This window comes from Lynx rufus, unplaced genomic scaffold, assembly GCF_022079265.1.
Source record: "Lynx rufus isolate CCGP_SWC_20201006 ecotype Redwood Valley unplaced genomic scaffold, mLynRuf1.p SCAF_7, whole genome shotgun sequence".
In the NCBI taxonomy this organism is placed as follows: Eukaryota; Metazoa; Chordata; class Mammalia; order Carnivora; family Felidae; genus Lynx; species Lynx rufus.
The window spans coordinates 39262770-39334622 of NW_025814889.1; the positions used below are offsets into that span (position 1 = coordinate 39262770).

Genomic DNA, 71853 nt, shown 5'->3' on the forward strand with positions numbered 1-71853 from the left:
ACTCCAAGTACAACAGGCACCAATAGGGTTTATTGCCAGGGGTCAGGGCGAGGGAGGGAATGGAAACTTATTAACAGGAAGTTGGTTAGATATCAAGGTTGAGGGGAAAGAGGAGCTCCATTAAATATCAAGGGTGGAGGAAGAGGAGCTTGATTAGATACTAAAGGTAAGGGGATTCTTGATAAACTGGCTTCGCAGAAGTCTTTGGTAAAACCGGGCTCAGCAGGCCAAGAATGAGGCCCAGTCTGGAAGAGCGCTCAAAAAAAAAATCTGACTTCAGTTTGCTGCAGAACTGTGCCCGTCGAGGCGGGGAGAGGAACTAGGTGGATCTAAATCCGCAGAACTTGCTGACCCTACATCCCCAGTATTATGGGTTAACAGTAAAACCTCATACGACCCAATGTGCCTGGCGCTGTACACTCCGGAAGTAAGACTACTAGCTGCATTCCTGCTTCAAATGAAATCAACTCCACATCCGTGCCCCAGCTCACTCCTCTATCCGGAGTCTCCAGGATCCAAACTTGCCCGGGCAAGAACCGCCTCCACTGCGGACTCCAGGGCGGGCCCCGCAAGCACCTGCCGCGCGCCAATCACAGGCCTGCGCGCAGGGGCGCAAGCGCCACGGCCCTGGGCGGGGCCTCGTTGCTTACCATTCTCCGCCGCCCTGCCGGCCTCTCGCCGCCCTGATTGGCGCTCCTGGAATGACGTAGACGGCCGCCTCGGCCTATGGTGGCAGAGCCGGTCGGCCGGCCGGGTTTGGCGGAAGTGGTGTGGGCGAGGTGTCCCGCAGTGCGGAGAAGCCTCGCGCCGGAGGGTGCTGGGCACGCGAGCTGCGCTGGGGCCATCACTTCCCCTCCCTCCGGGCGCCCGGAAGATGACCCGCTTCGCGCTGACCGTTGTGCGGCAGTGAGTATTGCTGTCGCAGGGTGCCCTTGTCGCCTTCTCGTCAGGGAGTTGTTGAGGAGTGGGTGAAGAGACCGTTGACCTGTCAACTCTCCTCTTCCCTGCTTGCTCGCCCTTCGGAGGGTTGGACCCCTCTTCCCCCGGCGCCCCTGAGCCGGGAAGGCGGGTCGTAAATATCTGGAGTCCGGCGTTACAGATGAGCACGCTGAGGTCCGGAGGAGTAAATGGCCGAGGTTCGCAGCCACTTGGCGGAGTTAAAGCTGAAAAAAGCCAGCCTTGGCTCCGGACTTCGTGCGCCGCTGGTTGCACCCCCCCCCCCCAGCGGATCCTAAAGAGTTTGCGGGATAGCTCGTCCCAGGTCGGCATTTGTGTGCTGGCTGCCTTCCGCCGCTGTGCCTCTCCGTCTGTGCTGCACCCCCGCCCCTCGCTTGCCAGGGCAGCCTCAGGCGTGGACCTGAGATTTAGTTCTTCCCTCCCGAGATCACACTGCTGGCGGCGGCGGAGGGCCTCCACCCTCGTCTCTGCAACCCGCATCACCCCGAACAAATATTTTTATCATAACATTCCACGGTGGAGCTGAAGGCTGCTACGTCTTCATGTCTCTTATCTTTTTTCCTTCGTAACGCTTATTTGCTGACTGTTAATGGAAGTGCAGTGCAGGGTGGTTAAGACCACAGATTTTTCAAGCAGGATAGACCTGGGTTAGAATCCGGGCTCTGGTTAGGAGGAACCTTGTAACCGCGGCTTCCGTTAACGTAATCTTTACGACGTCAGTTTGCTAATACATAAAATGGGGATAGTGAAAATACCTGCCTCACTAGTGTGAGGCAGAGTGTATAGTGCAACGGAGGGGAAGAAATGTGTCTCAAGAACTAAATAACTTCTAATTCTGTAAGAGCATCTGTAATAAAAATGTAGTCAGTCCTCAGGATATATGTATAATTTTATCAGACCCGCATTTTGAATATGTGCTAGGTGCCCGTGGACTGGATTATACAGGTAAATAAGATACCGTTTTTGACTTCCAGAGTTCACAAGGAACAGTAATAGGACTTAACCTTGTCGAGCTGACTTTAATTGGTATCTTTTTTTTTTTTTTTTGTCCTGTTCTTCCTTTATGGGAGGATAATCTTAGGAATCATCAGAATTATCCCTGTAAGACTCACAGGATTTTGATGACTAAACTAGAAATTGAGTTCCTCTCTGTCTCTTCCCCACCCTTCCATTTTATAGACTGCTTTATGACCATTTGATGACCTACTTAAGGTCATGTATAGCTCATTGGTAGCAGAGCAGGAAGTAGAGCCCTTCTTTTTCCAGTGTTTGAGCACCTTATGGATGCCTGAACTGAGCCAGTACTGTGTCTGACATATAATTGAAGTTCACAAGTCGCAGGAAATCTGGATTGAACCATCCCTTGATAGTAAGGTGATTTCTATTTAGATTCTTATGGACAGTAGTTACATGAATTTGGATTTTGTCTCCTCCGTGCTTCTTAAAAAAGGGCTTGGTTTAGGGGCGCCTGGGTGGCGTAGTCGGTTAAGCGTCCGACTTCAGCCAGGTCACGATCTCGCGGTCCGTGGGTTCGAGCCCCGCGTCGGGCTCTGGGCTGATGGCTCAGAGCCTGGAGCCTGTTTCCGATTCTGTGTCTCCCTCTCTCTGCCCCTCCCCCATTCACGCTCTGTCTCTCTCTGTCCCAAAAATAAATAAAAATATTAAAAAAAAAAAAAGGGCTTGGTTTAAAAAACTGATTCCTTATAGAAATCCTTTGAGGAATCAATTTAAAAGTAAGTCTTTATACATTATTATGTGTCAGGCACTGTTGTAATTAAGTTCTGACAGTGCAGTGAGGTGAGGACTGCTTCTCAGTTTGCAGGTGAGGAAACAGATGCAGAAGTCCTGTAACTTGCTTGAAGTCACGTGGCTGGTGGGGTGGTGAAATTGAAGCAAAGGAGCTTGACTCTACAGCCCATCCCATCCTCTTAATCACTGTCCTCTCTGCCTCCTTTTTTATTGAGTTAAAACCTAGTGTTTGTAGATTGCTTGAATATCACCAGCCATTTTAGTGGCCACTTTTTATTTCTGCTAATATAATTGTGAAGAGTGTTAAGAATAGTTTGCTTTGTTCTGTTTTATTCATGGGAAAGTGGAGTTAAAGTGTTGAAATAATTGATAGGGTTATGGTGAGCTGCCTTTCCTTCCTGGATCATCCCTCTTTCCTCTTCCAAATTCTCCAAGCTAAGAATTAATGACGCTTTCAGGAAACGAAACGATTGCAAACTTGATTAATAATCACCATAGTTAAATATAATGAATCCACAGGATTGGGTCATTTAGCATAATATTGGGAATAGCCCTTGACTTTTCTATTATCTGATTCTGTATAACTAAGATAGTCCAGTGCTTTGAAACTGATAGCATGATCGGTATTTTTAAAGAGATGAATAATTTTAGTGAACAGTGCCTCTTCAGATAATTCCAGAAAGCTTTTAAAATGCAGTTTCTGTAAGTTCAACCAAATCCTTTATGAATCTTATGCTGTAACTACCTGTGCATTTATCTTCGACATACTTGTGCTCACAAGTATCATTTTGGAATAGAATATCCAAGATTGCAAATTTCAAGTCTTTTAGTATTATTAAACTATAACTTCTGATCTTCTAGTCCAGCATTGTTGAAAACCCCAATATATGTAGATTGGGAATTCCATCACCTACATAACCCATTGAAGGCCCCAGTTCCTTGAAATATTATTTGTGTCTGTTTGCAATTAGTTGCCTGGAAAACCATCCCATTTCACTTCCATTTTTAACTAGCTCTTAAAACAAAAAATTTTACAAACCTCATTTAATTCGCTTTTAATGACCTAAAGACGATAAATTAGTAAAGTTAATGATAGCAAAACTGATTTGCTTTTCTTATGCTACCTCTATTGGCAGTTACTTTTTTGTTGAATGCCAGTAATTGTTCTGGTCATAAATAAAGCAAGCAAAGTAAGTGTTAGGGCACCTGTGAATTTTTATAAAGATACATGTTAGTTGTTATGTTACTGTGATACTTGTTTTCTGAGAATAGGATTGATCAATTGGGAGAGGATTTACAACTAGGACTGACATATAAATAAAAATATATCATGAGTTGGGTGTGTTACGTCCCCCACCCCCACCCGGACCATCTAGTGACGGTTTCCATGTTACTAGCCCTCGAAATCTTCTATATTTTCGAGTGAATTAATTGGTAGAGAGGAATTAAGATAAAGCTGTATTCTTGATTAAATATCAGGTGAGGCTTTGCATTTCCATGTACACTGAAGCGTATCTATTTTGAAAACATGCCCCAAATCTGTACTAATTTCCCATGATTTGCCTTGGTCTGTGGCAAACAGTACTCATCTATTGAATTTGAATTCTTTAAAAGAATATGATCGGGAAATTTAGCTTTCTAAATGACTTCTAAAGAAATGCCATAGAATATAAACGAGAACTAACAAAATAAAATCTTTTAAAGTGAAGAATAGTGTAATAACCTACAAAATGAATGATGCATATTTGTGGGACCTATAAATGGCTGGTCATAAGACTTAACTTCTTGGCATAAGCATTTGGATTCTTGCAGAGTCGGGTGTTCTGTTTTGGAAATGGATCACACTGGAGATTTTGAAAATGAGTAGTGTTATTCCTGACTCTTTCAAAATACATTCCTCTGACCTTTCAGCTCCTTCCACCTTCTCTGCCACTATCACAAGCCACACTTTGGTTAAGGGAAGTAGATTAATAGTAAAACTATTTTAGCTACCTAATTTTCTTTCCCACTCCCAAAACAAACTTTAAACAGTTGCCTTAAGGATTTATACAAACCTCTTGATAAAGCTGATAGCTGTAAAACTAAATATTTATGAAAGTTTTTGGGAATTCTTTTTCTAGATTCCTGCTCTGCCTGCTTCAGATTCTGTGTCTCCCTCTCTCTTTCTCTCCCCGTTTCTCTGCACCTGCCCTGCTTGTGCTGTTCCTCTCTCTCTTTCTCTCAAAAATAAACAAACAGAATTTTTTTTAAACGGCAGTTTCTCTATCATCACCATGGATACTTTATCTGTCTGAATGGTAGAGATTAATACCCTCTTTCACATCCATTGTGTATGATTCCGAATGTATTTTGGAGTAAAGGACATATTTTATTAATATTAACCACAATGATAACAATGGCAGATCAGTGGTAAATAGTTATGAAAATCTTCATATATTTGTCATACTTTTTTTTAAATTTTTTTTTTCAACGTTTATTTATTTTTTTGGGACAGAGAGAGACGGAGCATGAACGGGGGAAGGGCAGAGAGAGAGGGAGACACAGAATCGGAAACAGGCTCCAGGCTCTGAGCCATCAGCCCAGAGCCTGACGCGGGGCTCGAACTCGCGGACCGCGAGATCGTGACCTGGCTGAAGTCGGACGCTTAACCGACTGCGCCACCCAGGCGCCCCTGTCATACTTTTTTTTAAAGTTACATCCACATGTTTAGAAATCAGAACAATTCTTATGTATCTTTCCGGTGTTTGTGTGCACATGTGCACGCAGGTCCAAATGTTTATTCTTATTTTCCACCTTTCTAAAAAGATAGCATTCTTTTTAGATTATTCTGCACTTTGCTTTTGCTCTTTAATATATTTTGGTAATTTTTCCAAACCTTTCCATAAATCATTCTCTTTTTTAGGGGACACAATTACCTAGTATTCCACTATGTATATATGCCACCATTTATTTGTTAATGTAACCAGTTCTCTGTTAGTGGATATTTAGGTTATTTACCAGCTTTTGCTACTAGAAAAAATATTGTGGCAGATACTGTTTTAAATAAGGTTGAATGCAAGCATTCCCAGTATTATGGTTGCTGTATTAAAGGGCAAACGGATTTATTATTTTGATTGATATTTCCAGATGACCTTCCATTGGCAGAGTACATACACTGAGGTTCTGTTATTTCCCTGGGTTTTCTCTAGGCAATGAGTATGTTAAGACAAGGCAACCTCTGGCTGTGCCTTTAAGGAGCTGGAACCTGGTTAGACACACATCTAAAAAGATTAATTAGCATATGGGTGGTAACTGACAGTACTGGGGGGGGTGGGGGGGTGGGAAATGGGAGTGTAGCCTGGGTGTGTTTAAATGGGATAGGTTGGTGGGGAATGGTGCCTGGGAGGGAATGCTTCCTCAGGGAGCAGGCTGTTTGTCTGTATTGGGTCTGGAAGAGTGAGAACATACTGGTCAGGTCCAGTGGTCTCTGTTTTCATAAGCTCTCCAGGGGATTCAGATACACTCTCAAGTTTGAGAAACACTGTTCTAGGCAGAGGTTGGCAGACAACTATTTTTGTAAATGAGGGACAAGGTTCCAGGCAGAGGCCCGGGTTTGTGATTCTGACTCTTAAGATTTGATGGAGTTCCTTTCTAGACTGTGTAAATCAATCCATGTGAAGGCTTTTTTTTTTTTTTTTTTTAAACTAGTGCTTTGTTTAAAACAAAGCAGGGGTGATGAGCCTGAGCCTTCACAGTAATCAGGGAAATATAGTCAGATAAAACTGAGATGAACTGTTCTGTGCCAAATTGGCACAAATGGGAAACTCTGACATTACTGAATGTTGGAGAGGATGTGGAACACTGCTGGGGGTTGTAAATTGCTGTGACCACTTCGCTATTGTCTGATAAATCTAAATGTTTGCATACTCTGTGGCTTAGCAATTCTAGTGCTAGGCCTAGATCACTAGGTATGGCTTTGCAAACTTTTAATTAAGGGGTAGGAAGTAGCTTAGGCTTTACAAGCCATGCACTCTGTCTGGACCGCTCAGTTCCATTATTATAGTGTGAAAGTGGCCATAAACAACGTGTAAACAAATGGGTATGATTGTATTCCAGTACAACTCTACCAAGATCGTGTGCCGGTCTTTGAGTAGTTCTCAAACATGAATGTGCATCAGAATCACTTGGTGGGTTTATTAAAACAGATGAACTGGGCCACAACCTCTGAGCTTCTGATTTGGGAGTCTGAAGTGGGGCCTGAGAATTTGCATTTCCAAAAGGCCCCAGGCAGTGTCAGTGATGCTGGTTCAGAGGCCCCACTTTGCCACCCACTGCCCTAGAGAATCTGATGTGCTCTATACAAACATGTTTATTCACAGCAGCTTAGCTCCAAACTGGAAACAATGTAAATATATTAACAATATAAATAACACTGGGAAATTCTGGAGTATTACACAGTAATGAGAGTGTAAGAGTATGCCACCGGTCACAACAGTGGTGTATCTCCCAAACAATGTTGAGGAATGGTAGCAACACAGGACTGCATACAGCAAGAAGCAACTCATTATAAAGTTCAACAACAGGCAAGCTGATCCTATGCTGTACTTGGATGGGAAAGCTATGAAGAAAGGCAAAGCAAATGAGCATCTAAATAAATGCCAGGTAGTGGATCCACTGGGGGTGGGAGGACATTGTGGTTGGAAAGAGACCCGCTCTAGGCGGCTGGCAGTGTTGATCTGTTAACTTGGGTGGGGTCACCAGGGTGTTGACTTTATGGTATATTATTTGTTTACATTGTTTATTTCATGATTTTTACAAGATTTTAAATGCATTATGTTGAATCTTCGATTTCTGTATAGCTCTGTCCAAAAATGACCTATAAACAGAACTATTGAGTGCTTACTAAAAGCTGAACAGTGTTTAAACACTTTATCTATATTCATTCAATTACCCCAAGAGTCCTGTGAAATGGGGGCTGTTATCATCCCCGTTTTACAAAGAACAGAGGCACTCAAGCTTAACCAAGTTCCTAAGTATATAGCCAAAGCAGTTTTTGTTCTTCAGGCTGCTATATGGCAGTGAAATTTACTTCAAAGGATTTTCATCTCCCCTTGACATAGAAATATATCAATATGAGCTGTAGACATTTGGTACCAAATGAGGAAACAACTTGATCCAAAGAAACCTATTTACTATTTTTACCCACCCTTCCAGTTCTGTGTCCAGTGTCTACACAGAACAAGCCAACTCCTTTTTCCCCCCGGGGCAGCCACCAGTCCTTCCCATCTCTGTTTTCCAGTGCCTAGCACTGTACTTAGCACATAAAAAGAGCTCAAAGAATTTTGAACTCAGTTCTTGATAGCTTTTCAGGTATTTGATTGCTTTTACTGTTGTCTGGTCTTGTCCAGATAGCACATCCCCGTCCCCTTCCACTTTGTGTTCCCTCCAGCCTCAGTTGATGGTTATTTTGTGACAAAGTTTCCAGTCCTTCACTCTTAACAGTTGCTTTGAATTTGGTTTTTTAATTCTTAAAAGCATAGTACCCCAACCTCAGTTTTTAGTGTCCTCTCCGAGGTAGTTGTCAGCATTACAAAAAGGAACAGGTGGAGATCTAGGAACCGGAAGAAGCCAGGGCATCTGAAAGGTTGTCCACTTCTTTCCCACCACATTCGGGTTCCCTCGCACTTGCTCCTTCAATCCAGCAACAAACCAACTCTCATGGTTTCCTCCTGCTGCTTGTGAAAGGAGTTTTAGTTAACATTTATTTTAACAAGATTATTTAATGAAAATTATATATACATATTAATAGAATATTCTACTTACAATTATGATTGATTCATGATTTATACATTTTAATTTGGGTCAGTATGAAATTCTTAGCCCAAATCAACTAAGTACATTAGAGTAGATGCTTGTAAATATCAATTTAGAACAAATTTTATGTTTATAGGTTAGATTGTGAAGTATGCTACAAGGTTCATATGCTCCCTTTGTGAATATCATTACCTTTCATTGATGATTTTTTTTTTTTCTGATTTCAAAAATAACCTGTTTGGTAATAAAGGTTTTTTCCCCCTCTCTCTATTTTAGTGGAGAAACAAGATTTAACAAGGAGAAAATAATTCAAGGTTAGTATACTTTATTGTAGCTGTCTCCTCTAGTGTTAATGTGATATGTAAGCAAATCAGAGTTGGTGGGGGAGGGGGGCCTGGGGACAGCTCTGTATTGTGAGCAGTATTAAAGAATTAAAGCATCATAGTTACAGAAATAGGATCAGAGCAGATGGTAACTAGGAGGAATAAGTTTCTTAAGGGAACTGGATGTAAAGAACCGGATTCCAGGTTGCTTATGGGTAGCTTCAAAGTGGCCCAGTCAGCTGATTAAAGAGTTATGTTGGGTCTAGTGGTCTTAAAATGTAACTGCTGTGATTTAAAATGATTTCATATTTGGAAACATGAAGTTTGCTGGCTAGTTAATGGTATTTTTCTGCTTAAGGTGGTTATATTATTTTTAGTAGTAACAAAGAAGAGGTTTAAAAAGCGAATTCCTGTTCTCATACAGGATTGTTGCTTTATTCCGAACAGATTCTTCCTCCCTTGTTCTGCTAATTTGGGTTCAGATCTTAATCTCCCTGTGATCCAGCAAGTCTAGCGTGTATATCTTGGGTGAACTCAGTCAGACGTACTATTTCTGTGCGGTGATTACAAAAGCATTTCATTTTATTTTTTTGGTTAGGGACATCTGGAGTTTGCAGAAACTGATTTTCATACCCAGTGTGCCTGACTCCCGCTTCTGAAAACTAGTCTGATAATTAAATGAACCTTTGTTTTCTGGTGACACGTGCCCCACCCAAATTCGCCTTTGGACTTAACACCTGGTTCTTTAGTACTTGTCTCATTTCATTCCACGCTGACAATGGAGCCGGAATAAAAGTGTTTGTGGTCACACCTGTTTCCACATTTGTGTTCTTTTCCTAACTTTGTCAGTTAAATGCTTAGTTCTTTAAGTTACAGCATTCAAGACATGTATTTCCAAGTACAATTTTTGTTGCATACCTACAGTTTTGATAATGTAGTAATTTTGTAAGTATCGGCATCAGGTGTCTTAAATTGTCTTCGGTGACCCATGAATTATTTAGAACTATCTTTTAAATTTCCAAATGGCTAAGCTTTTTTTTTTTGTTCATCTTTTTTTGGTTGACTTCCAATTATATTTTGTATTCTTTCTGACAAGATGGTTTATTTGATATCTCTTTGAAATCAGTGGACATGGTCACTGTTTATAAATCTACCATTCTATGCTTGACAAAAATCTGTATTTTCTAATTGTTGGGTTTGGAGTTAGGTGTCAAATAAGCAACCTCTGTTTTATTGTTCAAATCTTGTGTGCTTTGCTAATTTTGTCAATTTACAGATTTGCCTGCATGACCTAAATATGATTTTATGGTTGAGATGTGGAATATCCCACTGTGATGGCCAATTTATCCTTTAATACCAGAAATTCTATCAATTTGTGCTTTATGTGTTCTGCTCCTGTATAGTTACAGACTATTTTATTAGGTACATACAGGTTTAAAAATCATTCTGTTTTCCAGTGAATTAGATCATTGATTATTTATAGTAATCCTCACAATCGTTTTGTCATAAAGTCCTGCATTTCTGAGTGTAATATAGCTTCTCCAGCTGTTTGGGTGTTGGAATTTGCCTGGTATATATTTCTCCATTGCTTTCCTTTTAACCTTTCTGTGCTGCCTTAAGTGTTACTTCATAGATACTACATAGTTGATTTTCCTCTTCCTCTTCCTCCTTCCCCTCTCTCAACCCCCACCTATTCTTTCAATGATTACCTTTAAATTTTTACCATTCATACCTAATGAAGTATAATATCTATACCTCTTTTCCCCCCCAAATACAAAGAACTTGTATGATTATCGCTTAGTATCTTAGTCCTGTCCTTTTTTAACCACATGACATAGGTATTATTTAATTTGTTATTTAGATAATGTTTGTTTAGATTTACATATATATTTACCAGTTTCTCTCCTCATAGTTTCTTTTGCATCTCAGACCTGCATTCCTGAAGTATCTTCTTTAAAAGGTCCCATGGTGCAGATTGGTTGGTGGTAAAGAGAGTTTTAATTGTTTCCATTCCAGACAATTTTATTTTAATTCTATTCAACCTTTTTTAGCCTAGACAATTTAGACTGACAGAACTCCTAGCACTTGGGAGATATTAGTGTGCTAGTTTTTTTTGGCTTCCATTGCTCCTGTTAAGAAGTCTTCTCTCAGCCAAATCATGTTCCATGGTAGGCAATCTGTCTCTCTCTGTAACTGCTTTTAAAATCTTTTATTTGATTTTGGTATTCTGCAGTTTCTTATACCTAGGGGGGATTTTTTTTTTTTCCCTTTTAATTTATCCTGCTTGGTGTTTTCTTCATCTGTAGATTTATATCTTCTCTCATTTCTGGGAAATTCTCAGCCATTATCTCATCATATTTTTTCTCCTTCATTTTCTTCTTTCTGGAGTTCCAGTCAGAAATATGTTAAGGAATATCATTATCTCCTTCGTGTCTCTAATATATCTGAGATGTGTTTCATCTCCTTTATCTGTGCTGCATCTGGGGTAAAAACCTGAGCCCTGTCTTTGAGTTCATTAAAGCCTTTCTGTTACTGAATCTCCTTTCATCCACTGAAGGATTGTTTCCCTCCTCAGCAATTCTATTTTTCGTTATTGGAAGATCTGTCTGATTCTTTGAGAAAGCGGTCTGGTTGTTTTGGATGGCTTCTTGTTACTTGCTTATTTTTGTTACTCTGTCTTTATGTTTTAGTCACAGTTTATAGTCTTTATATGCTGATTTCAATGTCTAAAGTATTAATTATTCTGAATCTGTTATTTGTTGTTTCTGGTGACTTTTGTTCATGGAGGATTGTTTTCTTGTATGTTAAGTCATTGGCTGAATTATTAAAATTTTTTTAACATTTATTTATTTATTTTTGAGAGAAACAGATCACGAGTGGGGGAGGGGCAGAGAGAGAGGGGGGGGACACAGAATCCGGAAGCAGGATTCAGGCTCAGAACTGTCAGCACAGAGCCCAATGAGAGACTTGAACTCATGGACCTGGAGATATGACTTGAGCCAAAGTCAGATGCTTAACCCAGGCACCTCCATTGGCTGAATTATTATTAAGTATAAATTAGTAGAAAACTTCTTAGCTTTTGTTAAGTCAGATTTGCTCTGAAGAGAATTTGCATTTGATTTTACTACGGACCTGAAACTATACTAGCTTCCTTATAGGATCTCTGGCATCCAGGAATGTGGAGTTTCAGTTCTCCTACCTCGCTGTTCCATGTAGCAGTCTCTCTCCCCCAAACACTCCCTTGCTTGTGCTGATTACCAAGTCATCTCTGTTTTCTAATGTTTATATTTAGCTTTCAACTCAGAGTATTTTGGTTGCTTTGCATCTCCTCTTGGAGAGTTTCCTTATACCCTGAGAGCGGGGGGGCGCGCGCGCGCACTCACACACACACACACACACACACACACACACACACACACAGCGCACCTATTTGGTTCTTTTGTTATGGGAGGACCCTTCAGAGTGTTTAATCAGCCTTTCTCCTGGAAATGGAGGTTCCAACCTTTTTTTTAAAGGGAAGAAGGAAGAGAGGGAATAATACAATATTGGACATTTGGGCAACGGAGATTAAGAAAGGAAACTTTTTAGGTTATGATCCTACCATTCAAATGAAGCACCTGCATGGAGAACATAAGATTAGAGCCAGCATTAAGATACAGGTAACGAAGGGGTGGGCAGACACACACAAGAGAGGGAAGAGCTGGAGACAACTGAATTCTCATCATCTTATTCCCATTAGGCAGACATTCTTTTGGGAAACATTTGAATACCTGAGTCTTTATAGGATTATAGCTTAAATTTACTTGTTTCCAGTTCTCTGAACAGTTATGTAGAAAAATAACCAAGGAAATATATTTTTTTTAATGTTTATTTATTTATTTTGAGAGGGAGAGAGCAAGTGCAAGCAGGGGAGGGGCAGAGAGAAAGGGAGAGAGAATCTCAGCGCAGGGCTCAGTGTCATGAACCATGAGATCATGACCGGAACCGAAATCAAGTGTCTGAGGCCTAACTGACTGAGCCATGCACTTGCCCCTCCAAAGAAATATTTTAAATAAAGTGTAGATAAATTATATTCTCTTACATGTGGTTTTATTTGCATCCCTTATGTATATATATTTGAATGTTATTGTTCCTTCTCTTACTATTACAGGACAAGGAGTAGACGAGCCTCTTTCGGAAACTGGATTTAAACAAGCAGCTGCTGCTGGCATATTTCTTAATAATGTGAAATTTACTCATGTTTTCTCCAGTGACCTCACAAGGACAAGGCAGGTAAGTTCTACAGTCAAGGTTTAGACTGATAAGTCAAGAGTATCAACAGTCATAACCTTGAAAACTTCTACCAGAATCGTAGGAAATTAAATCACATGCAGATAACACCTCCAATCCTCTCCTTCCCCCACCAACAGAACTTCTTTCTTTTCATTTTACTTTTGTACTTTATTTTGATTTAGTAATTTTATTTTTATTTTTTTAAATGTTTTTATTTATTTTTGAGAGAGAGAGAGAGAGACAGAGCCTGAGTGGGGGAGGGGAAGAGAGAGGGGGAGACACAGAATCTAAAGCAGGCTCCAGGCCCTGAGCTGTCAGCTGTCAGGGCTCGAGCTCACGAACCGTGAGATCATGACCTCAGCTGAAGTTGGACGCTTAACCGACTGAGCACCCAGGTGCCCCTTGGTAATTTTTAAATTAGAGTAGCGTGGGAAAAATACCTAACGAAATATCTTTAAAAAGACAAAGAAGGTTTATGAGAGAGCCAGCAGGAACACCAGGTAGGAGAATTAACTCACAAAGACATCAAATAGTAGAATCCAGACATGGTTAAAAAAGAACTATGTGGGGCGCCTGGGTGGCGCAGTCGGTTAAGCGTCCGACTTCAGCCAGGTCACGATCTCGCGGTCCGTGAGTTCGAGCCCCGCATCGGGCTCTGGGCTGATGGCTCGGAGCCTGGAGCCTGTTTCCGATTCTGTGTCTCCCTCTCTCTCTGCCCCTCCCCGTTCATGCTCTGTCTCTCTCTGTCCCAAAAATAAATAAACGTAGAAAAAAAATTTAAAAAAAAAAAAAAAAAAAAAAAAAAAAGAACTATGTTACTGTAGAGAAATAAATGACACGTTTGAAATATCTTTAGGGATCAGAGTACTATAAAAATGACCCCAGGGAATTAAAAAGGAACCAAATAAATATCTAAAAACTCAATGGAAGGGGACTTTGTGTCAACCATGAGGGAATAACAGGGTTAGGATATAGTCTTCCTGCAAAAGCAACTAGAGAAACAGGGCAAAATTTGTGAAACAACTGTTTATAGACATTGGACTTCAGATAGTGTGGGCCTGTGGTCCCCAAATGAAGTGAGACAAGTAACATCAACCCTTGGATTGTCCTGGTGTTCCACCTGAAGTAATTTCCCAATGCTGGCAGGAAAGGCCAGATAGAGCTAGTGGTCTCAGGGAGTTGAGGAGACAAAGCTTGGAATTTGGGGAGGTTAAATAAAGATCGTGGGGCAGAGTGCTGGAAGAGGGAGCAACACAGAGAAAGAACTCTAGAAGTATGTATAGGAAGCCCCTTAAATTCTTGGTAGATTACAGTCTGCACATGCGTAGGTGAAACCTCATGAGGCCAGGAGAGAACAATCCCTGGGGAACCAGAAGCCAGACAATTTCAAGTGTTCACACAGGTTGGGAATCATTTGTGTTCCTTCCACCCAAAGTGGAGAGACTTTGTTAAGTACATCAAGCATACAATGGACACTTCAGAAAGATCACACCTTAATAGTGAAGCTGGGATGCCTGGCTGGCTCAGTCAGTAGAGCATGCAACTCTTGATTTCCAGGTTGTGAGTTCAAGCCCCATGTTGGGCATTGAGCTTTCTTAAACAATGAATTAATTAATTAATGGGGTGCCTGGGAGGCTCAGTCAGTTAAACATCTGACTCTTGACTTTGGCTCAGGTCATGATCTCATAGTCATGGGATTGAACCCTGATTGGGTTCCGTGCTGAGTGTGGGGCCTGCTTAGAATTCTCTCTCTGGCCCTCTCTGGTTCACGCTCTCTGTGTCTCTCTCAAAATAAATTAATAAACATTAAAAATAAAACAGTGAAGCTTATCTGTGCTCGAGGAACATAATGAGGAAAGAAATAGAAGAAATAAAAAGAATCAAATTCATCTTCTAGAGATCAAAAATAACAGTATTCTGAAATGAAAATTACATAGTAGGGGATTATTAGCAGGTTAGACACTGTAGAAGAGCAGTGAACATGAAGTTATAGAAACAGAACATTCCAAAATTAAGGAAGAAAGAAGACTAAAAAAAGGAAAAAAGGAGTCTCAATTGAGGGGTCTAAAATTGACCCACACCTACACGGCCAGGTTGTTTTTGTTGTTGTGGGTTTTGTTTTTTTTTTCCTCTCAATTGTTTTTTGTCAGTTGGTCTTATTAAGTCCTCTCTTTATTTTATTATTATTTTTTAAAAATGAGTTTGGCTAAAGGTTTATCAGTTTTGTTGATTTTTTAAAGAATCAGCTCTTGGTTTTATTGATCTGTTTTATTCTCTCATTTTTTTTCAGTTTCTATTTTATTTATTTCCCCTCTTTATTATAACTTTCTTCCTTCTGCTGTTTTTAAGTTCCTGGTGGTTCTTTTTCTGGCTCCTTTAGGTGTAAGTTTAGTGGTTTATTTGAGATTTTTCTTGCTTGAGGTAGGTTTGTATTGCTATAAACTTCCCTCTTAGAACAGCTTTTGCTGCATCCCAAAGATGTTGGACCATTGTGTTTTCATTTTAATTTGTCTCCATGTATTTTTTAGTTTCCTCTTTGATTTTTTTTTTTTGTTGTTGTTGTTGTTGACTCATTCATTATTTAATAGCATGTAATTCAACTTCCATATATTTGTGTTCTTCTCAGATTTTTTCTCGTGGTTGATTTTTAGTTTTATACTGTTGTGGTCAGAAAAGATGCTTGGTAGGACTTTGATCTTTTTGAATTTTTGAGACTTGTTTAGTGATGTAATATGTGATCTGTTCTGGAGAATGTTCCATGTGCACTTGAAAAGGATGTGTGTTCTGTTCTTTTAGGATGAAATGTTGTTTCTGTATTGGTACACCCACCTGGTCCAGTGTGTCATTCAAAGCCACTGTTTCCTTGTTAATTTTTTTTTCAGATGATCTGTCCATTGATGTAAGTGGGGTGTTGAAGTACCCTACTATTATTGTATTACTATCGATTACTTCATGTTTGTTATAAACTGCTTTATGTATTTGGCTACTCCCATGTGGGGTGCATAAATATTTATAATAGTTGTATCTTCTTGTTGGATTATCCCCTTTATTATGTAGTGTCCTTCTTTGTCTCTTGTTACAGTTTTTGTTTCAAAGTCTGTTTTGTCCAATATAAGTATTGAAACCCCAGCTTTCTTTTGACATGCATTTGCATGATAAATGTTTCTCTATTGCCTCACTTTCAGTGTGCATGTGTCTTTAGGTCTGAAAGGAGTCAGACCTCCATTATGCTTGATGACCATTAATGAGACCATTATGCTTGATGGTGTCCCTGAGTTCCCTAAATCTATTCTCATTTTGCATAATTTTTTTTATCTTTCACCTACTCAGGTTGATTATTTTCCATTACTCTGTCTTCAGGTCACTGATTCGTTCTTCTGCTTCCTCTAGCCTATTTATTCCATCTAGTGTATTTTATTTTTTTTTAATTTTTTTTTTCAATGTTTTTTTTTATTTATTTTTGGGACAGAGAGAGACAGAGCATGAACGGGGGAGGTGCAGAGAGAGAGGGAGACACAGAATCGGAAACAGGGTCCAGGCTCCGAGCCATCAGCTCCGAGCCTGACGCGGGGCTCGAACTCACAGACCGCGAGATCGTGACCTGGCTGAAGTCGGACGCTTAACCGACTGCGCCACCCAGGTGCCCCAGCCATCTAGTGTATTTTAAATTTCATTTCTTGTGTTCTTCATCTTGGATTGGTTCTTTTTTATCTCTGTGTTAAGGGTCTCATTGATGTCCTCCACTCTTTTCTCAAGTTCAGTGAGTATCTTTATGAGCATTATTTTAAATTCTCTACCAGGCATATTACTTATCTCCATTTTGTTTTGATCTCTTGCTGTGATTATGTCCTGTTCTTTCATTTGGGACATATTTCTCTGACTCTTCATTTGTGTGTAACTCGTGTCTGTTTCTGTGTATTAGGAAAGTCAGCTGTGTCTCCTGCTCTCGAAGGTAGTGGCCTTGTGAAGAAGAGGTCTTGTAGTGCCCTGCAGTGCAGCGTCCCCTGTTTACTAGAACCTGACACTGCAGGGGTGTCTACTATGTGTGCTATGTGCACCTGGCTGTTATGGCTGAGCCAGTCCAGTCATCTGCAGAGGTTCTCTTTGTCTGTTGTGGGCAGGGTTTGGTCGGTCCCTTTATTGCTAGTGGGCCAGTTTGGGGCTGCCTTGGGCCTGAGTTGAGTCAGACCAGGCATTTTCCAGAGGTGTGGTAGCACCAAACTGCAGGGCACTTTCCCTGTGTTGTCCCCTGAGAAGCTTTTATTGGTGGACAGGACCTGCGGTCAGACTAGTTGTCTGCCTCCAGCCCACTGCTAGGGCCACAGTCTGGTGGGGGGGTGGGGGGGCGTGGGAGTGGTGGTGCTGGTGGTATTTTCCCTCTCTCTAGGGCCAGAGTCACTTTGGAGTGGTGCTGGCCACTGTAGGAGCTACTTGCACACTGCCAGGCTTGTGGCAGTGCCTTGGATGGGCTCGGGCCAGGAGTGTATTGGAGGGGGTGAATCTGCAAGGTGCTGGGGGGTGGGTGGCAGTGTTAGCAAGTTAGATAGTGAATGTCTGCCACACTGGTTCTCACAGCTGGCCATGTGTGTACTCTGTGGGGCAGGGGAGGGAAATGTTGCATGCCAGCTTCTTTCTTCCTGAGGGAGTGTCCCTGTGACTGCTGCGCCTCTGGACATGTTCTGAGATTAGTAAATAACTTTCTCTCCTGTATACCCCAGGCAGTTTTCCAACTGCTGCTTCTATGCTGTATCTTGGGCTGTTGGTTGTGCTGTCTCTTTAAGAGCTTGGGCTGTATGTCCTCTGTCCTCCAGGCTCTCCCAGAGCCACACCCCCTGGTTTTTAAAATTCCAAGTTTTAAGTCCGGCTGATTCTAAGAACTCAGAAAATTCAACCCCTCTAGTTTTCAAAGCCAAATGTAATGGGCATTTGTCTTCCCCACATGGGCTTACTGTTGTGTGTTTCTCTTCCTTTTCCAGTCCTTCTGCTCCCTCCCTCCTGCGCATGGCTGGCCCATGGGTCTGTTTAATTCCCCATTGTGTCTTTGCCCTTCCTACCCTCTTCATTGTGGCCTCTTATCTACCTTTACTTGTGGCATTTGTTCTGCCAGTCTTTGGGTCATTTTCTGGGTTATTTATACTGATGTGAATGTTATCTAGTAGTACTCCTGGGAAGAAGTGAATTTAGGGTCCTCCTACTCCATCATCTTCCCTGGAAGTCAGAATCTTTTTTTGTCAATTGGGTTTTGACAGAGGTGCCAAGGTAATACAGCACTTGACAGGGATTCTTTTCAATAAAAGCTGTTGAAACAATGGACTATCCATATAGAAAAACATGAACTTTGACCTTTACTGCATATAACACACAAAAATTAACTTACACTTGATCTCAGCACAAATCTAAAAGCTAAATCTATATATCTTCTATAAGAAAACACAAGAGAAAAATCTTTTTTTTTTTTTTTTTTAATTTTTTTTTTCAACGTTTTTTATTTATTTTTGGGACAGAGAGAGACAGCATGAACAGGGGAGGGGCAGAGAGAGAGGGAGACACAGAATCGGAAACAGGCTCCAGGCTCTGAGCCATCAGCCCAGAGCCTGACGCGGGGCTCGAACTCACGGACCGCGAGATCGTGACCTGGCTGATGTTGGACGCTTAGCCGACTGCGCCACCCAGGCGCCCCAAGAGAAAAATCTTTATAAAGGTTCTTAGTGCAAGGATCTTATTTTTTTATATAATATATATGTATCTGACAAATCTGTCTATCTAGATAAATACGTATATAGCCATATTTATAAATTTTTTTCAGCTTAGTAATAACACTTTTAAATGAGCAAAAGAGGGGCGCCTGGGTGGCGCAGTCGGTTAAGCGTCCGACTTCAGCCAGGTCACGATCTCGCGGTCTGTGAGTTCGAGCCCCGCGTCGGGCTCTGGGCTGATGGCTCAGAGCCTGGAGCCTGTTTCCGATTCTGTGTCTCCCTCTCTCTCTGCCCCTCCCCCGTTCATGCTCTGTCTCTCTCTGTCCCAAAAATAAATAAACGTTGAAAAAAAAAATTAAATAAAATGAGCAAAAGATTTGAATTTGACCAGGCACTTCACAAAGAAGAGAATATGGAAGGTCAGTAAGCAGATTGAAAGATGTGTAGCATAATTGGTCTTGACAGAAATGCAAATTAAAACCATAGTGAGATTCTATTACATGAACATTTGAAAATGCACAAGAATGTGGAACAACTAGGACTCCTACTTTGCTCGTGAGAATGTAAAGTGGAACAACTACTTTGGAAAACAGTGAAACTTTAGTATACACTAATCATATGATCCAGCAATCTCGGTCCTAAGAATTTATCCAAGAGAAATAACATATGTTTACACAAAGACTTGTACACATAATTAACAGCTTTGTTCATAATAGCTTTGTTCATTTGAACAGCTTCTGTTCAAAGAGCAGAATCACCTGTGTTCATCAGTAGGTGAATGGATAAATGACCTGTGATACATTCATGCTGTGGAATACAGCTCAGCAACAACGTGAGGAGGAGTGGAGGAGTCTCAAAAACATGGAGGAGTCTCAAAAACATGCTGAACAAAAGAAGCCAGGCACAAAGAGTACATATTGTATGGTTCCGTTTATATGAGACTCCAGAAAGGATAAATTTAATCTTCAGTTATGTAGAGCAGGTCCATGGTTGTCAGGGGCCAGGAGTGAGAGGGATTGACTAGAAAGGACACAAAGGAATCTTTTAGAGTGATAGAATTCTTCCATGTCTTGATTTTGGTGGTATGTAGATAGTCGTATACATTTTTCCAAACTCCATGAACTGTACACTTAGCAATAGGTATGTTTTTTTGTTGTAAATTATACCTCAATGAAATTGATTTAAAAACACAGAACAAGTTGATGAACCAAAAATGAAAACCTCAGTGGATTTACTAAATTACAGATTAAACATAGTTGAAATGATCATTAGCTCATAGGTAAATGTAAAATAATAACTGAAATGTAGCACAATGTGATAAATTAAACATTTGAGAGTTTAAAAAAAATGAAGAACATGATATGAGGTCTGGTGTCTTTCAGAAGGAGATGTTAGAATGAGAAAGGGGTCAAAGAAGTCACAGTTGATAATTTTACAGAACTTTTGAAAGATAACACATTATCAGATCTAAAAAGTGTGACAAATCCCAGTGGAGATAAATAAAAAGAAACCCATATCTACACTTACAATAACAAAATTGCAAAGTCCAAAGATTAAGGACAAACGTCATCCACTAATGTCCAGTATTAGACTATCAACAAACTTGTCAGTATCAGTAATAATTTTTTTTTTTAATTTTTTTTTCAACGTTTTTTATTTATTTTTGGGACAGAGAGAGACAGAGCATGAACGGGGGAGGGGCAGAGAGAGAGGGAGACACAGAATCGGAAACAGGCTCCAGGCTCTGAGCCATCAGCCCAGAGCCTGACGCGGGGCTCGAACTCACGGACCGCGAGATCGTGACCCGGCTGAAGTCGGACGCTTAACCGACTGCGCCACCCAGGCGCCCCTCAGTAATAATTTTTTTAATGCACTGAAGAGATAATAAAGACTAACCTAGAGTTTTATACCCAGGAAAACATTTTCTAGGGTGTAGGTGAAATGAACACATTTCAGACAAACAGGCTGTAAAGGAACTTTCAAAGGATAATTGAAGAAGGAAAATAATTCCAGAAGGGAAGTCTGAGTTTCAGAAAAGATGGGTGAGCAAAGATATTGGTAAAAGTAAGGGTAAATGTAAACAAATAGTGACAATATAGAACCATAATGATGATAATGTTTAATTTGTGGGGAGAGGGTTAAAAAACAAGTCAGATTGTGGACTTAAATTATTTCTAGTTTTGCAAATACAGTGTTTCTTGTTAATCAAAAATAACCAGGCACACCAGGAGAGAAGGAAACATGAACAAAAATGAGCCCAAACAAAAGATGACAGAAACAAGCCTCAGGATTTATTTGATAGCTGGTTACCAGACACGGACTTTAAAATAACTATTGAATGCACAGATTAAATAATGACATATGGAATTACAACAGAGAACTGGAAATTATGCACAAGAGCTAAGTTTGAATTCTAGAACTGAAAATATAACTGAAATTAAGACTCAATAGATGGGTTTCACAGCAGTGTAGCAATACCTGAATGGAGAATTAATGAACCGGAACCTTTTCTGTAAAGGGCCAAATAGTAAGTTTTTTTAAGTTTTATGGGCTGTATGGTCTCTGTCACAACTGTTCAACTCTGCTGTTGTACTGTGAAAGCAGCCACAAACAATACATAAATAGCTGTGTTGTAATAAATCTTCATTTATGACAACAAGCCGTGGTCTAGATTTGGGCTCTAATTTGCTGACCTGCAAACTAGAAGATCGATCACAAGGAAATACCCAGATCTGTGTGAAGAGAGGCAACTTTCACAAAGGAAAATTATTTCTAGTTCTTTTTTTATATACTATGATGTATTTTGACATTTTGGCTAGAATGACTCTTTTTGTGAGAAAAGAAACCATTGTCTTTCCATTTTCAGACTGTGCATGGGATATTGGAGAAGAGCAAAGTTTGCAAAGATATGACAGTAAAGTATGATTCAAGGCTTCGAGAAAGAGTAAGTAACGTACTTACATATTGTTCTTCACAATAAGTCATCAGTAAACCAGCTCAGTTTATCAGACGCATTCCTGATAGGGATGTGGAATCAGCTAACATGTTAAGAACCTGCTATGTGTCAGTGGCTGTTACAGACTCTCACTGATAGTATCATATTTAATTATTAAATTCCCAAATTATAAAAGCGAGGTCTCCTCATAAGAACTAGTACAGAAGAGTGTGAGGTAAAGTGCAAAGTTCTCTTCTTGGCCTCCCCGTCCTACTTCCCAATTTTAAGCTTGAATAGACTGTCTTATGTCCATTTTATATACCAGAAATGAAACTTGCTGAGATAGTGACTTAGCTAAAGCCACATCTCAATTTCAGATCTGAGCTTGTCCTCCCAGAGCAGTAATTTTGCTCTTCACTATGGGCCCATGAGCTGGCTAATGTCCCCATCAGCCCTGTGATTTCTTTTGTACCTGGTTAGATGTGTCGATGGCTAGGGCATCTTTGAGAATTGCTTTTCATAATTTGCCTGTGTTCTCTGTTTTTGTCCAAAATACATACCAGAGTTCCCGCAGAGGTGCTGCTTGGAAAGGCTCACTCTGTGCCTGAGAACTAGTGCTCCAGTGTTAATACAAGCATTACAAGTTCAGTGGAACACTGGACGAGGCCTGCGATCGCACAAGGAGACGGTCTCCTTGTCCGGGCCATTCTTCTGTGTGCTCTCTCCCTGAATCACTGCATCCTTTCCTGTGATTTCAGTTGATTTCCAAATATATATTTTTAGCTTAGATCTCTTGCCTGAGCTCACATATCAAACTGCCTACTTTTGATGTCTGTGTGTGTGCCCCGCATCTACTTCTAGCTCAGTGGAGCACACCATCTTTTCTCCACGTAGCTTCTGCTTTACCCAGTCACTCAAACTACGCATTCTTGACTTCCTTGCTTCCCACTTGCACGTCCTACCATCATCTTGTCAATTTGGCCACTGTGTAATAGTTCTTGAATCGTTCATCCCTCTGCAAACCCACTGCTGCCATCCTGTATTCAGTGTCCCCTGTCACCTGGATCACCTGGAACAGTGGTTCTCCTGTCTTCTGCCTTGCTCTCGCTTTCTGATCTAATCTCCACACTGCAGCCAGAGTAATCTTTGGAAAACTTGGTTGCTGCGTTCCTGTATAGAACAATTCACTGTTTCTCTTTTACCTTCGGAGCCCATCCAAGCTCCAGTCTGGCTGTCAGCATAGTGTAGGATATGATCTGTTTTCTCCATCTGCCTCCTCCTTCCTTGTGCTTACTGCCCAGCCTTAGTAGTATTAGTGAGCATTTGCACAGTGCCCACCACACTCTGGCAAGGGTCTCAGAACTGCAGGTTTGTTAATCTTCACAATACCCCTAAGATTTAAAACCTCATTTTTACAGTTGCAGAAACCAAGGCACACAGAGGTCAAGGCCATGGTCATAGAGCTAATGATTTTTAATGTTCTCCTTTATAAAAGAGGTTGTTCCAGTTATAATTAAAGATATAAGAATTGAACTTGAGTGGCACCTGGGTGGCTCAGGCAGTTAAGCGTCTGACTGTTGATTTTGGCTCGGGTCATGATCTCATGGTTCATGAGTTCGAGCCCCGCATTGGGCTCTGTACTGGCAGTGCAGAGCCTGCTTGGGATTCTCTCTCCCTCTCTCTCTGCCCCTCCCCTGCTTGTACTCTCTCTCTCTCTCTCAAAATAAATAAATACACTTAAAGAAAAAGAATTTGAACTTAAGAATTGGAAGAGCACCTGACAAATGTGCATATGCTCCTATAAATAACATTTAATTAATTGTTGGACTTCTGTCTGGTGGTGGTAGAATTTTGAGGCATCATCAGTATAAACCATAAATAATGATTTATCTTTAAATATTTTATTCTGTAAGCAATCCGTTATCATTGTGGGGAACTAAAAGTGAGAATAGTTTGGGAAAAAATACAGCTAAAATTTCTACCATGCCAAATATGGTGAACATTTTGGTATGTGTGCTCTTGGCTTTTTTCATGTTTGTCAGTCTGTCTGTCTATCTATCTGGTTGTGTATGTATTTTTCTAAGTGTACCCCTTCTATATGTTGGTTTTTTTTTTGTTTTTTTTTTTAATTTTTTTTTTTTTTCAACGTTTATTTATTTTTGGGACAGAGAGAGACAGAGCATGAACGGGGGAGGGGCAGAGAGAGAGGGAGACACAGAATCGGAAACAGGCTCCAGGCTCTGAGCCATCAGCCCAGAGCCCGACGCGGGGCTCGAACTCCTGGACCGCGAGATCGTGACCTGGCTGAAGTCGGACGCTTAACTGACTGCGCCACCCAGGCGCCCCTATATGTTGGTTTTTAACCGGATTTTCTCCCTGTGTTTATCAGTGCCCAAACACGCATGTGGATAGGACCGCCTGATTAGTGACTGTATTATTCCCGTAAATGGATATTGCTTGGCTGCCACTACTGGTGCACACCTAGGTTGTGACTCGATTTTCCACTGGTGTAAATAATGTTAAAATAAACATCTTTTTTGTAGTTGATTCTTTATACACATGCCTAATAGATTTCCTACAGATGAAATTGTTGAGGGTGTACTTTTTGAAAAGCCTGTTACACACACTGCTGAATTTCCTTCCAGAAAAGCTGTGCCAGTTTGTACTTCCACGAATGATGAGGGAGAGTTTTTCTCACATAAACAGTAGCTATTGGTAGTCTGTTTGGTCTTCCAATTTAATAGCTTCTGAAAGGTACCATTTAAATTTTCACATTATGGATTCCTGAGGAGTTTCTTGGCCGTTTGTATTTCGTTTGTGACTTCTGTGACCTTTGCTATGGCTCATTCTTTATGAATCTAAAAAGTTAATGACCTTTGAAATCACACAGATCGGGGTTTGAATTTCAAATTTGCTGATTATTAGATATAGGAATATAGGCTAGTTGCTTAAGCTCTCTGAAATTCTGCTCTCCCATTCATAAATATGGTGATGAAAATGCCCATCTCAGAGTGCTATTATTAGGACCAGATGAGATGGCATGTGAGGTGGCTGACTTGGTTGCTGCATACATTAGTCTCTGGTCCTGGAATCTGTGCAGATCTATTTGTCCAATAAAGCCACACTGTCTAGTTGAGTGTGTTCCCTATAACGCATCTAGACACAGTGTCTAGTTCAAGGTGTCAACTGTATTTTCTAGGGTTCACGGCCCTCTACTGAGTATATTCTCATTATTGGTTTAAAAGATAGAATGAAGTCAGTGAAAGGAAGCCAGGCTTCTTGCCAGAATTATTATTCCAAGTTTGTCATAAGCATGTATTTACTTGTTGTATTGCAAATTGATTTGAGGCACTTTTGTCTGTTGGACCATTGCAGAAATACGGGGTTGCAGAAGGCAGGGCACTAAGTGAGCTAAGGGCGATGGCCAAAGCAGCTGGGGAAGAATGCCCTGTGTTCACACCACCTGGAGGAGAGACATTAGACCAGGTACGTAGCCCTGGGGCAGGTTGTCACGTGCATGAACCTCCCAAGGTCAGAGTACCTAATACTTGAGTTTGTTTTATAAATGAGATGTTTCTAAATCTCAGCTGAGTGGTTTGAAAGTTGTTTGGTTCATAAACCAATTCTATATGGTGTGTTTATTTTTCCTTTTTAAGCTGTCTTTCTTATTTATTAAGTTGGCAGTCATTGCCAATAATGGATTTAAAGGATGTGTGTTAAGGTGATACTTGAAGAAAACTCTTTGAATATGAAGCAGTAACTCCCGCAGTGGTACTAGCAGGAAGGAGGTGAGTGCAGTGCCGTTCAGTGAGAGCGGCAGGCAAAGTAATTGCGGTCTCAAAATCTTCAGTGCTCCCTAAGTGACATCATCACTGTGCTTGAATTTCTTTGAAGTGTCCTGCTTTTAAACTGCAATATTGGTGATCCCCACCCCCACCACCACCATTTTTTATTTTCATAATTTTCTCCTAAAGACTTTCTGTTTAGTAAAGGCAAGAAGAGCTTTTGTCCTTGTCGTGGTTGCTCTAGGTGCCCTTTCCTAGGCACACTCTTTTATGGGCTTCTTTTTACTTGTAAATTTCCCTAATTAGATTGTTAAGTGCTCTCTCTGAAGGAAAGAATTAGAAATGGTATTTTACTCATCTTTGCCCCTAGATGTGCTTCCATAGTTCCAGAAATACCTGGGCATTTACTACTGATTGAATGCATAGAAACAGAATTTCATCTGCTTATGTAGTACTTACATTGACATATTAGAAAATCCAGTCAGTTATGTTTTATGTGTATGTTTTAGACTATCATTAGTGGCACTTTATTTTAATTTGTATTTTCTTTTCTTGTAGGTAAAAATGCGTGGAAAAGACTTTTTTGATATTCTTTGTCAGCTGATTCTGCAGGAGGCAGGTGAAAATGAACAGTTTTCCCGAGGAGCTCCAAGCAACTGTCTGGAAACTTCTCTGGCAGAGATATTTCCCTTAGGAAAAAACTGTCCCTCTGAATCTAATTCAGACAGCAGTGCTCCAGGATTAGTCGCCAGTGTCTTAGTTGTGAGTCATGGCGCTTACATGAAAAGCCTGTTTAATTATTTTCTGACTGACCTTAAGTGTTCCTTACCCACAAGTCTGAACAAATCCGAATTTATGTCAGTCAGTCCCAATACAGGGATTAGTCTCTTTATCATAAACTTTGAGAAGGGACAAGAAGGGAAGCCAACAGTTCAGTGTGTTTGCATGTACCTACAGGATCATCTCAGTGGAATGACTGAAACTTGCTAAATTTAAGTCTACATCAAAATCTAGCAGTTTTGAACCTCTGAGGGAGTGCCTTTGGCTTTATTTCCATCCTCTGCTAGTGCTGATTTGGAAACCGTTAAAAAGCTATGACAGCAGGTTATGAAGTTTGACCGGAATCGTGGCCACAGAGAACACTAAGGGAAGAAACCATTTAGGACTGACTTATTTTGTCTCGAGTACAGTCGTCATTTTCCAAAGTAATTTTACCACCCTGTTCAGTTACGTCTCTGGATTGTTTATGGATCAACCAATTCGGTATTGCAAATTGAGGTATTAATGACCTTGTTACTGTGGTTTTTTGTTTTTGTTTTATGTTGATTTTTTTGATATCTGAAAAAATCTAGCCTGTTTTGTTGGCTCTTGGTAAGATACTGTATATTTTTTACTATCTCGTTCAGTGCTTGAAAGAAGGAACTATTTATAATTCCCACTGCATATTTATAGTCAGAACACACTGTATTTTAAGTCTTTAAATTAAAAATTCTTAACCACCCTCAGTTTATATAAAGCAGAATGACACTAAAATTTTTAATCTAGAAATCAGCTGTTGGCATTTTTTACCCTGGAGGGTATGAAACGCGGATTAATAAAGATTATGATTGCAGATTGGTCTGGTGAGGAACAATTTAAAACATCATTTGACTAAGACACATTAAAGAAGGAATCTGAGCAAAAGAAGATAGAAGAACAGCCTTTTCTTATCTAACTTACAGGCTGAAGAATTTAGTTTGAGGAAGGCTCTGAAGAACGTACATGGTTACTAGTGTAGTACACAGTAACCTCAGAAGGAAAAGACTCTTCCTTGGAAAGAATGTTGCTCTTGCTCTGATAACCACAATTGTGGGTTTTTTTGGAAGGTACAGTTGCCTCTTTTTTCCACCAGATGGCACTGGAGAAGCGGGAGTTTATTTAACTGAATTTTGTACATAAGATTGGCCCCTCAAAAGTCCTTACCTAAATTGAAGTGTTTTACACTTTTTTTTTTAAGTTATCATGCTCATGAATGCTGTGAGTCTAAACTTACAAGAGTATTAATAGTCAAGTTTGTCAGTTAAGGCTAAAATCACATATAGTCAAAATTCACCTTGGACAGCACTTAAGCCTCTCGTCAAGATCCAGTGTTAGAGTGTTCTCAGCATGCCCACCCCTGCCCCTTGCCTGCAGAGAGCATGTGGTTGAGCACTAGAGGGAGTACTCCACAAGGGAAAACTTGGGAAGGGAATTAAAAAGGACGAGCAATAGTAAATGTCCACATTCTCACCATCCAGAAGTAGTAACTACCCTCTTCTTCCATTTTTTTTAAAGAAGTAACGCACTGAGATGTAAGTGAAATTCTTTAACCAGTTCCCTCAGTGCCCCCTTGTACCTTGCAGAGGCCACCACCGCAACGCGACTGTGTATGTGCATCCATTCTTTACGTTTTTACCCACGATCGTAAGGAAATGGTGTTGCCTCAGAGTTTTTTAAAATGTACATAAATGTCACCAGTCTGTATTCTGTATTTTCACTTACTATATCATGGGGTTCTATCTATGTTGGTATGTATGGATCCACTTATTATCACTGTATTCTATTAAATAAATGTGGCACATGCTCATTTTGCCTCCTACGAGTGGACATTTGGGTGTGTTCACTATGTCCTTCTAGAAACAGCCTTCTGCATCTCTCTTTGCACTGTGTCATAAAAAATGGTGCGTCTCCAATTTGACAAGAGTCAAATGGGTTTTCACAATGGCTGTCCTGATTTTCAGTCTTACTGGCAATACTCGAAAGTTCCTATTTTCCTCATTTCTGTTAGCACTTGATACTGTCTAGTGAAATCCTGTGACTCTGATGAGTGAAGAGTATAATGTCACCGTTTTAATGAGCTTTTGTGTGATTGCTGATGACTCTGGGTGTTTTTTCTTGTGTGTATTGACAGGATCCCCACACTAATGAATCACTGGTATATACATGTTCTTTGCTTGGTTTCTTTGTTGGACAATTTGGCTTTTTCTTAGTGAGCTGCAGAGGTAACATTGTAACATCTTACAATTTACTTGCCTTTTACATATGTTTATCAAGCTTTTTTTCATGTCAGTGTTTTTTCGTTACTAAGTCAGATCCCTGTATCCTGTTTTGTTATGGTTCGTCTTTAAGAAGCCTTTCCTACTTCTTAAAGGTAGGCCTCCTGCTTTCTTACAGCTTTAGATGATTATTTGAATGCTAAATCTTTAGATTATCTGGAGGTTATTTTTGTATGGCGTAAGGTAAGAATTCAATTTTGTATTATTTTTCCGGGTGGTGAAAAAGTTACCCCATCATCATTATTAGGTGTCTCTACTTTCCAAATGATTTGGATTCTACTCTGTTCATACCCCCATGGGCCCATATTTGCTGGAGTCTGTGGACTTGGTTCTTAGTGAGCTATGTATTCCCATAACAGTATCATAGTTACTGTAGCTTTGCAACTGGATCTCTTGTAGGGTGAATAACTCCTCTGGTTTCTTTTTCCTTTTTTTTTTTTTAATTAAAGTGTAATACAGTGTTTTATTAGTTTCAGATGTACCATATAGTGACTCAACAATGCTATACATTACTCAGTGCTCATCATGATAAGTGTACCCTTAATCCCCTTCACCTGTTTCACCTATCCCCTCCCCCCACTCTGGTAACCCACCAGTTCTCTGTATTTAAGTATTGGCTTTTTTGTCTCTTTTTCCCTTCGTTCATTTGTTTCTTAATTTTTACATGAGTGAAATCATATGGTATTTGTCTTTCTCTGACTTATTTCGCTTAGCATAATACACTCTAGTTCCGTCCATGTTGTTGCAAATGACCAGATCTCTTTTTTTATGGCTGAGTAATATTCCATTGCATATGTACACCACATCTTCATCCAGTCATCTGTTGATGGACACTTGGGTTGCTTCCATGTCTCGGCTATTGTAAATAATGCTGCAATGAACATGGGGGTGCAGATATCTTTTTGAATTAGTGTTTTCATATTCTTTGAGTAAATACCCAGTAGTGGAATTACTGGATCACATGGTAATTACATTTTTAATTTTTTGAGGAACCTCCATAATGTCTTCCACAGTGGCTGTGCCAGGTTGCAGTCCCACCAGCAGTGCATTCCTTTTCCTCCACATCCTTGCCAACACTTGTTGTTTCTTGTGCTTTTTATTTTAGCCATTCTGATAGGTGTAAGGTGGTATCTCATTGTAATTTTTTTTTTTTTTTACATCTTGAGAATTTAATATGAACAAAAAAAGCAGTTCTCTTTATAAAAGAGCTTACTATATAATTCATGTATTCAGCATTTCTTAAATATTTAGAAGGACCTACTGGTTTTTTTTTTGTTGTTTTTTTGTTTTTTTATCCCAGCCATGTGGTTTTTTTTTTTAATTTTAATTTTAATTTTTTTAAATTTACATCCAAATTAGCATATAGTGCAACAATGATTTCAGGAGTAGATTCCTTAGTGCCCTTTACCCATTTAGCCCACCCCCCCTCCCACAACCCCTCCTGTTACCCTCAGTTTGTTCTCCATATTTATGGGTCTCTTCTGTTTTGTCCCCCTCCCTGTTTTTATATTATTTTTGTTTCCCTTCACTTATTGTCACATTTTGTCTCTTAAAGTCCTCATATGAGTGAAATCATATGATATTTGTCTTGCAGTGACTGAGTAATTTCACTTAGCATAATACCCTCCAGTTCCATCTGTGTAGTTGCAAATGGCAAGATTTCATTCTTTTTGATTGCCGAGTAATACTCCAGTGTGTGTGTGTGTGTGTGTGTGTGTGTGTGTGTGTGTGTGTATACATATCACATCTTCTTTATCCATTCATTCATCAATGGACATTTGGGCTCTTTCCATACTTTGGCTATTGTTGATAGTGCTGCTATAAACATGGGGGTGTCCCTTCGAAACAGCACACCTGTATCCCTTGGATAAATGCCTAGTAGTGCAATTGCTGGATCGTAAGGTAGTTCTATTTTTAGTTTTTTGAGGAACCTCCATACTTTTTTCCAAAGTGGCTGCACCAGCTTGCATTTCCCATCATTGTAGTTTTGATTTGTATTTACCTGATGATGAGTGATGTTGGACATCTTTTCTTTTTTTTTTTTTTAAATTTTTTTTCAACGTTTATTTTTATTTTTGGGACAGAGAGAGACAGAGCATGAACAGGGGTGGGGCAGAGAGAGAGGGAGACACAGAATCGGAAACAGGCTCCAGGCTCCGAGCCATCAGCCCAGAGCCTGACGCGGGGCTCGAACTCACGGACCGCAAGATCGTGACCTGGCTGAAGTCGGACGCTTAACCGACTGCGCCACCCAGGCGCCCCTGGACATCTTTTCATGTATCCGTTGGCCATTTGTATGTCTTCTTGGAAAAATGTCTCTTCAGGTTTTCTGCCCAATTTTTAATTGGATTATTCATTATTTTAGTGTTGGGTCGTATATAGTCCTTATATATTTTGGATATTAACCTCCGATCAGATTATTTTTTGCAGATATCCTCTCCCACTCGGGAGAGGATGCCTTGTCATTTTGTTGGTGGTTTCTTTGCTGTGCAAAAACCTTTTATTTTGCTGTAGTCCAGCAAGATACTATATTTTGCTTTTGTTTCTCTCGCTTGAGGAAACACATAGAAAAATGTTTCTATGGCTTATGTCAAAGAAACTACTGCCTGTATTTTCTTGTAGGAATTCTATGGCTTCAGGTCTCACTTTGAGTTCTTCAATCCATTTGGGGTTTATTTTTGTGTATGGTGTAAGAAACTGGTCCAGTTTCATTCTTTTGCATGTAGCTGTGCAGTTTTCCCGTCACTGTTTGCCGAAGAGACCATCTTTTCCCCATTCGTGTTCTTGACTCCTTTGTCATAGGTTAATTGACCATATATGTATGGGTTGATTTCTGGACTCTTTCCTGTTGTGTTGCTATATGTGGCTATTTTTGTGCCATTTTTCTTGTTTCATTTTTATAGTTGTCCTAGCTATTTGTGCACCTATATTCTTCCATATACATTTAAGAATCAATTTCCAGAAAAATTCAGTTGCACATTTATTTGGAATCCCATGCATTTGTTCATTTATCTGGTCCCTCAATACATATTTTTCAAGCATGGCACACACGTGCCAGGTGTTATAAGAACTATTAGAACTGTTACAAGAGCTGCAAATATCTAGAAATGGACAAAAAGTAGACTCCATCCTTGAGGAGTGTATAGTCTTTCAGGGAAGACAGATAAATATGTAACATGTCAGAGTGTGGTCAATGGGAGAGAGAAATGGAGCAAGGTAAGGGGATCAAGATGGGAGGGAGGATGCTGCTTTATTAAGGGTAAGTACGAGGGGGCTTTCTAAGGTGTTTTCAAGAGTTGTGAAGGGCGTGAGTGAGCTCTGCTGGTCTCCAGGAGAAGAGCACCCTAGGCAGGGAGTTGAGAGTGCAGAGACCCTGAGGAGGGATCTTGCTTTGCGTGTTTGACCTGCAGGGGGAGTTGGGAGAGTGGTGGCAGAGGAGGACTAAGGGGATGGGAAGGTGGTGTGACCCTGTGGCCTATGCTCAGGATTATGGAGAGCATTTGTTGATTGATTAATATCTGATAGGAGCAGTCAGTGACACAGGAAAGGTATGTGGTCAGAAGACCTGTGTGCAAGTTCTAGTCCTGGCTCATAGTAGTTTTGTGGATGAACAAGTCTCTTAATAGCCTGAGCTGCTGTTTCCTTATACTAAATGGAGAATAATTGTAGTAATGTATGTACATGTGCTTTGGTAGCCTTTTGGTTTTGATATGTCAAACCTACAGAAAAGTAACAAGAATAATACAAGGAATTCCTGTATACCCTTTACCAAGATTCCCCACTTGCTTACATTTTGCCACATTTGCTTTGTCATTCACTGTGTGTGTGTGTGTGTGTGTGTGTGTGTGTGTTTCCCCTCTGACACCTGAGAGTAAGGTGGAGACCTCAGGCTCTTGTGTTTCCCTGGATCAAGGATGTTCTCATATAAAGCCACAGAGATTTGATGTGGATACAGTCTTATCTAGTCCACAGACCATATGTAAAGTTTTCTAATTATTCCATTGATGTTCCTTATGGCTAATTTTTCCCCAGTTCAGCATCCAGTCCAGGACCATGTACTGCATTTAGCTGTCAGGTCTCTTCATTCCTCTCTGGTCTGGAGCCATTTCTTTGTCTTTCTTTGTCTTTCTTGACTTTGTTATTAAAAAAAAAAAATGTGTGTGTGTGTGTGTACACAAAAAAATGTTTTTTCCTGATACTTCTCATTATTAGATTCAGGTTGTGCTTTTTGTTGGAATTACCCTAGAGAGGCTGTGTCCTTGATGAGTCATCAGGACATATGTGATGTATCACCAAGTCTGTCCACCATAAAGTTGCTATTTATGTGATTCCTCGTGAGTTTCTACCCTCTCTGTTAGTCTCCACTGATTATTTTTTTAAATCTTTATTTATTTATTTATTTTGAGAGACAGAGAGAGAGAAAATGTGTACACACATATACCAGCAGGGGAGGGGCAGAGAGAGGGAGAGGGAGAGAGAATCCCAAGGAGGCTCTGTGCTGTCAGCGCAGAGCCGGATATGGGGCTCAGTTTACAAACTGTGAGATCATGATCTGAGCTGAAATGAAGAGTTGGATGCTTAACTGACTGAGTCACCCAGGCGCCCCTCCACCTGATTATTTTCTAACTCTATTTTTGATTCTGTATTTATTAGTTGGTATTTTAAGTAAAGAAAGAACTTTCCCGTCTTCCCTACCTATTTATTTATATCACTATAAACTCAGGGATATTCAGTGACTCAGAATCCAGCCCTGTTGTTATTTTGTGCTCAAGATTGTCCCAGAGGTGTCCTGTGGGAATCCTTTCAGGATGCTTCTTGTGTTCTGTTAATCTGTTCCCATCATTCTTTAAGCACGTCTTTACTTTCCGGCATAACAAGGTGCTCTCTACTCAGATTATTCTTTCCCAGCCCCAGTCCTGGGAATCCACTTCTCCAAAAAGCCTCGTTCCTTTTAGCGGAAATGGCATTTAGAAACCAAAATCTGGATGCCAGGTGTGCTCATTGCTAATCTTGTCTTCCTTGTTATTGTTACATTAAATCCCAGCGTATATACACAGTCTATTCTGTTGTTGAGCACTTGGATTACTTCTACTTTGTGGGCCATTATGAGAAAGCTGCTAAGAATACTTTTTTTTTTTTTTTTTTACCATGTCTTTTGTGAACATATGACTTCATTCCTTTTGGGTAACCATTTAGGAGGGTAGTTGTGGGTGTATGCTTAATATACAAAAAATTTGACCTTTCTCCAGGGTGGTTGTATCATTTAATGCTCACCAGTGAAGTATGAGAGTTCTGGGTGCTTTACATTATCACCAACATTAATATCTCAGTCTTCAATTTTAGCCATGATGGTGGATATGTAGTAATACCTTGCAGAGGTGGTAATTTTTCATTTTCTTGTTCACTAATGATACGGAGCATTTTGTCACATACTCATTACCTATCTGTATAGCTAGCTTCCTTTGCAAAATGTTTTTTTTTAATTGTGTTTTTGATATTGAGCTCTTTATATATTGTAGAGATACAAGTTCTTTGTCAGCTATATGTGTGCATGTGTGAGCATATACTTTTGTGTATCCATAATACTCTTTTTTATATTTGTCACATAATTTTTTTTCTAAGTAGTATTTTTAATGAGAAGTTATTAATTTTCATAAGACTGATTTACCATTGTGTTTGTTTTATGGTTATGGCTTCCTATTTTCTAAGAAATCTCTGCCTAACCCTGGCTTGTGGAGATTGTTTTATGTTTAGGTCTTTGATCTATCTGGAATTAGTTTTTGTATAAGGGGTTAAGGTTGATGGTTTTTGACACGAATATTCAGTTATTCCATCAGCATTGGAGAAGACTTTCCTTTCTCCCTGAATCGCCTTGGCTCTCATTTGTCAAAAAATCAATTGACCATGTAAATGTGGGTCTATTTTTGGATTCTTTATTTTCCTTTTCTTTTGCTGTTTCATGTCCTTCGTATTTCCATACACATTTTTACACAGACTTTGGGGTTTTTTTTTTTTTGTTTTTTTGAAGTACTCATTTAATTTATTATTTTTTTTTAATTTACATCCAAGTTAGCATAGTGTAACAGTGATTTCAGGAGTAGATTTCTTAATGCCCCTTACCCATTTAGACCATCCCCCCTCCCACAACCCCTCCACTAACCCTCTGTTTGTTCTCCATATTTAAGGGTCTCTTATGTTTTGAATAGACTTTAAAAAAAATTTTTTTTTAGTGTTTATTCATTTTTGACAGAAGGGGAGCAGGGGAGGGGCAGAGAGAATGGGTGACACAGAATCTGAAGCAGGCTCCAGGCTCCGAGCTGTCAGCACAGAGCCTGATGCAGGGCTGGAACTCACTGACTGCAAGATCATGACCTGAGCTGAAGTCGGACGCTCACTACTGAGCCACCCAGGTGCCTGTGAATAGACTTTGTTTTTAAAATAACTTTTAGATTTACAGAAAAGTTTATTTTTTATTTTTATTTTTTTAATGTTTATTTTTGGGAGAGAGAGACAGAGCACAAGCAGGGGAGGGACAGAGAGAGAGAGACACACAGAATCCGAAGTAAGCTCCAGGCTCTGAGCTGTCAACATAAAGCCCGACACAGGCTCGAACACATGAACTGTGGGATCATGACCTGAGCCAAAGTCAGATGCTTAAACGACTGAGCCACCTAGATTCACAGAAGAATTTAAAGGTAATATCAAGAGTTTCCATGTATGTTATGATCAGTTTCCTCTATTATTTTTTTTTAATTTTTTTTTAACGTTTATTTATTTTTGAGACAGAGACAGAACATGAACAGGGGAGGGGCAGAGAGAGAGGGAGACAGAATCTGAAACAGGCTCCAGGCTCTGAGCTGTCAGCACAGAGCCCAATGTGGGGCTCGAACTCACGGACCGTGAGATCAGGACCTGAGCCGAAGTCGGACGCTTAACCGACCAAGCCACCCAGGCGCCCCAGTTTCCTCTATTATTGATATCATACATTAATATAGTACACTTGTTGCGATTAATGAATCACTATTGATGCATTATCGATTTCCTTAGTTTTTACCTGGTATCTTTTTCTGTTCCAGAGTTCCCAATCCCATTTCATACCATGTTACATTTAGTTGTCATGTCTCCTTAGGGGCCCCTCTTAGCTGTGACAGTTTATTAAACTTTTGTTTGTTTTAAATAGTGACTTTTTTTTTAAGTTTATTCATTTTGAGAGAGAGACAGCATGAGTGGGGGAAGGGCAGAGAGAGAGGGAGAGAGAATCCCAAGCTGCCAGCGCAAAGCCAAATGTGGAGCTTGAACCCATGAAGCCACGAGATTGTGACCTGAGCCAAAACCAAGAGTCGGATGCTTTACCCACTGAGCCACTCAGGTGCCCAGACTTTCTTTGTTTTTTGATCACCTTGGAAGTTTTGAGGAGCACTAGTTGGATGTTTTGTCAGAACTCTATAGGAATTTGATTTTTTTCTCATGATTAGAGTTGGATTATAGTTTTTTGAGAGAAGAACACAAGAGGCAAGGTATTATTTTTATCACGTATCAAGAGTACATACTATGAACATTACTTACTTCATTTGATTATTGATGTTGATTTTGATGTTGACCTTTATCACCTGGCTGAGATAGTGCTTGTGAGGTTTCTCCATGGTGAAGTTGTGCTTTTTTTTCCCTTTTCCATACTGTACCCTTTGGGAGAAAGTCAGTGTGCACAGTGGGGGTTTATGCCCCCCTCCTTGAGGACAGAGTATTTACATAAATTTTTTGGAATTTTGCCTGAGAGACTGGACTTTTCCTCATTTTTTTATTTATTCAATCATTTTACTTTTTCTGTAAGATTTTGAATTTTTGAGTTGAGACTTGTTTATTGACTCAGCGTATATATCTTGATGGACATTTCATGTGTATATCTTGATGGACATTTCATATGTACTTGGAAAGAGTATGTATTCTGTAGTTGTTGGGTTTAGTGCCTTTGAATGTAAATTATATGAGATTCATCAATAGTGTTGCTCAGATATTTCTATCCTTACTGATTTCTTTGCCTCCTTGCTTACTCACTGAGAGAATTGTGCCCCTTTCCCTCCTCCCCAAGTTCATAAGTTGAAGTCCTAGTCCCACATAATTCAGAATGTGACTGTATTTAGACATAGGGCCTGTAAAAGAGGTGATTAAGTTAAAATGAGGCCAACTGGCTTAGAGTGGGCCCTAAGCCAGTCTGACTTGTGTCCTTGAATGAAGAGGACAATGAGAGACACTAAGCGTTGGCTGTGCACGGAGAGAGGACCGTGTGAGGACAACAAGCAAGAAGACCGCCATTTCTAAGCCACAGTGAGAGGCCCTGCCAGACTTGATTTCAGACTTCTGGCCTCCAGAACTCTGAGAACATAAATTTCTGTTGTTTAAAGCCACCCAGTCTGTGGTATTTTGTTATGTTGGCCCTAGCAAACTAATACAGTACCTTTCCATCCATCTTTATAGACAACACATAGTTGGGTATTTTTATTTGTTTATATGCTGTAATTATTGATATGAGTGGATTTATTTATACTGTCATTTTTCTTTTGGTTCCATATGATTTTTGTCCTACTTCCTTTTCTGCCTTTTGAAATTATTGAATATTTTTTTAGTAATCGCTTTTAGTATATCCGTTGGCTTTTTGCCAATACTTGTTTGCGTTATTATTATTGTGGTTACTTTAGGAATTACAGTATGCAATATTCATAACTTACCCCATACAGGTCATACTGTGTGATGATTTCACATAGAGTGCTATCATCCTGCAACCATTTTGTTTACCCTTCCCATTTTGTGATAATTTTGCCATATGTACCCACCTTCCTATATCATAAACCCCATAGCACCACATTGTAATTTTTGCTTTAAGTGGTAAAGAAACCAAGGGAAAGAAGTATACCATATATACATGTACATATACATACTTCTAGCTGTTTACCTATATGTAAAATCTGCAACAGCTTTCAAGATTTTATCTTTGTTTTTCAGCAGTCTGACTGATATACGGAAGTGTGGTTTTGTGTTTATTTTGCTTGAGGTTTTCTGAGCTTGTATTAGTACATTCATTTTTCACCGGTTTGGGGAAATTTCGGCTATTATATCTTCAAATATTTCTTAAACTTTTTCTGCTACTGTCCTTCTGGGACTCCACTTACACATGTTTTGGACAGTTTGATACTATCCCACAGATTGCTGAGACTCTGGACATTTGTTAAAACTTTTTTTCTCTTGTTCAGATTAGATAATTTATATTAATTGTTTATATTAAATGGATATTTATTCTTAGATCTCCAATCTATTAAGCCCATTTAATACATTTTTCTCTTCTGTTAATTATTTTTCAATTCTAGATATTAAAATCTTTTTAATGTTTATTTTGAGAGAGAGAAAGAATTCTAAGCAGACTTTATGCTGTCAGCACCGAGCCCAATGCAGGGCTTAAACTCATGAACCATGAGATCATGACCTGAGCCCAAATCAAGAGTCGGATGCCTTGAGTGACTGAGCCACCCAGACACCCTCAATTCTAGATTTTTAAAAATTTTCCTGAGATTCCTGATCTGTGTATTCCTTGATATACTTTCCTTGAAAACCCGTAAACATATTTATAATAGCTATTTAAAGCTCTTGCCTGCTAATTCCAAGATCTGGGGTGCTTTCTAGTGATTGCATTTTCTCTTGACTGTGGGCCATTTCCCCTTATTTCTCATAGAGTGTGGATGAGACCATGCATGGAGTCTGGTTTATGTCATCTTCCTTTAAATGGCATCTCATTTGTACAGGAAGACACTTAAATTAGCAGCAGACCATTGTGGCCTTGTCAGGCATGGTGTAATCTCTGTTACAGCAGGCCTATTTCATTCCATTTTAAATTTAGTTTTAGGGTGCGTCCTTTCCTCTGGGGCTCACTCCTTCTAAGATGTGGCCTTTCTACATCTCAGTTAAATGGTGATGTGCTCAGTGAGCCCCTGTGCCCTGGCCTAGCTGGATTTCTGATACTTCTCAGCATTTTATGGCCTTTGGCATCATTCACTGCTTATCTCCCAGTTCTGTGGCAGGTGGTCTTTGTAGGGTCTTGCTGAATTTGGCCCTGCCGCAGGTGCAGCCCCGTCCTTGGCCAGAGACCTGCAGTGAGCGCTCATACAGACCTCTCTCTTGTCAGCTACCCTGCCCCCCAGCGTCCAGCTGCTTTTTCAGATCAGTGCGGGTGCCACCCTGCCTGGGTTCCATCTCCCTGTCATGTGTTCCGAGGACAGAAAAGGGGGATGGTCATGGGACTTGTTTCTTTTCTCCCAAAGAGCAGAGTCTTGTGCCACTCCACATGTGGAAACAATTGCCCCATATATTTTGTTTTATAGTTGTTTTGGCAGGACCGCACATCCATTACCAGTTACCCTGTGATGGCTGGAAGTGGCAGCTATGTGGTTACATGTTAAATTAGTTAAGATGTGGTTACATCTTAATTAGTTAAGATGTATACAAGTTCTGTATAAACAGTATCTGTACAAATACGTATGAGGGTTATGATGCTATCTTTATCCTGCAAGGATTTATAATTCTGTGGACAAGATAAAGATTGGGCTTTAAATACTGGGCATCCTGCCTATGTTTAGATCTCTGAAGCTTCTAGCAGCCAGATTATATAATGTATCACGAAAGTGATATGTACAGATTTCTTCACTTGCCTTCTCCCATCCTTACTCCACTAATTATGTTGTGTTAAAAGCTTTAAATTTCCTTTTCCTTAGGGAGAGCTTTCATGGACACAGAAAAGAACTCTTCCAAGCTTGTGCAGGGGATATGTCCACATGTTAACTTTTCTCTACAGTGTTCAATTCTCCTATAATGGAATGAAGGCCTATTTATTCCAAAATGGTTATATTGGTACTGTTCCATTTTATTGGGTTATCAGATTTTAAAGCCCTTCAGGCCAGAAATGAAACAGAATCTCTTACCCCTTCTGCCTTTTATTTCAGAAATACTAAGTTCTATGTTAATTGTTACAAGGGAGAGGCTAACATCAGGCAGTGGAAAAACTAGTTTTGAGCTAAGGTAAGTTAGAATGCAAATGTGTGTTTGTATATAATTGTGATATAAATGTGTAATTGTCATCTTTGCTTCCTGTTTTGGTAGTTGGTCAGATAGAGACTAAAGAAGAAATTCTGGGGGCACCAGTGTCAGAAAGAGAAGACATAGAGTCCATGGCTTGGACTCTCAGGGCAGGAACACTGTGTCTGTGTCAAGTACATAGTAGCTGGTTCACTGGGATATTGATGTGGTTACGTCTGTTGGTATTTTCCAAATGAAAAATTCTCTCCTTAAAGAAAACACTTTAGAGCTAGAGTGATCAGAAATTCAATATTGATAGGAAAGTTTCCTTGTTTTCAGTAATTCTGTCTGAATTAACCAAAACTGCCGAGTCCATTTATGAGTAGCAAGGACTGAGTATTTTAAAACTCTGATACTCTTTTCCAATTCAATATTGCTATATCTGGATTTTCACAATGCTGCCCTCCCATAATCCCTTTCATTATCATATTCCGACATGCTTCCATGTAGTAATACAGAAAGGAAAAGCTAAGAGAAGCTGAGATAAATTTTATTTTTCTTTTAAACAGAAGAAAGAAAAGAGGTGGGGTTACACTTTTATAAATATCTATAAATATCGAGCGATAGGCAAATTTTCCAAATAAATAAATAAATATTGCCACATGCTAAAGAACATAGAAATTTATGGGGACTGCCTTGGCTCCTGCCAAAGGAAAAACCCCTAATAAATGGTATTGGGTTTATAAGATCACAACCAATTTTCTACCAAAGTCCTTTTCGGATTTTACATCTAGTCAGTATTGGGGAGCTTCCAATAGCTTTTATATAGTATAATATGAATGAAAGGAAATGAAAACTATCGAGAAAATATTTGCCATGCACTGCTATATAGTAGTATATATAGTTTTAGTGTTTCAGAATGGGCACTAGTCCTTCAAGTTCAGGTGAAAACAGTGGTCCAATGTTTCATAAGTAAAAGAACGGATCAATTTCTAAGGCTGGGTGCATGATGGCAGTGGAAAGAAAACAAAGTGGGAAGAAACTTGTTTAAATCTCCTCTGCTTGTTAGCATCCTGCTCTGTAGGTTGAGAGGAACAGAGGTAGGAACATGGGGCCCCCTTGTAGAAAGACTCGGAAGCAGGTGGTAAGGCTGTGTAGGGGGAGGCTGAGCCGTCAGGGCCACCTGTCTGGCGCCTCGGCTGTTTGGTAAGTGAGGTTTGGTTTTCCTGGGACTGAGAACCGTCTTCAGGTAATGCCCCCAGGATGTGCAAGTGGACAAAGACTCAGAGTGGACTCCTGCCAGCCCGGGAGTTTTAGGTAACTCTAGCCACTGCTGCAGAGCCGTGAAGAGAGTATAAGTGAAGAGCTGGCAGCCTGGTCTTTGTGGAATGCCTACACACGGGTCCCCTGATTACTGGACTTCTTTCCCCCTGAGCCCTTGATACCCCTTCCCTTAGACGTAAGGACACAGCCTGCCAGTCCACAGAAAGCCCAACCCAGAGCAGTCCCGTTGTCCCGAGGCCTCCTCGTGTTACAGTTTTGTAAGTCATCCCAAATGCGGTACTACTCGACCTGGAAGTAGGCTTCATCGCATGCCTCTTAGGGGAGTTTCAGTTTATTTCCATTTAAAATATTTATTTTCATTTCCTAGCAGGGGAGATTTTCAGGAGCCCATGCCAAAGCGCTTCCTCAGGCCACATTCACTAATGCCAAAGATGGGGTCCATAGGGCTGTATCACAGACCGCTTGGGAACAGGCAGGGCCCCCAGGCTCTGGCTGCATAGAAGGGGAAAGAATGTGGCAAAGGGTCCCTGCCCCGTAGGGAGGTTGAATTTCCTAGCCTGATTTCTTGTCTCAGTTCTCCGAGCATTCTAGTTCCATTTTCACCAGCCTGCTACCAACCTTTTTGACAGCTCTTTTCCAGAGATGCTCTAAGGAAGGGCGAAGGCCTGAGATTAGGATTGTTAGCAGTTTGCCCAGTTCCTCCGTTAGTGCCCTAGGTCAGCGTTGCAAATTCAAATGCCAACAGGGCCCAGGCAAATAACCTAAATGTAAGGAGCAGTGGAGAAGCTATTGGTACTCGCTCTTCCCGTCACCTTGGCGGCAGTGAGCTCACGAAGCCATTGCTTGGTTTTTAATGCTAGACTGACGAGGAAGAGAGGCACAGGGGAGAGAAACTGCCCAGCCTGGTTGGGGCAGGGTGGTGGGAATGAATGAATCCCTCCCTCCTTAATGAGGGCGAAACTTCTAGTTTATCTTTCTGGGCTTCTAAGTTCAGAAAGGTGGTGTGGGTGGGGTGGGGAAGGCAGTGAAACCGCCACCACTCGGGCCTGAAAGGCGCATTCCCGGGGCCCTCCTGGTGGACGGAGAGAAAAACAGGCTCCCGCACACCTCACCCCCACCCTCCCGCTCCGGGACCGCAGAGGGCCCAGGTCCCACCGGAGGCCGTGCGGCTTTCGCAAGGACGGCTCGGCCACGGCTTCCGCTCCTGGTCTCCCTAGTTGAACTTGGGGAAGGGGCGGCACCTCTCCACGCCCATCCCCCCGGCGTGCGCGTTCACCCTGTTGCCCCTGAGCACCCCTAACGGGTCGCTGGCCACCACGCCGCTGTCCTCGGCGCTTGGGAGCTCCTGGGAGCAGGAGGCCGGCGCGGGGGTCATGCGGGGCCTGGGCTTCAGCACGTTCAGCGGGTCGCGCTCGGCGTCCTCGGCGCTGCGGGTGTGGCGCCGCGGCCGCGGGGTGTTGAAGTGGACGAGGGGGATCTCGTTCCTCCGCGACAGGAACTGGGAGTAAGGCGGCGGGTTGGTGCCCGGCAGGAAGGCCCTCTTGGCCGGGCCCAGGCTGACTAGGAAGCGGTGCTGCGGGGAGTGGTACACGTCGTAGCCGTTTTCCAGCGTCCGCTGTCGGAACCTGCAGCTCTCGGGGCTGAAGAGATGCTGGAGGGGCAAAGCGAGAACGGTGAGGCCCGCCCGGCCCCCGGGGGCTCGGTCGGGGAGGCGTCTTGAACCCCTCGTTCCCTTGGGCGGGGGAAGCGGTGGCCCTGGTCTGCAGGGCCTGCACGGGGTCCCTGGGGCTGGGCTGGCCACAGCGGGCAGCACTTTGGGCCCGTTTCTGGAGGCAGGGCCAACTTGGGGGCCACCTGGGCCTCTGCCTCTCAACCCTCTTTCCGCTGAAAGTTGGCTTGGGTCTGCCTCCTTACCTGGAGAAAGGAGGGGGCTGGAGTTTGTAGGGCCAAACATGAGGGAGGGCACTCCTATCCGAGATTGGGTGAACTCTGGCCACCGATGACCTAGGTTTGAGCCCCGGCTCTGCCACTAACTTAGTACAGGCCTTCACCGAATGCCTGCTATGGCATTCACACACGGTATCATTGAATCCTCTAACTGCATGGAGTGTTTTACCAGATGAGGACCATCAGTAGGTCTAAATGTGGTCAGCAGATATTTTAAGTCGGTGCCTCTATTTGTCCCACAGAGAGTTGTCTACTCCGGGTCAGATAGTGTTGTAGGTGCTGGGATATAGCAGCGAGCACAACAGAAAGTCATTGCCATCATGGTATTTCTGGCGGGTCTGTCTGGTGGTAAGAGGCTCCGGAGATGAGCGGTCCTACCATTGTATGATATCAAAACCCTTTGGAATATGCCTGCAACCAGTAGTTTGGGAAATCCTTTGCTTGCCGGTCTGACCCACCAGCAACCACAGTTGGGGCAGACAGAGATCCTTAATGAGAGATCTTTAACTGCAGGGAGAACCCACTTCACTTTTTCCAGGTGAGGAAACTGACATTCAGAGAAGAGAGGGGACCAGCCTAAGGTCAAGAAGGTCTAGTGAAAGAATCTGGAAGACGCCAATGGCTTCTCACTAGAGTAGGCTTCTCACTACGCACAAGGTGCTGTGAAGGTACAAAAATGGGTGCCAACAGGCAGTCACTCTAGAGGCCAAGAGCCCGGGCTCCAGAACCAGACTATCTGGGTTCAAACCCCTGTGTATAAACCCTGAGCATCTCCTACTTAGATTGACTACATCACTCGGTGGCACTATCACCAAACACTGCAAATGGAATCTTTAAGCTGTAAGATTTTATGTTCTGGTGAAGAAATGAATTATCTCTAAATGGCGACCAGCACAAAAAGAAACTCACCGATCCGAAGATATTGCCTCTGAAGTCCATACAGAGGTACCTCTGACTCATCACACCTGTTATCACCACAAAGCCGGCATCCTCCGATCTGATCATCAGGGCACCTGTGGAGAAAACCATCCAGGTCGAAACCTGGCTGTACATCCAATTCCTATCTCCAGGCACTTCTTGAAAACCCACCTCCATGAAACCTCCCTTGATTGACTTTAATTTTTTAAAAATTTATTTTGAGAGAGAGAGAGAGAGAGAGAGAGCAGACATGCACATGTGTGTGAGAGGAAGCGAGTGAGAGAGAATCCCAAGCAGGCTGTACACTGTCAGCATAGAGCTCAATGCAGCTCAGACCCATGAACCATGAGGTCATGATCTGAGTCAAAACCAACAGCCAGATGCTCAACCAACTGAACCACCCAGGGGCCCCTCCCTTGATTGATTTTAAGGGTGGTGATGATTTCCTTTCACTTCACTCCTCTTGCACTTACTTGTTCAGCTTCATTTCTTTGGATTCTCCCCTCCAAACTACCCGCCCCCACTCTTTGCCTTCTACTTTCTCCTCTTGTCTGTACAGAGCACTCCAAACTCCTGTGCTGGACACATGTTTCTTTATTTTCCCCATTGCCTGGCTAATACCTCTTAATGTTTGTGGTGGTCATCACATTCTCCCATGCCTTCTGGGCTTTTGTAATTTTTAAGTCTATGCTGCGATGTCTTTCAAGGATCTGGCTTGCATGTAGAGCCTGAGCTCCACCCAGGAAAGTATACAATAGTCAGTGACACATCACCCAGCACCCATTATGGGTCAAGAACTGTATTAGAACCGATCTGTCCCTCCCTTCTCTGCTTATTGAAGTCATTCATCCTTCAAGGCCAGGCTCAGATGTCACTTTCTATGAAGACTTTCCTAATCTCCCTAATCAGAACTAATGCCCACACCTTTATTACAGCATGCATTTCATTCACCTTGCCTTAGCCACGTTTACTATGAGTGAGCTGTTTAGGAGCCGAGGGTTTATCTTTCTATGTCGAATAGATACCACGGATGAATGTGATTTCTTCTTGGATCTTCATTGCTGTTCTGTGTCCTTTTCTTGTTTGGTGGTGTCCCCTCCAGTGCTGTCCCTCATGGTCTTTCCATGTCCCCACTCAACAACCAGGCTCCAACAAGAGCCTGACATCCACATGTACTATCTATGTTTTAAATAACTGATGACGCCCTGCCCTCATTGGGACTTGCACTTTTAACCATTTGCGATGCATTGTAGCAAGGACTGGTTAAGTATGATCTAAAGCTTTCTGTTTTGTGGCAAGAGTACAATTCAACAAGACTTCCACCCCAAATGCTTTTTAATTACCTGACATCTTCTGCTTAGAAATCATTTCTTTAAGTCTTTGGGGTCACTTGCATTTGCCTACTGCAGAATTCCCATGTGGTTCTCCTTTGGCCTCACAGCCCCCAGGCAGGTATTCAAGTTTCTTTTTCAGAAATGTCATGTGGAGAGATTGTAAATGTCCAGCACCTGTGCCCAGTAAGTGGTGGAGCCTCATGGGATGACTTACACCTATGTCTCCCCCTCTTACCCTGTGTCGGCTCAATACAGAGACCTCTGAGGAGAGTAGCAGACAATACTTAGACACTAGCTGAATATAGAGCCTCATGTGGACGGAAACTAGAATGATGTGGGACAGAAGGAAAGAGGGCAGGAGCAAGTCCAGAAAGAAGAGAAAGCAAGATGGGTGAGGAGAAATGTTAATTTGTTTTCAACCTTTGCTAAGGGTTAGCCTTGAGGGAAGTTTCTGGAAGCAAGGTGGGGTATGGGAACTACCGGGGGTATTTAAATTGCTCCATAACAAGGACTGCCTATGTGTCTCAAATATATGGCTAACTCTATGGCAAGCCCTGAGGGAAACAAAAGGAATGTGTAAAATTTAAGCTTTTGCCCCACCCACTTTGGGAGAAAAATAGACTTAGTGTTGCACTTTTTAGGTACTCTGCATATTTTAAATTCTCAGAACAACTATGATGTTGTTAATGTTAGCATTAACATGGGTTGTAGCAGCATCCCAATTTATGTGAAAAGGGAACTAAGGGCAGGATTCAAACGCAGGATGGTGACTCTAACATCCTCTTTCCATGACCCTGCAGCTTGCCTCCAATAGGAATCATCACAAGCCTGAGAAGACGAAACCAAGTGCCAGACACATGCTGTGACCCATGGGAACCCCAAGTCACGCTGCCCCTAAGTGGGTCCGGGCAGGGTCGCTGACCCAGGAACGGGGGTACCTGGATTCTGGTCCCACCTATGCTACTTACTGACTTTGTAGTCTTGGACAAGTCATTGCTCTAGCCTTGGGTTGCTCAGTTGGGTAAAGAGAATAATAGTAGTGGTTCTGCCTACTTTGTGGGGTTCCGGTCAGAATCAAATGCTATCATGGTTGGAAAAGGGACTTTCTTCAAAAAGTGTTGGGAAATGGCAGGCATTATGTGGCATGTGCTGGTCTGCCATTTATGACACTTGGGAGCTCTGGCAGCCACGAGGGCCTCATGCTGGGGGCAGTGGGGGCAGTGTGCATGCCACTTGTGCTCCTGAGCTCCAGGGCTGGTCCTAGTAGGAAACCGCCTGCAGGGGAACAGCAAGCAGCCACCACAAAGGATGCACAGACTTGAATCAAACCAACATGAGCTAGTGAGAAAGTGCAGAAAATGTCAGAGACAGATTGCCTTCCCTTTGCCCATTCAGAAAGCAGGTTTTCACAGGCTGCACAGATTCTATAGCAGAATTTGGCAGAAGGAAGGCACAAATCACTGGCTACTGGAACCACTACCTGTTGCAGCCAGGTGGGCTCAATGGACTGGCATGTGGAAGAAGCATGGGGTTGGGGTCAAGGTGTCCTCAAGGTGACCTTAAGCCAGTGTAGTTCTTTAACCTTTGTTTTTCATATGTAGGGAATTCATTTATCTCATTTGGTCATCTTGAGGATGTCATGAGATAATATTCTTATCCACAATAAAAACATTTCTAAATGCTAGTAATTTTACTACTGCCACTTGCCTCCACTCTGCTCTATAAGTAGAAAATTATTGGCTCTGTTCTATTCTCATAGCCAGTAAATGATAAATGAGATGATAGATGTAAAGTGCTTCGAGCTCCCCAAAAGAAAGAGAAGAGTTTGCAAGTTTAAAGAGCCCGAGGATAATTCAGCTTTGGGTAAAGAAAAGTGCCAGTGGGGAAGACGGAAGAAGGAAATATACCAGGAGTTCTGGAGTGATATTAACCAGGGGTACTAAGCATCTCTTCTGCTGTTTCTATGAAGCAAGCCTGGTGAGGAGTGAGAAGGTGGCGCTCTTCTTAGTGGGACAGGAGACATAGAGGTCAGAGAGTCTCCCTGACATCAGTGCTGTGAGTCCCAAGGGAAGTTATAGAATCGTATAGGGCAGGTAATTTCACGATGACCAGCAACTCAGAGATGGGTTGGACACTCAACTATTAATCGGGAATTTACTAAAGCACAATAATCAAATGAATCAGATTTCACCAGAAATATGTAATAATTAGGAGGGGGAAAACACCACACACCTTAGCAGGGTGAAAGCAAATCCTTCACCAGTCTGTGAATTACCTGTGCTACCTATCTGCATGTCTCAGTGTTTCCCCTTAACTTTTTAAGTTACTTTTGATCTTAGTGTCTACATTTATTTTTATAATACACACAGTAACTGATTTGAATAGTACAGAGGGTTATATAAACTGGGAAAAGTAAGTCTCCCTCCCACCCCCCTGACCCCCCGCCCCCGCGCAGCTTTGTGTCAATTTCTAGAGACACATGCTTAGACACCATCTACATCTAGCAAAACAAAAACCCATTTCTATTTTTTAAAAAAAATCTGAAATCAGTTCCATTCATTTTGCTTCTTCCCAGTCATTTTAATTCACTCCCAACTAGTATCAGTGCCTTCTCTGGGCCTGAGTTCTACAACTCAGGCTGTCTGCTTCATGACATAGGCTGAGCAACACACACTGGACCTCACATGGCTCACCACAGCCGGTGAACACTGTCTACTCCATGTCATGCTCCAAAGGACATGTTTTTGGGGTTCCCTTCAGTGAAAGATTCTGTTAAATATCCATTGAAAAAAAAACGAGCAAAAAAAAAATGAGCAAAAATGATGCATCAAGTGTATCCAGATTTATTCAGATTTCTGCCATTATTGGACTCAAACTTGGCTTCCCAAATGTTGACTCCTGAATCCTACTTTGGTAGAACTTTGGTCCCTCCTTTCATCTCCACTGAGCACCTGAAGAGGTGTGCCCAGCTGGCTTTGCATGTGTATGTATCTTGCTACAGCTTTCAAGACCTTTGATTCCACAAAGCAAGGCCAGAGCAAAATTATTGATGAATTCATTACAACAATAGGGCAAATAATTATTCCTATAAGAAGTTTCCTTTCACTTGGGGCGCCTGGGTGGCTCAGTCGGTTGGTTGAGCGTCCGACTTCGGCTCAGGTCATGATCTCGCAGTTTGTGAGTTCGAGCCCCGTGTTGGGCTCTGTGCTGACAGCTCAGAGCCTGGAGCCTGCTTCGGATTCTGTGTCTCCTCCTCTCTCTGCCTCTCCCATGCCCATGCTCTGTCTCTCTCTATCTCTCAATAATAAATAAACGTTTAAAAATTTTTTTTTAAAGTTTCCTTTCATTGAACAGAGACTGTGATTACTCTGCACTGAATCTGCTTGCATTCTCCTGAATCCCGAGCGTCATTTCCCCATGTTCTCCTAAAATAGACCTTGTCTTTTTCAATATGCATCCCCCCTCCCAGCCCAGCATCCCCTATATAGGTGCACGCAAAGGGACCCTCATTTGAATCATAACTAATTGATCAACTGTTTGTGGATTGTGATCCACCTTGTCACAAACCTAACCTTTAAAGTCATCCCAGTAGCCTCCTGTTGCCAAGAAGTTCCCAACTAGCTTGATTGCTACTGAGCAGACCTTTCAGCTCCACAGAGAGGAGTCACCAACTGATACCAAACTGGGTACCTCTGAAGCCCCTAGTAAATACGTTTGGTGCGTGGGTGCATGGATGGGTGGATGGGTGGATGGTTCGTGCACTTGGTCAGACCCACCAAGACAACATACCTGGGCAGTCTGTCTTTAATACATTTTTCTGAGAAGTTTTATAAGGCCTGACTATTAGAAGCTCAGAATTGGAAAGAACCCCTGGGTTCCTCTATTCCAGTCCTCTGTCTGATATAGGAATCTTCTTGACAACCTCTGTTGTTAGCCCTGTCCAAAGTTTATGAGCCAAACTCGATATCAATGGCCTGTCTGGCTTTTTCCCTCTCCACTTTGTTGCCTTTCTTTCTGTACATTTTTGGACTCTTTGGGTAGGACAAAGCGAGAGTAGCTGCCCTTGTGGGAAGAGGGATTATAGCTAAAACATTATTTATGGGTGCCTGGGTGCCTCAGTTGGTTATGCATCTGACTTTGGCTCAGGTCATGATCTCACGGTTTTGTGAGTTTGAGTCCCACTTTGGGTGAGCATGAGCCCCTCTTCTCTCTCTCTCTCTCTCTTTGCGCCTTATGGGATTTTCTCTCCCCCCCACCCTCCTTGCCCCTTGCTCACTTGCACCCTCTCTCTTTCTCAAAAAAAAGGTAAATTATTGGGAGAAACAAGTAAACACTAATTGGGGAGGTGGCAGAATCTTCTCCCCAGGTTTAAACACACACACACACACACACACACACACACGTAGATTCTAGGCAAGAAGCTAGGAGGCTGGATTAGTCCTCTGTTCTAGCCCAAGACCTCCCCAGACCCCTTGGAGGTGGGTGGACAGAGGAGCTCCCCCTTCTTTCCAGCACAGATGAAGCCCCTACTCACTGTAGATGGTCTGATGGGGTGTGCCATCCACATGGCCATCCTTGTGTATCTGCAGGTGGTAGCTGTTCCTGGCTGTGGCCGTGTACAGGTGGGTCAGGCCACCCCAGCTGGAGCCCAGCAGCGGGGAGGTGTTAGGATAGGCTCTGACTACCCAGCACAGGACAGAGACCAGGAGCCCAAGGCGGGTCCCTGACATCACGGAGCTCTGAATGGCTGACTAGAGTTTGAAACCTGACACTGACTCCCTGACTCCCTGGTCTTTTTCTCCTCTTCTCCTTTGTGGGTATCTGGCGTGAGGATCCTAGGCTGGATTCCCTCCTTTTTTCCCTCGGATTTTTAAAGGGTAGATGTGTGACATCAAACAGGAAAAACTCCACTGTCCACATCCTCTGTGTTGTAACCAGCCCATTGGAAGAGAAGGCAGAGACCTCGGAGGCTCACGGAAGGCACGTCGTTCCAGACACACACACACACACACACACCCCTCAATTTCAAGCCAACGCTCCAAAAAGTGAATGATGTGTGGGCAAAAGTTATCTACGACTCTGGGTTGTCTGTTGACCTGCCCCACTTCCACCAGGAAATGTGAAGGCAGTCAGCGGTTCCGAAAAAAATCCAGCTTCAGTCATGCAGTCAACAGACTCCTATGCAATTAATCTCCCATTGAGTCTACTCATTTTGGTTTTCTCCGTCCTTTTAATTCCAATCAGCAGCTATGTATCCGGGGCTTTCTCCCTGCACAGCACCAGGTGGGTGTTTTCAAGTTGCAGAAATAATACAGGACACCAGCAGGCAGAGGGCACCCTCTGAGACCCCTCCTCATGAAGATATGGGAGCTGGGAACAGAGGTGCAAAAACCAAACTTGCCACCTTGGGAAGATTTCAAAATAGGAAGAAAGGAAACCAGGCCTTGAGGTCACCACTACTCTATGAAATTCTGAGGTTTGATTTCTCAGTTTTCCTGGTTTGGACTGCCTAAGGGCAACTAAACTGGTATATGTTCCCTCCAACAGTACACAGACTAAATCAGAGACCTCATGAAGCTGGGAAGACTGGGGACTGAGCACAGGGGATTGGAACCCAGAAAGGTATCAGAAGCAGAGTGGACAGGGTGTCCTTGCACTTAGTGTCTCCTGGGTGCCTGGCTCCTGGACACTGGACACTGGGCACTTCCCTGCAGACCCTGCTCACAGGTGTGCTCTCTGGGAAGCTACATTTGATGTGAGGCGATAGTGGCAGCACCTGCGGTCCAATGGGGAGCAAACTTCTGGAACACATATCAGAAAAATAAACCCACAAGGAGACTGCTCCTCTTCCAATTTTCCATTCACTGCTTGTTGGTGTCAGGCTGGACTTCATGGTTGATAGATGAGAGAGCAAGGTGTGGTCTCTGCCTCAGGGAGCTCACAAGCTAATGGAGGAGGCAGAAACAAGAAGGTATCACACAAAGCATAATAGGATGTACAATCATACAGATGCAGGCAAAAGAGATGCCATTTGTTATCCTACGTTTGTGTAAATTTTGATAGTTTATAAGATATTTTGATATGTATTAGCTCATTTGAATGTCACTGCAATCCTGTGAGATAGTTCCACCAGGCATTATCAATATTTTGATTGTATAGATGGAGAAATGGCAATCATGGGTTCATATGTCCAAAGTCACAAAGCAGATAAGGGAGAGCCTGGGTGGCTCAGTCGGTTAAGCATCCGACTTCAGCTCAGGTCATGATCTCATGGTCCATGAGTTTGAGCCTTGCAGTGGGCTCTGTGCTGACAGCTCAGAGCCTGGAGGCTGCTTCAGATTCTGTGTCTCCCTCTCTCTCTCTCTCTGCCCCTCCCCTGCTTGTGCTCTCTCTCCTTCTCTATTTTTCTCATAAATAAACAAACATTTAAAAAAAATTAAAAATCAAAGTCACAAAGCAGATAAATGGGAGAGATAGGATAAGGCCATGTGTTTCCCTAGACTGCTTCTCCAGCAATGACCAACACTTCTTGAGAGCTTACTAAGGGCTTTACTTGTAACAACTCATTCCGTCTTCATAATAACCCTTCGAGGAGATGCTGTTACCTCCTTTACACACATGAGGAAACTCATGCATGTGGTTTGAGTAACGTGCCCAAAGATGTACAGCCAGTGTGTGGAAGGGGTTGGATTTGAATCTGGGAAGTCTGACCCCAGACCCAGACCTCCTAAGGACTTTGCTAGATGTACAAACCCACACAACATGTTAGAGCAAAGGTGACAGGAACCAGGACTGGGTAAGAAAGTGCAAATAGCAATTTCTCTAGTAAATACAGGCCTTTACCCAGGATGTGTCTCCAGGATATGGCGTGCTATCTCCCCAGGTTAGGAAGATGATCTAGGCCATATAAGACAGCTTTCTTTAATAACAGCGATTCATAACTAGAGTACCACATCTTAGCGAATTGAAGAAATAGTAAAGTTTCATAATTGAAATACAGATCATTCAGGAACACTTACTAGTTGATAACCCCATATTTCCTTTCCTGGTTGCAAGATGTAGAGAAGGGAAGTACCTGTGAAACAATCAGCAGATACTGGGAATCTTCTCTGTGCAAGAGAGAAGAAAGGAAGGAGTTCCAGGAATAAAAATCAGAACAAACATCCTCGAAGAGCTTACGATACAACTGAGTAGAGGAAAACCTTAATACAAAGCACTGTGGGAGAAGAGCTAAATTACCAGGATGTGAAGGAAATGCTAATGACTTTCAGAAAAGGGTGAGAGCACAGTGGGTGGATGCTGTGGCCAAGGAGGGCTTTGAGGGAAATGAGACTTGAGGGGGCCTGATAGGATGACAGGGAAGGGGCACTTGCCAACATCTGCCAGAGCACGGTGGGAAGACAACAGCAGGTGTCTCAGGAAGAGTACGTGGTTATTCACTCTGTTCCTGCAGTGATCAGAGGGGGCACCTCCCTGGCTGATTCAATTTGTCTTATTAGGAAAGAGAATTGATGGGCCAACTTAATCCATTTCCATACTTCCCTCCAAGAAGAAGCCTTGAATGCCTAGCAACTGGATCTGAAGGTAGAAGACAGCCCAGGATGATAAGTTTATTTCTGATGGGAATGGGGTGTGGGGTGCAGGAATAAGAAGCATTCTCCACTTGGCAAAAGCAAAGGGGGGTACAAGAATCTTAGAATAATCCTTTCCATTGAGATATGGAAACATTGAGAGTGGAGGAGAGGATTTATTCATTTGTGTGCACACATGGCAGCTTCTGGCTGAATTCCCTACCAGTGTGTTTCAAAACTGCCTGCCCATTAGAATCACCATAACTACCCCAACACTAACCTTAGACATACTGAATGTGAAGCCCAACTATTGAACTTTTCCCCAAAGCTACCTGGGAGATCCTGCCACCCTCCTTGATGTTAATGATACTGAAGGACTTTTCAAGAAATAAGAGGTTGTCAAGAAGATTCCTATATCAGACAGAGGATTGGAATAGAGGAACCCAGGGGTTCTTTCCAATTCTGAGCTTCTAATAGTCAGACCTTATAAAACTTCTCAGAAAAATGTATTAAAGACAGACTGCCCAGGTATGTTGTCTTGGTGGGTCTGACCAAGTGCACGAACCATCCACCCATCCACCCATCCATGCACCCACGCACCAAACGTATTTACTAGGGGCTTCAGAGGTACCCAGTTTGGTATCAGTTGGTGACTCCTCTCTGTGGAGCTGAAAGGTCTGCTCAGTAGCAATCAAGCTAGTTGGGAACTTCTTGGCAACAGGAGGCTACTGGGATGACTTTAAAGGTTAGGTTTGTGACAAGGTGGATCACAATCCACAAACAGTTGATCAATTAGTTATGATTCAAATGAGGGTCCCTTTGCGTGCACCTATATAGGGGATGCTGGGCTGGGAGGGGGGATGCATATTGAAAAAGACAAGGTCCACGATCTCGCGGTCCATGAGTTCGAGCCCCGCGTCAGGCTCTGGGCTGATGGCTCAGAGCCTGGAGCCTGTTTCCGATTCTGTGTCTCCCTCTCTCTCTGCCCCTCCCCCGTTCATGCTCTGTCTCTCTCTGTCCCAAAAAAAATAAATAAACGTTGAAAAAAAAATTTTTTTTAAAAAAAGAAAAAGACAAGGTCTATTTTAGGAGAACATGGGGAAATGACGCTTGGGATTCAGGAGAATGCAAGCAGATTCAGTGCAGAGTAATCACAGTTTCTGTTCAATGAAAGGAAACTTCTTATAGGAATAATGATTTGCCCTATTGTTGTAATGAATTCATTGATAATTTTGCTGTGGCCTTGCTTTGTGGAATCAAAGGTCTTGAAAGCTGTAGCAAGTATACACATGCAAACCCAGTCATGCACAACTCTTCAGGTGTTCAGTGGATGGTGGCAGGAGTTGAGAGGAGGGACCAAATTTCTCTCCAAATAGCAAGCAGGTTCCAGAACTCAAAGATATGTAGTAGGATTCAGGAATCAACATTTGGGAAGCCAAGTTTGAGTCCAATAATGGCAGAAATCTGTACTAAATCTGGATATACTTGATACATCCAAAGCATTGCTTTGAGTCCCAGCCATACACTGGAATTAGTGCACAGAGAACAAGCCCCCCTTCAGTGGCTTGCTCAGTTTTTATTTCCTTTCAGGATTTCCAGCCTAACTGCGCAGTTTGAGATGTAAATGGGTCTCTCTAGGAAATTTTAGTAACGAACACCACATTAGCACACTGTGACCCTGAGCAGCCTTTTTCCTGAGCCTGGTATGTGTGACATCTCCTTAGAAGTTTCAGAGGGTGAGGTGTGAGTCCAGAGTAAGTTGGTTCCTGTTCTTTCCACCTAAGGGGGACTCAGCTGTCACAGCTCAGGTCAGAGATTCTGGGAGCTACTGTGACCTTGGGAGCCAAATGTGAAACACTGATACCAGATGGGAGCAGGGAGATCAGGGAGGAGGCCAGCACTTTGTGGTTTTGAGTATCACTGTCCTTGGTTCCCAGGTAGCTGCCTGGAAAGAAGCAGGTAGGGACACACCTGCTCTTCTCCGGCTCGCTCTAGAAGCCCCTGCTCTGGCTTCAGTAGAACTTGCCCTGGGGACATTGTGGGGGCCTTTTGTTCCAGTACCCGCATTCACAATCATAGGATCTAGGCTCTAAGTACAGGGGTGCCTGGGTGGCTCAGTCGGTTAAGTGTCCAACTTTTGATTTTGGCTCTGGTTATGATTTTGTGGCTTATGGGATCATAAACCCTGCCCTGCATTGGGCTACGCACTGACAGGGTGAAGCCTGCTTGGGATTCTCTGTCTCCCTCTCTCTCTGCCCCTCCCCGACTCCCTTCTCAAAATAAATAAATAAACTTTAAAAGAAAAGGCTTAAATATGAATTGGGGACTCTACTCCTACAAGTTCATTCTATTCCGTATCTTCTGACTTCTTTTTCTCAGAGCCCTCTGAGAAGGCAGTAAAGAGGAGTATCTTGCCAAGGTCATATCTCTCTCAATGGGAAGACTCGGCAAAAATTTTCAGAAAACATTATCCTGTTTACTAGGCTATGAAGAAAAAATGTTGGAGGAATCAAGGTGAAGGAAGAGCAGGAGCTGAGGAGTAATCTCAGGGTGACTCAGTGTTTTCCCTTTTTTTTTGATACTCTGTCTAAAGACTCCATCTATAGATGGTAGGACCATAGGTTGCTGCTCCCTCACCATTCCTGCCTCTTCATGACTTCGTCTCCATCATTGCTGGAATGGTTTCACCATCTTCTTGTTCACTCCGTGGGTTCGGACAGATGGATATCCAAGTCATCCTGGACAAATGGTTGTTTCTTCTCAAAGTTGTGTGGGGAGGAGCCACATAAAAGTCTTCATAAAAGTACCACTCCCGCATCTTGTTCTTCCTTAGAAGCTTCCTTAGGAGCCTGAGAGGGTGAGGAAAGAGCCTTGCATAAGTCTTTGCATCTAGAGGGTGCAGATTCTCTCTTGTTCTAATGTATCCATTCAGTCAACACATAAATGTTTGAAAGCCAATTTTATGGCTAGTGCTATGTAGAAAATCTTTAGGGGAGCCTAAGAATGGAAAAAGTACAGTCCTGATCTTCAAGGAGCTTACAACACACTGAGCAGAATATAGTTCGTATTTTTCCAGCACTTGACAACCTACAACCTGCACATTCACACATCTAATGTCTCATTTGATACTCACGACAGTCCTGTGAGGTGGACCAGCTGGTCACCGCAGGAGAGTCCAGAACTGGTTTGCCACATGGGGCCAATCTCCTCCCCTTCCCTTCTTCCCTTCCAGATGACTTGTTTCAGTTTCTCCTCCCCAAGACAAAATTTCCATCTTACTTTTGTCATGGTAGCATTTCTAGAACAAAGGCCCCTGGAAGGATGTGTCTTCAGGGCAGGCCCTTTTCCAAGGGCGCCTAGAGCTCAAGAGTGAAACATCAAGGCCTGGAAAGGAGTTCAAAACCATAGAAAATGTTGACATGCTTTTCTAGAAGTTTCAGCTGGCAATGGCCTCCTCTCCTGCCACTCTTGCCAAAGAAACCCCCAAGCTTCCAGTGACCTTGTAAATTTATAAATATTGACATTGATGGCTCGGTAGTGACTGTTGATGAGAAGTATAGGCACCTGAGTGCTATTTACTTGACCTTTTTGAGAATAAGCCTCGATTTTCAAATGCATGACATTAAATTTCACCACCTGTTTTGAACTTATTACACCTAAAGTAGTTTTTAAATGTTTTTATTTATTTTTGAGAAAGAGAGCAAGAGTGGGGGATGGGCACAGAGCGGGAGACAGAGGACCTGAAGTGGGCTCTGCACTAACAGCAGAGAGTCTGATGTGGGGCTTGAACTCATGAACCATGAGATCACATCCCGAGCGAAAGTTGGACGCTCAACCGACTGACTCACACGGGTGCCCCAGTATGAAAATCTTTTATAAGAATAGCAAATGCTTGAGAGTATTGAATGAAAACATAAGCATATATCTAATTAAAAATATGCTCCCATTAAGCATATATGGGCACTTGTTTACTTAGAAGTTTGAAGCTTTTCAAGAGTGTACGACAAACATACTGAGTATCAGAATTCTAAAGAGAGAAGAATTGGAAGACAGAGCTCAGTGACAGTTGACAGAAGATACACTGAGGATGAGAAGAAGCAAGAAAGCCTCAGGACCATTACAGCCAGGAGCATCCCTCAAGAGCCAAGGCTTTTCATGGTGAGTGGGGCTCCGTAGGCTGCAAGGGCCCAGAGCTGACCACATACAACGGGGCCTCTGTGCTGTTGTGTGGGTAGGAGTCACGTGGTGCCCTGTGTGAGCCACTACATGGTCAGGGGAGCTGGGCACTGGGAGGGCACACAAAACAAAGAACTGGAGCATAGAGGATCTTTAGGGTAGTGAAAATCCTCTGTATGATGCCATAATGGTGGACATAGGATATGACCATTTGCCAAGACTGATAGAATGTGCAACATAAAGAGCAGGAACCCTAATGTAAACTACAGACTTGGGTTTATAATAATGTGTCAGTATTGGTTCATCAACTGTAACAGATGTAGCACCCTAATGACAGATGAGGATGATAGGGAAAATTGTGTGCAAGATAGGGGAGAGGAGAAGAAAGTATAGGGAAACCCTGTACTTCTTGCTCAGTTTTTTTGTTAACCTATAACTACTCTAAAAAATAAAGTATATTTTAAAAAATGACCAGGGTGCCTGTGTGGCTCAGTTTGTTAAGCCTCTGACTCCTGATTTCAGTTCAGGTCATGATCTCATAGTTCATGCGATGGAGCCCGGCCTCAGGCTCTGCGTTGACAGCACAGGGCCTGCTTGGGATTCTCTCGCTCTGCTCTCCCTGTCCCTCAAAATAAATAAATAAACGTTAAAAAATTTCAAAATGGCCAGCAACGGTGTTTGTCTCCACAGGTGATAAAATTTCGTCACTACCTGGAACGAGTCATTCCAGGATCAGATCGGTGAAATGCACTAAAAATTCATTCCAGGATCAGATCCACAAAATTCGCTAAAACAACAAGTATTTCACTGTGCCCAGCTAGTTAGTTAACTTTAATTTATTTAAATAAGACACAAGCAAATCTCTCAGCCATCCCTGTCACATGGAGGAAGCTTCCCTATCAAAACTAGAACTCATTTCTTTTTAAATCTGTATGACCTTAGGGGCATCACTTCCTCTCTCTGCACCTAAGTTTCTCTAGCTGTAAACTGGGGAGGTGGGATGTGGGATGTCTGGGGGTTTCTCTGGGGGGAAGGACAGGGTCTTGTCTTCCAGCCCCTAGCCCTCCCCAAATTGTCTGCTTTGTCACCTGCTACACTTGACCATCTACCTGCGGATGGGGATGGGAGGGGTTTAAATTCTCTGTCGGTGGACAGATTAGGTATAAACTCAGGGGAGGCAAATGCCTTTAATCTAATATTTAATATCATAATATGATACATATTTTATAATTTTAGCATGGGCCACTATTACAGCAGTCTCAGCGCAACAAATGTGCCCAAATGTAAATCTCAATATATAAATAGAATCATCATTATACGCTCCATCCAGAAAGAAATACAGATGCCTTCTGTAAGATGACCCGAATCCATGCTGTGCCACCTCGCCACTGGTGCCCGAACAAGAAGCTTAGGCGGCAGGTCAGAGGAGGTGAAAGTGCCTTCCCCGGGGAGCCCCAGTGACTGGGAGGTCGGAGAACAGCTTGAGACCAGGGAACAGAGGGGCAGTAGCTGCAGCTTCCAGACCCTTTTCCTTCCCTCCCCACTCCTCACCCCTCCTCCTTTCCGCTACCGCCCTTCTTCTTACTGGAAACCCTCTCCTGGCCTCCACCTCCACTGTGGGAGATAAGACATCATGTGTCCTGGGTTGGGAGAGGCCCAGACTGTGTGAAATGATTTCAAAAAAGGTTCACTTTGAGTGATAAGCACAGGGTTATGTTTGTTCCACTCAGGGCAAAGCCAAAGACTTAGGTCAGACAGAGGAGCTGGGAAGCGTGGGAGACACAGCTTTTGAAATAAGGATTCTCGGCATAAAATCTGTCCATTTGTACCCCCCCCCTTGCCAAATCCTGCATATATTCACACTTCCAGGGGCCTTCTAGACTCTCTTTCTCTTTATCACTCCTTACCCTCCAAGAAAATCTTTTTTCTTTTTCTTTTTCTTTTTTTTTTTTTTTTTGCTTCATGTTTAAACAGAACTTTAAACCTTTTCAAAACTACTTTCATAATGGGTATCTGATTTGTCCCTTTTAGAAACATCTACTTTGTCTATTGCTACAAGTCAGTAGGAAAGCAGGTCTCTCTTTGGCTGGCCAGATGTCGTGGAGTGAAGTTCTTGCCCGAGTGACTGAGCTCTCCCCGTGAGCTCTCCCCCGTGAGCTCTCCCCACCCAGGCACCCCCACATGTTTCCTCTTCATGTCTTTCTGAATCAGAAGCTCACCTGGAGTTTTCTGAGCCTAAGAGTTTTGTGAATTCTCAATCTATTCTTTTTCCACATCATTTTCTTCCCCTCCCTCCCTTGCTAGTTTCCCCCACTTTCCTCTTTATGTGGGTCATAGAAACATAGGACTTCATAATGGATGTTGGGAGCCTTGGAGATCCTTACTGTAGCCTTTTTCTACAATGAGGAAAACTGAGGCCTGGAGACGACTTGCCCAAGGTCACATGGCTGCATTAGTGTCTGAGCTCAGGGTTAAGATCAGGCTTCTGACCCTCTCAGCAAGACTCTCTTCCACCACAGCACATCTACATTTATTCATTGGAATAAATTTCATTGGAAGGGGATTAGGCCATCTAGATTCCAAGGCTGCTTTATGAGTAGCTGGTGATTCTTTTTATCTCCTTTGCACAGGTATCTCATGCCCTGTCCATGCCACTTGCCACACAGGGAGCTGTGGAGAAAGGTGTGGTGGCTGTGTGTGCCCTCAGAGGGGGGGATGCTGCGGAAATAGAGGAAATTGCATTTGGTCGCTGGATGAGCCATTTGCAAACGGATCCACGCTTCCTTCCATAGTGCTGGTGCTGGCCCAGTGGTGGGAGAGTGTGGTTTCCCATAGTTTCACTTTCCTCCAGCTCAGGGACATTAATTCTTCTTAGTGTTAACAGTGAACGCTTTGGAATCATTCCTTGCACAACTATTTTGTCTCCAGCCCTGGTGTTATCCTTACTGACTCATGTCATGTGGTGGGAAGAGCGGACCTTGGAGGCAGGCATCGGGGAAGTGTGCCTCTGGCAAGCTCATCTTAACTTTTAGGGACCTCATTTCTGTTCCTCATTGAATAAAGGGATTCAACCAGAAGACAGTTGTTCTTATCTAGATGAGGGAAGAAGGGACAATGTCTAGAGCCCCTGGTTACTCTGCCTGCAGGGCTTTGCCAGGTAGCTGTCTTCTGTCATCCCACTTTGTACCTTTGATCAAAACCAGAGAGAAGACAGTGATGCTTCTAAAGTGAGGATTCTGTCCAGGGAAGGGACAATAGAAACTTTGGACTGCAGAGGAGCTGTGCATGTGTGTGTGTGTCTGTGTGTGCATGTGTGCACATTTGTTGCATGCACCCACATGCACACACACACACACACACACAGACACACAGAGTCTGCCTGATTTGATTGGTGCTCAAAGGCTGCCCGGCGGAACCCAGCCCACCCTCGCAGGATGCCTGGGGCTTGTCACGCAGCCCACGTCGGGGAGCAGACATCCTGGTTCCCACTCACCTCTTTTGAGCCTGTGACCCAGGCCAGCCCACCGTGTTTGGGACTTTGCACATCCGGACCTGTGTTATCTCAGGATCCTGGGACTCCTTGGCTCCCCTGCCCTGCCTCCTTCCCTCCCTGTGGACACGTAGCCACCACGCACTTCTCAGAGGGCTATTTCTAGCCGAGGGGCTGTAATTCAGCCCCAGCCTGTCAGGCCAGTCTGTGTGCTGCAGCTGGGACGAGTGGCCTGACACGTTGTGGGTTCAGCAGAACGCAGGATGTTGGGGCTTCCGGAGGCAGGCATCCCCTCAGCCTGCTGGAGGTCATGGTTGCTGAGATGTGGGGGTGGGGGGCAGACAGGATGCTCTGGCTGCCTGATTGGGAGGAGCTGGGTGTGTAGGGGAGAGTGAGCGAGAGCTCAGCCTCACACCTCCAGCCCTTGCTCTCTGTTCTCTGGCCACCACAGCCCGTCCCCTGTCGACAGCAGAGGTGTGGAGCTAAGGCAAGCCCTGGGTTAGACGGCGGGGTCAGGAGCCCAGCTACGCCCCACATCGGGCCTGCCGTTTTTGTTGTTCCTGCACTTTGTGAGGCCTCCATGTCCTCATATGGAAAGAGGAGATAATCATTGTACCTGCCTCATGAGGTCACTGACAGGATTTAATCATATGACACATACAATAATCTCATGTCAAGTGGTCACATAGCCCTGCTTGGCAATATGGTAAATGTTTACTGTCATTAGTATTTCTTTTCCAAACCCCAACCTCCTGCCACAGCATCAGGTAGTTCCTACGTGGCTCTCACTTGCTATCAGAATTCCCTACAGGGGACTTTCGGAGTTACTGTTATTTCTGAGCTATTTCTGATGCCTGGTATATTTTAGGTGTTTAAAAAGTTTTTACTGAATGAAGGAACCAATTCCTCCTCAGCTTGACAATGACCTTGGGATGCAAACAGAAATCAAACAAAAAAACCTGGGTTCAAATCCCAGCCGCAGCCCACTGCTAGCATTGTGACCTGACCAGCTAAGCTTGGACACTCATTCCCCACATCCTCCAGTCCCCTACCTGTCAGTGGGGATAATGGCTCCTGCCCAGTCTCCTTCCCAATGTTGTGGGGACACAACAAAGGGTGTGAAATGGCATCGGAAGCAGCGAGAGGCTGTGCGGTTCCACGCAGATTATTCTTTGTCTCCAGTTATTTCAGATTTCCCACTCCTGGAAGACAGATTTGTTCTACTTAACTCCCTTTTACATTACCATGTTCCCGGAGCTGAGGTTTGCCTTAGCTGTGCAATAGTCTCTCCCTTCCTTTTCCCTTCTGTCTTTCAAAACATGGGACTCCCCTCCTTCAGAACTGGGGCAACTCACCTCATGAAGGAAGCCATCCCCATCAGCCTCATCCACACTCAAGGGCTTCCTTCCACACAGCACTGCAATACTCCCTGTAGAGAGGCATTGGTTAGGACATAGCCTTTTCCTTTGGGCTCGTTCTCATATTTTTGAGGAATTCCTTCATTATGACTTTATGGCAACCATCGAGGTAACACTCACTCCCTTGGTGTCTTTCAAACAAGGCCATATGACCTCACTTTAACTTCATCTCAGCTCTCTCAGCTTTGTGAGGGAGGAGAGACAGGTTATTACCTTCATTTTATAGATGAGAAACTTGAGACCTGAAAAAGACAATTGACTGACTCAAGGTCTCATTGTCAGCCAATGAGTTGTACCCAGTTCTTCAGTCTTCTTAGTATTACAGTGGCGAATCCTGAAGGCAAGGCGGTATTACTGGGGTTCTTCTGATGGGCCATGTGGCATGAGAGCTCTGACTTTATGTCTTATAGACAGGAGGTTTTCAATCTTTGCCTGCCCTGTTACTGGCTGCCATCTTGGACAAGTAACTTGGACTCTCTGTGCTTAGTTAACATGTCTGTAAAATTGGGATATACTATCTACCTCATACGTGAAGTACTTGACCCACAGTTGGTTCTCAACAGTCCCTTTAATTCCTTGTATTTCCTCAAAGTATCCAACAGCCTCTGATAAGTGTGTGCATGTTATATTTCTGTTCCTACCCCATAAAGATATGTCAAGGTGAGATGAACTGTATATTTATCCAATTATTCAATGAATATATAGTAAATGCCCTATATAGACATTGTGCTAGATTCAGAGATAAATGGGTGAAGAGATATTATCCTTGCCTTTAAGAAGCCCACAGTATAGTAAAGAAAGTCACCTGCTAGAGAGAAAGCTACTGAGTGTGATTTGTGTCATGAAAGAAGTGTGTTCTGGGAGCCAAGAGGAAGATCCTCAAAACTGGCCAGGGGAAGTCAAGTTGGGCTTCACAGAAGGGGCGACAGCTGAGCAGAGTTTTAAAGGAGTAAGAATTAGCCATGTGGGCAAGATGTGATAGAAGGGAGATTATTTTATTTTATTTAAAAAATATTTTAATGTCTATTTATTTTTGAGAGAGAGAGAGAGAGAGAGAGAGAGGCAGAGAGAGAGGGAGACACAGAATCTGAAGCAGGCTCCAGGCTCTGAACCGACACGGTGCTCGAACCCACAAACTGTGAGATCATGACCTGAGCTGAAGTTGGACTCTCAGCTGACTGAACCACCCAGGTGCCCCCAAAGGAGATTATTTTTAAAGGGGAGATCACATTGAAAGGACAGTCATAAAAGAACACAACATCCTTGGGAGCTATGAGAATTGCAATGACCACAACATAAAAGAAGGTGTGAAGTATTGATAAATAAAGCAAAAGGAGGGCACAGTTGGATTACAAATGGACTTTTGTGACGCATTAAAGCATTCTGAGCGTAACTTCAGCCTATGGCGACACTCTGGCAATTTTGGGCAGGGAATCAGCGTAGTCAAACCTGTGTTTCATGATGATCACTCTGGTAGCAGTGTGATGAATAGATTTGAGGGAAACAACTCAACATGTAGGGAGTCAGAAAATTTTCAGAATATTCTAAATGAGAAATGGTAACAGGCTGAACTAAGGCAGAGGCCATTTGGGGCTAGACAAAATAAGGTTATGAAAAATGTAGAAAGAAGAACTGAAAGAAATAAATGATTGTACTTGGGGGTCAGAAAAATGAAGGAGCCAAGGATCATCCCAGGTTTTCTGAGTTGAGTGCCTCCAGGGGCTGATGGCACCATCACCAGACTAAGAAAACACTACAAAGTCTTGGTAGGAGAGATGATGAGTGTGGTCTTGTTGGGTTTGGATACATCAGATGTATGGCTCTAGGGAGAGAGATCAGATGTGGTAGTGGAGAAGTGGGAATTGTTCTGATACAGTGATAGGTGAAACAATATTAGGGATGGATCATCCCCAGAGAACACATGGGCTAACAAAGGAGGGCCCTGGGTATCTGGGGAATATCAACTGAGAAGAGAGTGGAGGAAGAGGAGCCCACAAAGGAGATCAAGAAATGTTACTCATAGGGTTTTAGCTGAGAAGGCTGAGTACCCAATTCCTGGGTAAACTAGCTTTGGTTATAGTGGATTCTGAACAGAGGATGTACAGAAAATGCGACATGTGAATGCACTGTCTTCATTCTGAGGCAGAACTTTTGTGAGCTTCCCCAGGTAGTACATAAGTCCTGAGGGCATCACTAACTTTAACTTGAGATTTTGACCAAACACAGACAAGGCAGCTTCTTCTTGGCCTCTTTCCTCTAAGCCTCCATCCTGCTCTTGGTCCTTGGGGTCTTACCTCTCCAATTCCCAAAGGAGGAGACAAAGAAAAATATTACAAAAAAGGGAAGAATTAATGGCTGCTTTCCAAAAGGCTGGAGCAGAGCTGATCTAGTCTCTTCTCCCTCCAGCCCTACCCTGAAGCTTGCTAGGTTTCTAAGGAGCCAAGAGAGAAAGGAAGGAAGAAAAGGGATCTTAGTGGCTGAGCAGTGGGTATGGTTTGATTTATCCCCTACTGCTTCCATGCATAGTTTATTTAATCCCCCTACTAAAAAGTTCCAGGGGCTACTCTCAGGAACTCAATGTATACCCCTCAAAGGAAGGAGTCCATTTATTTTGGTATGTATATACGTATGTATGTACTTGAAATATAATTAACATGTAATGTTATATTAGTTTCAGGTGTACAATATATTGATTTAATAATTCCATATATTACTCAGTGCTCACTATGATAAGTGTAGTCACCATGTGACCTATTCATTTTATAACTGAAAGTTTGTACCTTTTAATCCCCTTTATCTATTTCACCCATTCCCCCATCCACCTCCTCTCTAGTAATGACCAGTTTGTTCTCTGTATTGAAAAGTTGTTTTTGTTTGCTTTGTCTTTTAGATTCCACATATAAGTGAAATCACCTGATATTTGTCTTTCTCTGTCTGATTTATTTAACTTAGCATAGTAACCTCTAGGTTCATCCATATTGTTCAAATGGCAAGATCTCATTCTTTTTTATGGCTGAGTAGTATTCTATTGTGTACACACACACTGTGTGTGTGTGTGTGTGTGTGTGTGTGATATCTTCTTTATTCATTCATCTATGGATGGACACTTGGGTTGGTTCCATATCTTGGCTATTATAAATAATGCTGTAATAAACATAGGGATGCACATATCTTTTCAAATTAGTGTTTTTTAAAAATGTTTATTTATTTATGAGAGAGAGAGCACAAGCAGGGGAGGGGCAGAGAGGGAGAGAGACACAGAATCTGAAGAAGGCTCCAGGCTCTCAGCTGTCAGCATAGAGCCTGATGCAGGGCTTGGACCCATGAACCATGAGATTATAACCTGAGCCGAAGTTGGACACTCAGCTGACTGAGGCACTCAGGCACCCTACAAATTAGTGTCTTCCCTTTGGTGCAGTAAATACTCAACAGTGGAATTACTGGATCATATGATTTTTATTTTTAATTGTTTGAGGAAACTCCTTACTGTTTTCCACAGTAGCTGCACCAATTTATATCTCCACCAACAGTGTATGAGTATGTTTCTTTTTCTCCACATCTTCACCAATATTGTTATTTCTTGTCTTTTTGATTCTAACCATTCTGACAGGTGTAAGGCGATATCTCAAGGAAGTCCATTTTGTTATTGACTTATATCCAAGATTCCATTCCCAAGGGTCGAGTGAAGAGGAAGTCTTAAGTTCCCTGTGAAGATCAGAGTGTGCTAATTATTAAGAATAGGGAAAGAAAAATTGGAGAGTGGGGTCTTAAGGAGGCCAAAGGAAGCAAGATTTCCAGAAAGAGGACATGTCCAATGCTGCAGAAAGGAGACATAAGCTAAGAGACGAGAATTTGCCACTTTTCATTCATGATTTTGCAAAGAGCTGTTTCAAAGGAGTAGGACTGGAGACTAGACTATGTGTCGTAAGGATAGTACAAGGAATAGGAAATGAAAATAGAGAATGTGGATATTTTTAAAGTTCAGAAAGACAATAATAGGAATGGACGTAGGGTGCTGTTCCTGGCTAATTAGTTAAGAAACTCAAAAGGAAAACGATGTGTTTATCAGGTAACAAAGAGAAAAATTTTGAAGGAATATCATCATCAATCCTCATTTGCTCCAATCATAAGGCTTTCAGCTTTAGGAAGACTTATATAGTTAATGTGTAACTGTCTTGTCCAATCAGAAAAATGGGAAATCAGGGGCTACATTTTCAATTTGAAAATTATTGCCTGAAACAACTTAAATGTCCATCAATAGACAAATGGACAAGGAAGATGTGGTATACACACACACACACACACACACACACATATATATATATATATGTATATTACACAGCCTTAAAAATGAGATTATGCCATTTGTGACAATGTGGATGGGTCTAAAGTGAAATAAGTCAGACTGACAAATCATATGATAATATGATTTCACTCATATATGGAGTCTAAAAAAATGAATAAAAAAACAAAAAGCAAAATAAGACCTATAAATACAGAGAACAAAGTGATGGTTTCTAGGAAGGAGGTGGGTAGAGGGATGGACAAAATGGGTGAAGGGGAGTGGGAGATACAGACTTCCAGGCATGGAATAAATACGTCATGGAATTAAAAGGCACAGCATAGGGAATATAGTCAGGGATATTATAATGGTGTATAGTGACAGATGGTGGCTATGCTTGTAGTGACCACAACATAATGTATAGAGAAGTTGAATCATTATGTTGTACACTGAAACTAATGGAGCATTGTGTTTCTTTTATACTCAAAAATTTTTAAAAAATTATTTCCTCTGCAAAACTATACAATTCCTAGAAGACAACATAGGAGAAAATTTAGATGACCTTGGGTATGCAATGACTTTTTAGATACAGCACCAGAGGCACGATCCATAAAAGAAATAATTGATAAGCTGTACTTCATTAAAATGAAAACTTCTTCTCTGAGAAAGACAAGGACAAGTAAACTGGGAGAAAATATTTGCCAAAGACACATCTGATAAAGAACTGTTATGCAAAATATACAAAGAGCTCTTAAAACTCTTTAATAAAAAAATAAACAATTTTTAAAATGGGCATAAAACCTGAACATACATATCACCAAAGATGATGGCAAATAGCATTCAAAAACGTGTTCCATAAAAGACCTCATCACAAGAAAAAAAATTTTTTTGTTTTAACTAGTCTCCATGCCCACATGGGGCTCAAACTCACAACCTGAGATCAAGACCTGAGTTGAGATCAAGAATTGGATGTTTAACTGACTTAGCCATTCAGGCACCCTAAGAAAAAATTTTTTGTAACAATGTACAGTGATGGATGTTAACTAGAATTATTGTGGTGATAATTTTGTATTACATACAAATATCAAATCAGTATGCTGTATACCTGAAACTAACATAATTATAGATATATATATATACATATATATACATACATACATATATATACATATACATACATATACATGTATACATGTAGATATGTATATATATGTATATATGTATACATATATATGTATATGTGCATATATATATCAATTATACCTCAATTAAAAAAAAGATGCTCCAGATCTTCTATCATCAGGGAAATACAAATTAAAACAACACTGAGATGCCACTACACACCTCTTAGAATGCCCAAAGTTCAGAATACTGATAACACCCAGTGCTGGTGAGAATGTGATGCAACAGGAATTCTCATTTTATGCTGGTGGAGATGCAACATGGCACAGCCACTTTGGAAGACAGTTTGGCAGTTTCTTATGGAACTAAACATACTCTTACCATATGATCCTGAAATCTTGCTCCTTAGTATTTATCCCAAAGAGTTGAAAGCATATGTCCACACAAAAACCTGCACATGGATGTTTATAGCAGCTTTATTTATAATTGCCAAAACCTGGAAGCAACTGTAGTATAAACTGTAGTATATCTAGACAATGGGCTATTATCCAATGCTAAAAATAAATGTCCTATCAAGGCTTGAAAAGACATAGAGGAACTTTTAAATATATATTAGTAAGTGAAAGAAGCCAATCTGAAAGCTACATACTGTATGATATTCTAGAAAAGGCAAAATTGTGGAGACGGTAAAAAGATCAGTGATTGTCAAGGTTGGGGTGGAAGGTGGGAAGTGGAATGAGTAGGCAGAGCACAGAGAATTTTTAGGGCAGTGAAAATACTCTGTATGATACTGTAATGATGGATATAGGTCATTTGATACATTTGTCCAAATCCACGGCATCTACAACAACACCAAGAGTGAACCCTAATGTAAACTATGGACTTTGGGTGATTGTGATTTGTCAGTGTAGAGTCATCAGTTCTAACAAGTGTTCCAGTCTGGTGGGAGAGAGTAATCATGGGAAAGTCTATGCAAACAACATATGGACTAGCTCTGTGCCTTCCTTTCAATTTTGGTGTGAACCTAACACTGCTCTAAAGAAGAGAAAGTTTTTAAAATAATGATTTCCTCATTAAAATGTCCATGTACCTTACAGCTTGATAAGTTTGGCAAAAGCAAAGCAGTCAATTTAGAATATAAAAAAGCAGTTGCTGTGTGAGGCTGTGGTATTTGCTCTGTGATACAACTTCAGCATGTGAATTTATGTAATATTTATTGGAGTGGCTATGTGTGACACATTAACAGTAAAAAAGTGAAGACGTGGCCTCTGCTCTCAAATGGTTAGTGTTAGCAGGGAAGAAAGATAATTTTATTAGTACAGTATCATCAAAGTGGGATAATGTTACAATAGGCATAGAGCACAGACCCATGAGAAAGAGTGGCAGTGGGTCCCATCCAGGCACGGGGGTCAGTGAATAACCAGGAGGAAGTGACGATGACTATACTGTGATCTGGAAGATGAGCAACTTTGGAAACTATAGCAAAGTATAGAGTTAAAAAAATATCCACAGTCTCTCTGAATGTAAATAATTACAGCTTGGTGTACTTTCTTCTGGTTTTTCTTTCTTAAATAATTTTTTTGTTTTGTTTTGTGAAAACAAGTTACTCATAAATATTTAAGAAAATAAAGTCAAAAGAACAAAGTAAAAGAAAACCCACCACCTATAAATATCCATCCTTCAGTGAGCATTATTCCAGACATATCTGTAAGAATCTTTATGGACAGAAGAATAGGTAGAAATGTTAGCACAAGAACTTTTATAAAAATGCGATCATTCCATATATTCTATTTTTTAAGTTTATTTATTTATTTTGAGAGAGCCCGTGTGAGCAGGGGAGATGGAGAGAGGAAGAGAGAGAGAAAGAGAGAGAGAGGGAATGAATCCCAAGCAGGCTCCTCACAGTCAGTGCAGAGCCCAATGTGGGACTTGATCTCATGAACCACGAGATTATAACTTGAGCCAAAATCAAGAGTTGGATGCTTAACCGACTGAGCTACCCAGGCATGCCCATATATTCTGTGTTTTATGCAAAAGTGTTTTAATTAGATATTCCTTGGATTTAACAGAAGAAGAGATAGAGGTGAAACTGGTGAAGATATTGGTAAACTTCAGTTAAATGTATCATTTGCACAAAAGATATTGTTTTGATAAAATCCTTCCACATTTAAGAAAATAGATTATGAAAATATTATGAAAAACATTAAGTGGTTATTATAATTATTGCCTAAATATTTTGGGGGAACTGATTTAAATTAGGCAATTTTGATTGGGTAAATGCTATGAAAAATAAGAAAAATAAGAAATAAAAAAAATTAAATAATAAGAAAATAATTAGTATTTCTCATGTGTCCTCTCTCTCCTTACCACTCCCTAATTTTGTTAAGTATATTGTTAAATTGTCAAAATTTATCAAAAGTGTATCAAAGTTTACAATGTCAAAATTTTTGTGTAATCATAATTTCTACAATTGTTTATAGTCTGTTCAGTATCTAACAGTTTCAGTGCTTACCATCAATACTTTTCCAGCTGTTTCTCCTTTCCTGAATTTTTATTTTGATTAATATTTATATATAAAATTGTATTAAAATAGTCACCCCCGCCCCAAGTGGAGTTCTTGGGTGCTGTCTTCTTAAATTCTTTCAGGTTGCAGAAATTATGAGTTTTGGCCTTTATGTGAAGTGACTTCTTGGTGGTTATAATTTTGGGAACAATTTTCTTTTCCTCAAAACACTGTAAATATTGAGCCACTATTTTCTGGTGTTAAACACTGCTCTCGGAAGTCTGAAGTCAGCTCAACTTTTCCTCCTTAGAGGTGAACTGTTTTTTTATGCCTGGATTTCTTATTTAGAAGGACTTCCCAAGTGTCAGGAACTATTTAGCTATTTTTGATGCTTGTGTTATATTAATGTCACATTTCATATCATTTTCAGGTTGTGTGAGAATTCTTAAAGTTTAATAAGTGAATAGGAGGTATCTTGGTGTTGAAGACTGTGTGTCAGTTTTTCATGAAATCAGTGTGGTCTTTCAATCTACAGATTTGACTCTTCCTTCATTTCCGGGAAAATTCTTGTATTATATCTTCATTATTTCTATTCCATTTATTTCCTTCTCTACATCAGGGACACCAAAAATCTTATGTTGAGTTGTCTTTCACCTTCCTTCATATCTCTTATTTTCTAATTGCTGTTGGTTCTTATCTTTGTCTTCTTTATTCACTGGCACCAGCTCAAGCCTTTCCAGTAACAAATTTTCTCATAGGTAGTATATCTGTTCTGTTTCTTATCTATTTATTACTTTTATAATGATCTTGCTTTGTTTCTCTATTTGTTTCCTTGAATCTACAATTTCTCTTCTTTTTTTTTTTGTCTTAGTCTGTTTTTTAAAAAAAAATCTCATCTTTAAGTTCTTGTTTTTATTGAGTTCACATTTTCTTTAGGTTGTTTTTTAGTGTGAAACACTTGTGAAGGATTTTCTTCTTTTCCTGGGGTTGTATTTTATTCCAAACTGGGTTTTTTTTTGTCTGTCATTTGCATGCTATGATTATTTTTCTGCTTCTATTTTGCTTTTTTCCCTTTTCCTTTCCCCTTCCCGCCTTCTGTCCTTCCTTCCTTCCTTCCTTCCTTCCTTCCTTCCTTCCTTTCAACTTTTGTAGTATATTTGTTTAATTTCCATGCCATTTCTTTGTACCTTCAACTAATGTTGAACTACATTACCTTCAGCTAATGTTCAAACTACTGAGTTTGAAGATGAGGTGGATAGCTCTGAAATATCTATGTAGGTTTTTTTACTTAACTCTTCTTTCCATTCTAAGACTTGGTTACATGTTTTGTATTGGGGTTATTTCATCTTCTGGTCTTTTTTCAGTGCATATAAACACATTTTAAAAATTGGGTTAACACTATTGTCATGGATTAAACATGGTTAAATTCTTTGCCATTCCTCTTATTCAGAGGTAGAGCCTATATCTTCTTCCCTGGAATCTGGGCTGGGTCTATGACTTGTTCTGGTCAACAGATTATGGCTGATTGTGTAACTTCCATGGCCTACCCTTAAGAGATGCAGCTTCTGTTTTTGCATTCTTGGAAGGCTTCTGCTTGGAAGCCAGCTATCATGTAAAGAGACCACCATGCTCTGAGGAAGCCTAAGCTAGACACATGGTGAGAGAGAGAGTTTGGACGAACACCATGGTGCCAGACATGTGAGTAAAATCTTCTTCGACCTTCTAGTTCAGCACCGCCACCAGCTAAATGCAACTAAGTAAATGACTCTATCTGATGACACCTGGAGCAGAAGAACCAGCCAGCTAATCCCTGTGCAAATTTCTGATATACAGAATGGTGAGAAATAATAAATGTTGTTTAAGCCGCTAAATTCTACAGTTTGTTATTTAAAAATAGATGACCAAACAACTCTATAAGTAGATGTGTTGTGTGTGTGTGTTTTACTTTTTTTTTTTTAATTTTTTTTTTCAACGTTTATTTATTTTTGGGACAGAGAGAGACAGAGCATGAACGGGGGAGGGGCAGAGAGAGAGGGAGACACAGAATCGGAAACAGGCTCCAGGCTCCGAGCCATCAGCCCAGAGCCCGACGCGGGGCTCGAACTCACGGACCGCGAGATCGTGACCTGGCTGAAGTCGGACGCTTAACCGACTGCGCCACCC

General features: G+C 41.8%; 2 protein-coding genes across 2 annotated transcripts; one reads left to right on the plus strand and one right to left on the minus strand.

Moving 5' to 3' along the window:
• Positions 1 to 693: 693 nt before the first annotated feature.
• On the plus strand, positions 694 to 28127 carry TIGAR (TP53 induced glycolysis regulatory phosphatase). Its single transcript, XM_047064980.1, has 6 exons — positions 694 to 906; positions 8776 to 8813; positions 12973 to 13094; positions 21657 to 21734; positions 25101 to 25211; positions 26069 to 28127. The coding sequence occupies exons 1-6, from the start codon at positions 875 to 877 to the stop codon at positions 26498 to 26500; spliced, it is 813 nt and encodes a 270-aa protein (XP_046920936.1). The 5' UTR covers positions 694 to 874; the 3' UTR covers positions 26501 to 28127.
• Positions 28128 to 42142: 14015 nt separating this feature from the next.
• FGF23 (fibroblast growth factor 23) lies at positions 42143 to 49858 on the minus strand. Its single transcript, XM_047065192.1, has 3 exons — positions 49663 to 49858; positions 43786 to 43889; positions 42143 to 42580 (listed from the first exon to the last, which is right to left on the minus strand). Exons 1-3 carry the CDS (start codon positions 49856 to 49858, stop codon positions 42143 to 42145), a joined length of 738 nt encoding a protein of 245 aa, XP_046921148.1.
• Between the last annotated feature and the right edge of the window lie 21995 nt (positions 49859 to 71853).

What these genes read in the sequence shown, in the direction of transcription:
- FGF23 (XM_047065192.1), bottom strand. Translation starts at nt 49,858, where the DNA reads ATGTCAGGGACCCGCCTTGGGCTCCTGGTCTCTGTCCTGTGCTGGGTA. An exon ending in ACCCCATCAGACCATCTACA is followed by an intron (nt 43,890 to 49,662) that starts GTGAGTAGGGGC and finishes TTTTCTCCACAG; the next exon opens with GTGCCCTGATGATCAGATCG. An exon ending in GAGGCAATATCTTCGGATCG is followed by an intron (nt 42,581 to 43,785) that starts GTGAGTTTCTTT and finishes TTGCCCCTCCAG; the next exon opens with CATCTCTTCAGCCCCGAGAG.
- TIGAR (XM_047064980.1), top strand. Translation starts at nt 875, where the DNA reads ATGACCCGCTTCGCGCTGACCGTTGTGCGGCA. An exon ending in ACCTCACAAGGACAAGGCAG is followed by an intron (nt 13,095 to 21,656) that starts GTAAGTTCTACA and finishes TTCCATTTTCAG; the next exon opens with ACTGTGCATGGGATATTGGA. An exon ending in ATTCAAGGCTTCGAGAAAGA is followed by an intron (nt 21,735 to 25,100) that starts GTAAGTAACGTA and finishes GGACCATTGCAG; the next exon opens with AAATACGGGGTTGCAGAAGG.